The sequence below is a fragment of the Mercenaria mercenaria genome, chromosome 7, assembly GCF_021730395.1.
Source record: "Mercenaria mercenaria strain notata chromosome 7, MADL_Memer_1, whole genome shotgun sequence".
Lineage (NCBI taxonomy): Eukaryota > Metazoa > Mollusca > Bivalvia > Venerida > Veneridae > Mercenaria > Mercenaria mercenaria.
Genome location: NC_069367.1, coordinates 57261392 through 57333480, shown reverse-complemented (window position 1 = coordinate 57333480; position 72089 = coordinate 57261392). Strand labels below are relative to the sequence as shown.

At 34.9% G+C, this 72089-nt stretch overlaps 2 protein-coding genes across 6 annotated transcripts; one reads left to right on the top strand and one right to left on the bottom strand.

Annotated features, from left to right (window-relative positions):
* Positions 1 to 29625: 29625 nt before the first annotated feature.
* On the bottom strand, positions 29626 to 30000 carry LOC128558287 (uncharacterized). Its single transcript, XM_053547207.1, has one exon. The coding sequence runs from the start codon at positions 29998 to 30000 to the stop codon at positions 29626 to 29628; it is 375 nt and encodes a 124-aa protein (XP_053403182.1).
* A 22147-nt stretch (positions 30001 to 52147) lies between these two features.
* LOC123554097 (uncharacterized) lies at positions 52148 to 70017 on the top strand. 5 transcript variants are annotated; one of them, XM_053548478.1, is made up of 7 exons: positions 52160 to 52204; positions 52673 to 52767; positions 59118 to 59207; positions 66617 to 66723; positions 68363 to 68420; positions 68767 to 68951; positions 69289 to 70017. In XM_053548478.1, exons 4-7 carry the CDS (start codon positions 66642 to 66644, stop codon positions 69456 to 69458), a joined length of 495 nt encoding a protein of 164 aa, XP_053404453.1. In that variant the 5' UTR covers positions 52160 to 52204; positions 52673 to 52767; positions 59118 to 59207; positions 66617 to 66641; the 3' UTR covers positions 69459 to 70017. The 5 variants fall into 5 exon arrangements, with proteins under 5 accessions (XP_053404450.1, XP_053404451.1, XP_053404454.1 ...); XM_053548475.1 differs by lacking the exon at positions 59118 to 59207 and having other exon boundaries at positions 52148 to 52204; XM_053548476.1 differs by lacking the exon at positions 59118 to 59207 and having other exon boundaries at positions 52152 to 52204; positions 66620 to 66723.
* The last annotated feature ends 2072 nt before the right edge of the window (positions 70018 to 72089 follow it).

The following is a 72089-nucleotide window of genomic DNA, read 5'->3' as shown; positions in this document are numbered from 1 at the left end:
AGTATTCTAAATATTGTCAGTTATGGATGGCATATCCTTAACTTTTTTATTTCTTATATGGGTCGGAACAACATCGTTCTCATTCAAATAGCTATGTCGCTTTAGTATATAGGACATGTGCATGAGCCAAATCAGTTCTAATTTTGCTCAATATATGAGGGCTTTCCGTTTGCTCTTAGACATTGCAAGGAACAAGGAAAGTAACTGACATTAATTAACGCGGTTTTCAAAATCATGTACTACGGCATTAAGGAACACGCTTCCCAAAATTCATTAAAATGTATTCCAGAATTACGGTTTTACACGAAGTTAAACGAAGAATATAATGGCTACAGCCGCACGTCCAAACGCCCTCGCCATCAACAACATGTAGAGTCTCTAAATACTTAATTGTATGCCTAACGACGGCTTTAAGTAGTCATTGTATAGTTAGAACATTGCAGCATCCTGAAATTTCAGATACTTTTTCGCATTTTACACTGTCGGCGTTTACATTATCTTGTATCTTCGCTTTTTTTGCTATCACCGCATTCGGGGAACAATTTCTAAATAACCCGTAAAAAATCTGCGATGTCACTTATAAACTAATGCCTGCAAAACATTCTAATGAGTATGTGAAGGTGTTATTCAGTATTCTACAGAATCTAATGACTTTACAATGCCCCGCGGCATCTTCCAACGTTGCCATTTACACGTTATGCGTTTGATGACTCGTTTGCATGAAACGAAAACAATTAAACAGGTAATTGTGTTACTTATTTGAAGTTTGGTGGCATGAATGATATCCGCTATAGAATACCTGACAGTTTAGCGGAAATGTTAATCATGAGTTGTAACGACAAATTCTGTATTGTGGCACATTATTGATTGCGCCGCTCACTTGTGCCTGGTATACATAAAAGCTCATAAACATATTTTGTAGTTATTTTTGGACAACACTCACTTCTTACTTCTTAGAAATAGACAACATATAGGGGTGTAAAATAACTGCAATCAGACGTCAGTGAAATTGATTTATTCCCAATATCTACTATGTATCGTGACAGACTTTAGCCGGCAAGAGTATATGGATTATGCCGCATAAATGTTGAATATGTTCTCTTCAACTTTCTTTGTCGGTATCTTTCCCGCCGCACTACCACTAAGGGTTGGTTTCTCTCTCTTCGATGTTCTTCCGCCATACCATTGACTACTGCTTGCATGATAAGGGATTCACTTGTGTATTTTGTGTGTAAAGCACATAAGAATCAAGGGCCAATTTTTCTATACCTTAATTGTCTTTCTCTGCCCATTATAAAAACTATAAGCAGCATGTCTGCACCGTCCACGCCGCCCATATTACGGTTATGTGTGAATAATGGCAGGGCAACGGTCGTGTATATCGCGTGCCGCAATAGCTGTTGATAATAATCTCAAAGGTTAAGCTCGTGATCGGTTTGCTGGTCTGTATGCTGTAATAAGAATCTCCCCCTGACGCATATAAATGGTTTCGCCTGAATCTACACGGGTATGTTTTATAGTTATGGGCATTGGTCGGTTGCTACAAAAGAAACCATCAACCGCAACATGGTATCCCTTATTTAGCAAATTATAATTAGATAGTAGATCCAACACGACTCGGGTACCTTGAAGACCGACAATAGCAGGTTCGAACCGCTTTCCAAGATACAAGTAATCTTTTGGACATATCCGTTAGTGCTATCAGCAAGTACCCAGAACTTAACACCAAACGTAGCTCTTTGTTGGAATATATTGCAACATTGACGTTTTTCCTGTCGTTGCTACCAAGGTTTCATCTATACTCGGATTTCTAGAAGGAGTGTAATAATGCTGGAACATTCTGTTTGCAAAGTCTAAAAGGGGCTTGAACTTCAGGTCCGGCCTAAAATCAAATGAAAAATACGCATTTATGCATTTTTTTCATAGGAGTGATTTTATCTGCTAGAAGGATAATTACCTTCACTAAATATATCAATATGACAATGATAACATCATTTTTGAGGACATCGTCACCTGCCATAATTCAGCAGTCATGTATTTTCTGCCTTTCTTATTTTCTCTTAAGGCGCCATATTTATGACGTCACAACATTTTCCAGTCGCGTGCCCGGAAAGAGATACCGGTACATGGGACATTTCGATAACTCACTTCAGTGTACAATGTGACAAAGGTCTATATATTTCTCGGTATTTTTCTCAAGGCGGCCCATATCTCCACAAACCGCAATGCACTGTACATTCTTACAGAGTGTCAACATAATACTTCAGTGTAAACTGTGACAAAGGTCTATATATTTCTCGGTATTTTTCTCAAGGCGGCCCATATTTCCACAAACCGCAAAGCACTATACAGTCTTAAAAAGTGTCAACATCATAATTATTATCCGAAATGGCGAAAAAAATCCCATGTATTTGCAATCCCTTTTCATCGGACTGCGCTGTATTTGAGCAAGAAACAACCATTTAAAGGCCTAGATCTTGGCAGTGGATCAATTTCTGTCTTCATTAGCACTATTAGGGGCTAATCATGACTTTCACAGTATTGTTCCAATAAACAGGCGTCGTTGGATGTCAGTCAGCCTTATAACCGTATCAATAAGTGAGAAGAAACAATACTCTATACATAGAGCGTGACGTCACTCATTCCGTCTGACCTCTATACTAGGAACTGATAACTAGCCGATTTTGGATAATTGTACATACACTAAAATATAGTCCCGCGGAGGAGGTATAATTTTCAGAATTAACTTATTTTTTGCATGTTATTATAAATATGAGTAATTGTGATTCTTTAAACTTTTTAAACCTTAATCGTTCCCTGACTCGTATCATAGAATTAGTTTTTGACAAAAAGGAAAATCTACTTTCACTTTCCTATACTATAATATTGCAACGCACTATGCCATATTATATGGATCGGAAGACTTAGAAAGCATAAGATCAACGTCCTAAACGTCTGGAGGATGCACAAATAGAGTGCTTAAGTCATGTCATCAAGAAGGAATACAGTGTGGCCTGATATACCAGATGTACCCCATGTTAATGTACATCATCTTAAGTTCAAAGTGTTAATAACCATACCCTTTCTACATATTGCAATTCTTTGTTTAAGGTCTGGTAGTCTAATCTTTCCCTTGGTGCACCACTGACAGACCAAAGAGAAAGTAATTTCTCTGCTACTACTAACTGGAAGTGCCATAAAGTACTTGCTGTTTGTATGAATCATGGACAATATAATACTGATAAGACTTCAGTTTTCAACATCACTATCATGAGTGAAAAACAACCACCTTTGTAAATTCCAGTTTTATTTGTACATAATAATATATTAAAGATCATACATACTATTTTGCAGTCCAGTTTTTATTATTAATTAACAGACCTACTGAAAATGGATTACACATGAAACAAATACACTTCAGGTAAACATATAAAATCCTAAACACAGACAACTTCAATACAATATAACTATTGAAATATTTGCCGGTCATTAGTAAAAATAAGGCTAAGTTATGACAACTGACCGGCAATCCATTCAATAAGTGGTATATTACACGACATTAGACATTAATTTTCACTTTTATTCTCAAATTTTTTTACTTGCCGGCCCAGACGATATGTCTTGAAACAGACATGTCATATATCACAAACTATGGACCAGATATTGATGTAAGAAATCATGTAATATTACTAATGATTATTAATATCATAACTGGTACACACATTAAAACATTTTATCAGATCAGTAAGAGGTAAAAAAGCAATACAGTCAAAACTTAAATGAAAATAATAACTAGAAAGTTAATGATGTATATAGTTTCAGTTTATTTAACAAGCATGAAGGCCTCCGGCCCATATACAAAATACTTACATAGCTAAGCTAATACAATACATGCATACGGTATGTACTTGTGTGATACCAAGCTGACATTTTATCAAATATAATACACAAATGATACAGTGATTTACAGTTCGTCACACATTACACAGATTACTAATCATATTACCGATTGTCACAATAATTCGCCCTTAATTTAAAAGCATAATATATTGCTAAGTTTCTAATAATACTGACATTGGTATTTGACATCAAAATACAAAACTTATTAACATTTGGGTTTCTAAAATATTTTTCTTGCAGATATTTTTGTCGTAAATTTCTATATACTGGACAAATAAGTATAAAGTGGTACTCGTCTTCGACACAACCATTACAATTAAAACATAATCTATCATTTTTAGGTATACCTAAATGTCTTCCTTTTTCTATTAACAGTAGGTGAGATGATGATCTAAGTGAGACGAGACTTAATATAAACTTAACTATATCTATAGCATCTACATATGCTTCAACATCAAAATTTGTCTTAAATACATGGTAATATATTAATTTTCTATTCTCAGCGCATTTTGTATTCCACGTGTGTAGATACTGGTCCTTTAGACGTTGCAAATAAGTATATATAAAAACATTTGGATTGTTTACTTTTTGACTTTCCCAAATAAATCCCAAACCATTACTGTACAGATTACGTTTGATAACACTGGCCCAGTTACTATATCCAAGGGAATCTAATTTTAATAACATGTTATAGCATTGTTTTACATAACGACAGTCTGGCATTTCCAAAATCTTGATCCAGTACTTAATGCATCTTTTTTGCGCTACAATATACATAGGATATCGACCACAATCTCCCATAATAGCTTCATTACATGATTTAAGGGGAGCATTTAAGAAACGTTTACATGCATATATATGTACTCTTTCAGTGTTTTCCATCATATGGATTCCTCATAATTCAGACCCATAAAGTAGTACAGGTACAACTTTAGTATCAAATATTTTAAAATATGTTTTGTGTGGCATAGGCAATACATCATTCAAACTCTGTAAGAGGGAAACAATAACCCTTTTAGCTTTTGTAGCCATACATTCAGCCATTTTAAACAATGACATACGACATTGAAATGTAAACCTAGATACATAAAAGAATTGTGTGTTTCAATACGAGTACCGTCATAAAATCATTTTTTTTCATTTTTAGACAACTGGCCACCATTTTTAAATACAACTACTTTTGTCTTGCTAATATTAACAGAAAGTTGCCATTCTATACAATATTGATGCACAGCATTTAATTGTTTCTGTAATCCTACCACTGTGTTGGAAACAAGGGCAACATCATCTGCAAACATTAATGTAAATACTTCAACCACATCTGGACATCATGTGATCCACAATTTTCTACAACTGACGCTAACTCATTGATAAATAAACAAAATAAAACGGGACTCAGCTATCATCCCTGTCTTAGTCCAATAGGGCAGTCAAATACATTTGAAAAGACAGATCTATTCATACACAGGCCTTAATTGTATTGTATACTGCTTGTATAGATCTGAATAAATGACCTTTTATACCATTTTAATTTAGGGATTGGTAAAGTTTTGTTCTGTGTACAGAATCAAATGCCTTTCTAAAGTCGATGAAGGCTACATAAAGACTTTTACCTTTTTTACACAAGTATTTGCTTATCATAGAATATAGGATAAATCCATTATCCACTGCGGAATAACCAGAACGGAAACCGGCCCGGCTCTCTGTGATTTTAGCATAGGCATTTACATAAAAAGTTATACGTTTATTTAAAATACTTATATATATTTTACCTAATAAATCTACCAGTGATATGCCCCTGTAATTGTCAGGTTCATTTAAACTACCCTTTTTATGTACAGGTATTAAAATACTGTATATATATATTATATAAACAGTCAATAAAAGATGTTCAAAATGTTTCTAGATTCTGCTCAATGTTTTTATTTGATAGTATTTCACACAAGCATTCTATTTCACCCAGGTTAGTTGTAAAATATTTGGCTCATTTTTCTCTCAGAAAGTATGTTTAATCTCCAATATTTGACAAAAATTCTCTCCATCTTTTTTTACATCTTCCAACCAAAACGTTTAGTAAATATTATGTCAATCATACCATTTAAAACACGAAGCAATATACTTTTAAGTCCCTTTCTTCTGAAATGTAATTTATTTTTGACAAAAATGTGTAATATGACGCAATTTTTGTTGATCCAAATGGGACCTGCCACCATTCCCCTGTAACTGATACACAACACTGTCCTGTTATTTTGATAAAAAAATAACAAACTCACTTAGTTTCAAAAGATTCCTTTTCGCAATTATTTCTATCTCTTACAATTTTTTTGACAGATCATGCAGCTGATTGAGAAGTATAAAAGGATTATGTACCTATACAAATATGTAATATACTGATGTCATGCCATCTGGGTCATCATTCATCTAAATTAGTCTAATGAGTTTGATTACTCTTAAAATTACATCAAGATGTTTGTACAAAGAACAAACATGTTCTCATTCGTATTGCCTGTTGATCTGCAGTTTAAAACATAGGACAAACTGTTTCTCAATTGAAAAAAAAATCCAAATGTTACATAAGTATATACCTACTGTTTCGTGTATTTAAACTGTAACATTTTTTTCATAGTTTATAGGATACTGTGCTAAACAACAAAATTTATAACAATAAATCAAAGCATCAATCACATAAGTTCTCAAAAATGCTCAAAACACTTTCTAAATGTGCTGTGTTATGAAATATATTATAAGATCAAACACAGCATTGAAGTTTTATGTGTTAACATTTGGAAGAGTAAATTGACATAACTGGGGGTATATGGGGGACAAGTGCCAGGTCAGGATACGAACGTGAGACCTCCCGATGACATTTTACTTCCATGTCTGGGGTGCTCTAACCAACTGAGCTACCTGTCACTGACTGTCCCCACTGAGAAATAAGAAATTATGCAATTTTTTAAAATTTAAAAGCAAGCTGGGAGATCTTTTTAAAATATGATTTTTACTATTCTGATATCATATTAAACTCATGTGAATTAACTGTTTATTCAAATTGGTATAGAAATATTTATTTTTATATCGAATAACAAAACAAGAAAACAATACCTCTGGTAGACTGCTACCGTAACTTAACTTATAAACATCTCTGACGCTAGTCTAAATAATGAGACCTCGGGTAGACCGACTTTTACATTATGATATTTCACGTTGTCTACCTCAAAGGGGGATATCGACCAGTCAAAAAAAATTATAACAATATTCAACTCTTGAGTACAATCATTCGGACTACTCTCACGCTGAAATGTTTTAGCTAGTAACAGCTGCAACATATCTAATCGCATTATTTAAAGAAAATAAAACACGAGTACATTAGAGAACTATATTATACCAAACAGACCTGTCTATAAATCAAAGTGTGCGTCTGGTATCTAGCCTTCTAGGTCTGGACCATTTCTGACTAGACTACACTGATTTAGTCCTGCCAAAATAAAAAATGTATGACTGACATCATTTCAATTTATTGTATACTGAAATTTGGCGTATTCAAAACTCTTGTACTTTTGTTTAGTGAAATAGTTTACATGTACAGTACAGAAAAATACATGCAGACTTTTACAGGTAAACAAGCTAAACGGGTGTCCCGTGGTATCCCTAGGTGTCCCGGGGTGTTTACACCGACCGCGTTTTTCATGTATAAATCGATTTGCACAATTGCAGTTAACTTACATCTATCATTTCCAATGATACTAGAATGAATACACTAGAATTAATCATACTCTGGAAACAGCAATGGTGAATATTCATCTAAAATTGCAAAGCATACTTTCACTTCCTTGTTTACGACTCCATGTTGAAAATAGTTCTTACCCATAGTGCCCCGAGCGGAAGTACACAGGTCAGTGCGACAGTATGAAAGCGCTACCGTAGTGTACACAATGGAGGAAACAGTGTATTTATCCAATTTTTATGATATCTACAATTTATATCCATTTTTGGCACGTTCTATGTAGAGAATCATGTCGTTCTCCAAACATAATGATAACAAGGAATTGGTAAAACCCCGATGCATGTGCTTGGGGAATAACGTATTAGAAACCAAAAAAAAATGGAGATAATAAAAAGAAGAAATTGAATAAAGGGAGATAATTCAAAAACTAGGTAAGGTAGAGTTATGGTTCTTTGATACTGCACTTCCCGTCAATGGCCTCTATCATTTTATAAAGTTTCCATGAAATGCCATTAATACTTTTCAAGTCATGCTCCGGACAAGCCTTATTTTGTATAATAAAGGGAGACAATTCAAAAACTAGGTAAAGTAGAGTAAAGATTCTTTGACACTGCACTGCCCGTCAATGGACTCTATCATTTTGTTTCAATAGAATGCCATTAATACTTTTCAAGTAATTCTCCAGACAAGCATTTTTTGTATAATAAAGGGAGATAATTCAAAAACTAGGTAAGTTAGAGTTATGATTCTTTTACAGTTCACTTTGTCTCAATGGCCGCTATGACTATATGAAGTTTCAATCAAATGCCATTAATACTTTTCAAGTTATACTCCGGACAAAAGTGTGACGGATGGAAGGACTGACAAAGCGGCAGCTATATGCTCGCCCTTCGGGGAGCATTAAAATAAGAACTTTATTTAGCAAAATATTAAAAACTAACTAAAATATTTTGAAAACTTTCAATCTAATAGCAGGTAAACTTAAAATTTAAATCTCAAAACATTTAATGTTCAAAATGAAAGAAGATAATAATGAAAACGAACCCTTTAACAGCGGTGTTGACGGTAAACTCACAACTTATTAAGATATTTAAAAAAACTCATTTGCGTTTCTCCACCTACAGTTATTTTGTTTTTCACGTGCAACCTGTCAAGCAGGTTCTAGCTTTCCACTAGTGACCTGGAGGTTAGCTCATTCGTATAATCATTAAATTGTACTAAATTGCTGTATTTTACCGAGCGTTAGATTTTTGAAACCAGTCAGCGGCGTCACATGTAGACATAAAGCAAAGGTCAACCTGTCTTTTAGGTATTTTATACCTGCTTGGAGCAAAGGTCATTGCATTCTTTCTTCCGTGATATAATATAATACAAAAAGTAGTATGATTAAGATAAGATAGAGCTATTGTAACAGTATTCGGCTCCAGCGGATTTTGCCAGGTCGGATCACACGAGGCGCGCAACCCTTTTGTCATACATCTCAACCTTTAGCAAAGGTGACTAAATACTCTTCTGAGACAAATTACAATTTATCTATCTGAAATGTGCTCGCGCACGAGTGCAGTATTCTAATCAGTTTGTCAGCTGTTCAAACCCATCCATAGCGTTTCGGAGCCTTATTATAAAAAATGAAAAAAAATGTTCAAACTCTAAAATATTTGAAACTTGAAATATACTATTTGTATTAAACATAAACATAACATTAAACTTTCCACTCAAGTTATAAATGATTGATATCTCTAAAACAAGAATGCATGTTTTTGGATGTTATTTATAGAACTGTGTCTGGTTATGAACATTAATTAAAGTAAGAAATACAGCCACATGCACAATATAGGATTCACGTTTGTTTTCTGCCTGTTCGTATTAACTTGTGAAATGAAATAATTTATTTTATTTCATTATTCAATTATTGGCAGATCGGCATTATGCCTCTGACCATTCACAATATCTGTTACAAATATGGTCAAAGACATATTGACATAAAAATAAAGAAACAGTTATACATACAAATAAAGCGGAACATACTATCCATAACGTAACACAGTACCCTAAACTATGAAGCGGTTAGAACTTCAAAGGTTTTTTCCATAATTTGAAAGCTTCGCTTACATATTTACTATTTTTAGTCACTCTTTTCTTATTAGTAGAGGACATAATATTAATGAATTTCTGACGGCCAGGCTGTATGAGTATTTACAAAATATATCTGTTTAAAGTTTGAATACAACAAGGTAGAAAATGATATTCGGATTCAACAAATTGGCATAAGCATATTTTACCGACAGGCTGTTGTCTATCCATACCAGTACAAGTCAAATGGTTTATCGCGGCCAGAAATTTGTACAAACCGGACAGAAGTTGCGAAATTGTCATTTGTGCAGGAAAGAAGCGTTTACCATAATGTCCAGTACTGGACAGGTATAGTGACATACGTTTAAGATATAATGCTTTCTGTTTATGCAGGTAAACTTGTGTTTGGTTAAATTTCAACAGAGCACAATTGTCTGAACAATGTACAAACTCATTACTGTTTTTTCAGGCAAGGGTGGAAAAAAGTGGTATACAATGAAAGCAGTAACATTTTTATTAAAAAATAATAAACAATGAGACAAACATTTCCAACATCTTTGGACGGTTCAAAAATCCCATGTTAAATATATGATAAAGCCCGAAACGCGTAAAAATGTTCCGAATGTAAATCGGGTGAAGTAGGCGCTCTATGTATAGAGTTAGATTATGCGTCTTGATACTGTACCAGAGGGGTCGGTCAATTGTGGGTTATTGATTACACTGGGCGAGTCTACTTACTTATTACTTGAGGATGAAAAAAACGTGTTTTTTAAATGTTGCCCTTAAACAAGGGTGGCGGTTGAACTACAAAAAGTATAACAACAGTTAATTCACAACAAATCGTACGGTATGTTTTATAATCAGTAGAAGCTAGTCGTATTTTCGCTTATGAGACCTGTTTCACCCATAAGTAAAGAATTCATAGGTCCATCATGAAATATTTTCCCCAGCGCGCATATACTTCACCTATTCAATATGATCGCGGCCTGGAGGATCAATAACGTCCAACTTCAATGTCAAGGCTATGGAATGCAGTTCTAAAACTGGTGCATTGTCTTCTTAGTAAATTGCTTTCTAATATATCCAAATATTTCTCATAACATAATTCTACTTTAAATTGTCTATAATAGTCCTGTTTTGATATATTTTGAATATACGCTTTCTAGATTTGTATATACCAATCGCGTAACAGTTGTTTAAACATATCATAATAGTTATAATAATTTGAATCAAAAATCAACAAGACATCACTAAAACCTAAATTATCTAAAAAGACTGATTTTTTGAGACATGAATTTACATTTTGACTGTTGCATCGTTCAACAAATAATCTATACATAAGCTTATCTTGGTTTTCCATTATTTTTATCCAATATTTTAAAGCTCTCTCTTATATAATAACAGACAATGGAAAACGACCAAGTTCTCCAAAAACAGCCAAATTCGGTGTTCGATTACACACACCCAAGACATAGTTTCAAAATCTTAAATGTATTTTATCGATTTTTTAAAGTCGTATTTTCCCGAATATCAGACGCGTTCGACAGAATAGGTGCAACCATTTTATCAAAAAGTGATAATTTAATAATAACATATGTGAAATAGATCCTTTGGAAGCATAGAACGCAACCAGGCATCATAATAGCACACTCGGTTTAACTGAGCTTGTTCACGTGAGCTAATGAAATGAGCAATATCCTTCACGCCCCCAAGCACCGGCTTAAGCGGAGTAGAAATATCTAGTTATAAAGGCAAGTAGCAATGAGAACAAGCGACAGTCATGGTCTCCGTGACCAGATGGATAAGTTCACTGACTTTGAAGCACCTGTCCCTCTTATCTGTTGGTTCAATACTCGCTTGTAGTGTAGAATTCGCCCAAAAAACAAGAGATGAACACAAGAATAATATATTTTTTGATACGCACAAGTTTGTTTATTTAATCTCTAGTTTATATTTTGCACCTACTGAAGAGAATTTAAAGAAACATGTCATATAGAAAAAATATCTATGAGTGACGGTTTGTAGCATAATGATCGTAACTCTGTCTTTAGATAATATTTATTGATCTCCCTTGTAACACTGAAACTTTCAAAATATTATCCCGTATATAGTAAAGAATCTCAAGCTATCGACAGACATCCATGAGAGTAATAGCAGGTCACATAAACTGTAGCTCAATCTTTATTAATTTCGACGGTACTTCACATTCATTTGAACCACCTCGTATATCAAATTGATAGCCGGTTTTAAACAAGATTGCCAAAAATAAATGTCATTTAATACACTGTTCTAGCGGATATATTTGAAACCACGGATTAAGTTATTTTTATCCAGTATATCTATTAAGGTGATGTCAAGTACAGATCTATCGAATCAGTGTTAACAATGAGATAACGAGAAGTATAGATAGGATGATTTCTGTGAAATGAACAACGATTTTTTTCTTATAAAATAGAATAGAGTACTCTATGTAGAAATATGTCTAGAGCGCTCATCTTGCAAACAAATGTAGGAAGCAAACAAGCAGTAAAATTAGGTTTATGCTTTGAAGTAGCTTAATATAATATAAAGATAGATTGTATTCCTGTAGTTTAACAGTGTCATTATTAAATATAACTTTACTGCTACGGAACTTTACTTTAACGCGAATGAATATGAGTTATAGATAAGTATACAGTCTAAGTTACAAAGATATACTTGCACATAAGAAAGACATCAATAAACATAATTACTGACAAGAAAACTGAAAATGTATTTCTTTAAATGCAATATAAATCTAGTCTTTTACAAAACATTTTGCATTTACAAACGAAACATTGTTCACTTTTACTATTTGGTAAAGATTAATTAATTAAAATTGATTTCCAATTTTTGAATGTAAATAGGTTAATAAATAAATCATGCTGTGGTTTTCAAAACAGTTGAGGCTTTTAGCATGTGTATTTAGAAATAGTTTGAAAAGAAGGCTATTAAGAGGACTCTTGAATTGCAATACACTTTCAACTTTTTGTACTTGCAAACTGGATATTTCTATAATTTTTGTTAGTCGCAGTGGAAAATCATAAGGTTGCTTGGGGTAAAACAGTTTAAAAAGGTTGACAAGAAGAACCGCTACAAGTATCTCTACCAAAAATTAACAAACGTATGAGATAAGACACATTTGTAAGATGGTGTGCAGACTGTAGTATGATGTTATCCGCTGCAATGTATCCAATAAATTGATCGGATGAATTTGTCACCTGATACTACCTTGATGTTATTGTCATGTACTGTGCATATCACAATAAACACAAAGATTAAACGAAAACGGTCACTTATAGGTAGTTGAACTAGTTTATTAGAGACAACAACTACATTAAAAGAAACATTAAAGGCGAACAAGAAGAAAGTAAAACGAGGTTATATACTGGATGACAACAAAGGATGTAGTATAATTCTATTTTATCTATCCAATCGTGAACGTTCATTTGCAACACCAAACTGTACAATATATTACCTTACTGAACGCACGTGCGTACAAAAATCCTGTATTTTTCCGTATTTGGACGATTAAAAACGTCTCATGTTAAAAATACGATAAAGCTCGACATGCATGAAAATGTTTCGAATGTAAATCGGGTAAAGTAGGAGCTCTATGTACAATTTTTTATGCGTCTTGAAATCAGGAAGGCAGAAAAACAATATTCAGTGTATCATCTTTAATTTAAACCAAAATAAGATAGATAAAGAATAACCAAAAGGTTATTTAACATTGAATTGTATAATACGATATATACCAGCTGAAACTGACAATAAGTACTGATAATAATTACTGACAATAATAAATCGTACCCAGCTGGGAAAGCCATATTGGACGAGCCGCTTGTGGTTTTCTCTGCTGGGTTCTCGTCCAAAAATATTTCCGTATTGTACAGCACAATGTTATTGACCTAATAAAATTGTAGACTAATGACATACACAACAGTTTACAAAGTATAATAATATACTAATGGTACACTGTCACAAATTGACATACGGGCCTTATTTTATATGTATTGTAAATGCAGGTATTGCATCATCTTTTTGTAAATTTTTGAGTTATTGAGGTAAATGTCAGATTTCACGCATGAAATACCTCTCATGTTTTTCTGTATTTAATAACTTAAATTTCCATGTAAATTTCATTAAATTCTGTTCAGTAATAAGAAAGTTGATATTTTATAAACTTCAGTAATTTATGTTTTTATCCCCAAAACCACTATAATGGGCCTCAAATTGTCAATTTAAATTCGCGCCAAAGTAGTTAGATTCCCCGGCTATATCGTGAATCCCGTGAAAATGACAATAGTCGGAGTCCACGGCTTAGCCGTGAATCCCATGAAATTTAGTATTTGGCGGGACATTATCCTTTAAATAGACTGGACTAGATATGCCTTGCGCACACCACCTTCTGACATTATAGACGAATCTATGTCTGAATTATTTTCTTGCTAGAAATTTATGCTCGATCGAGGTAAGAAATTTATTTGTTAGATTTTTTTATGATTTTTGCATTACGATTTTTATTTGGTAAATTTTTGTTCATTCTACAGAATTCTGTAACATTTACTTTTCGTCATATGATTTTAGCTAGTTTCGGTATGTCAGGATGATTTATTAAATTTTTCAGACTTTTGTAAATTATTTAGAAAGAGGAGTCTAAATGTTTCGTTTATATAAGATGTAAAATTTGTACTGAAATTTGTAACATGATATTTATAAAGTACTTTGTTTCAAACACTTATGTCAAACATTTTTGTTATTATGGAACGCCATTACTGCATTGTATTGTTATTTTATAAATCTATATGGCAGTCTAGTACCATGTATGTAATATATTATTGTAATTTGTAATTGTGTGCCAGTCTATAGCACATCTATTAATGTCCGTTGAAGTGTATGGCATTTGATATTATATGGATGCCAACTATGATATAACGTTTGATTTATATTGAATTTTGTTAATTTGTAGTTGTAAATAATAGTGGCAGTTTATCATGTCCGTATCTATAATGTTTCATCATATACTTTTCATATCTTTTTCATACTTTAACTTTAGTCTTTTAAGTAAGTAATCTTTGTAATAATGGAAGTAATAAGTGACGTATTTTAATCATGTGACGTTTGAACTTAGTAGCACATATGTTTTGTATAAGTAGCACGTATTATTTATGGGAGCCTACGGAGGTATGGTGTACCCAAAGGAGCAGTTTTATGCCCTGACTTATTTGTTTTGCTATGGTGCTTACCATATGTTATATATTTTAGCTTCTTCCGCCAGACGATTTTTCCTGGCGATGCCATAACCCGGAAGTACAATGCCCGAGGTTTACTTGTCTTCACTCGCCTGGTTGTGCCGTAAACCGCAAAGACGATGATTTTTGTTATCCTCTGAAGTCAGCTCGGGGATGCAATCACCTACCACCATAGGGAGCCAACACGGAATCAACGTATTCACGGTTTAAAGGGACTAAATTTTTTGAGCTACGTTTTGTTTGTGCTACTTAAAGTTCACATTACATTAAAGCCCTGTGTCACGTCAGATTAGAATGGACTATAAGAACTTTTGTATCTAGAGATACTGAACTTTTTTTTTCTTTCTTATAATCAGTTTTTTTTCTTTTCATATCTATTCATTGTTAATAATCATCTTATGTAAATAAATTTGTAAATATTGTAAAGGGTGTTGATTTGTTCTGATGGTTACTGTCGCCGGTACGGCCTTTCCTGTCACAATGGTGTCAGAAGTGGGATTGGTCGACCAGACACAGTAGCTATTCGAACAGTATTAACACCCATTTAACTGCAGCAATAATTTGTATAGATTCCTCTTGTTTTGTTCTATTGGTACACATATAACAGTTTTATTCATTTTTCAGAGTGACGTCTTACCTCAGACAAGACAAGGACAGATCCATAGCTTCAGCTAACCAGCTTTAGTGGTCACAGACTGATAGACAGTTGCTTACGACACTTGGATTCTGGGGTGAGTTCGTTCCTTTTATTTTTCTTTTGGATTTATTTTGTGTCACTCTATGATTAAGCCACCATATATCTGTGCTGAGAGTGACCGCCCTTGACAAGGAGAGTTATCCTACTCACTCTTAATTGTGCGTCGCCCTACTTCTCCCAGTGATCCTATTTTGTATTAGTGTACTGTATACATACCAGATACAGTATTTTTTTTTTTTACTTTGTGTGTGTTAGCAAGCTTGTTTACTTGCATATACTTTTAACCTACTCTTATGTTTTAGTGCTACACTGTTGTGTTATACCTATTCTTTATCTTAGGATAAAGCACTTTGGTTTATTTTGTTTTATTTGTTACACTAAAGTGTTAACACCAGTTACAGTTGATTGATATTTGATAAGGCTAAGGTATTGTTACAGCCTACTGTCACTGTACTTTGTTGATTGTTGCCTATGCAACCTTGATTGACACATAGTACTGTTGCGCAACTTAGTGTATTATTTTAGTGAGGACGTTTTGTGTAGTATATACGTAGAGTATAGTATTTTGTTTTGGCTTCAGTGGTAACTGTAGAGCCTTAGTGTAAACTAGTGTAGTCTAGTATTCCCTCACGATTGTTTATTTAGTGTCTCGGGTTGTTATAGTAGCTGTTGTACTGTAGTGTTATATAGTGTTAACGTAGTGTAATCATGACTAGTGTAGTAGAGTTAACGAAGGTAGGAAAGGAGTTAGGTTATGAAGGAGAGGAGTTACGTAACTTTGTTAAGGAAGAGCAGGCTAGGGAACGTGAGGAAAGACATAGTAGATTAGAGGCAGAGAAAGATAGGTTAGAAGCAGAGAGAGAAAGAGAAAAAGATAGGTTAGAAGCAGAGAGATTAAGAGTAGAAGCAGAAAAAGGTAGATTAGAAGCAGATAGGGAAAGATTAGAGTTAGAAGTTAGGTTGCAGAAGGAAAAGATAGAATATGAACGACGTAGTAGTTTAGAGACTGAAAAGGAAAAGTTAGAGTTAGAACGTAAGTTAGAATTAGATAAGTTAGAAATGGAAAAGGAGAAGTTAATGTTAGCTAGGAAGTTAGAAACAGAGAAGGAGGAAGCAGAAAGTAGGAAATTAGAAACAGAGCATAAGTTTAAGACAGACTTAGAAAAGATGAGTAAGCAAAAGGTAAAGGTTAAGATGACTCCTTTTGATGAGAAAATTGATTCCAGGGATGCGTACTTGAATGTGTACGAAACGTACGCTGTTGCGCAGGATTGGGATAAAGAGATATGGTCACTTAACTTACCGTTCCTTCTAAAGGGTACGGCAAGAGAGGTTTTTGATAGGCTTCCGTTGGAAGATAGGAAGGATTATGAAAAACTGAAAGCCGCTTTGCTACGTCAGTTCGAACTCACTGACGATGGCTATAAGAAAAAGTTTAGAACTGAGAGGCCTCGTGATAATGAGACCTTTGTGATGTTTCTAGCCAGAATAAGTAGATATTTAGATGGTTGGCTTAGACTGAGTAAGGTAGAGAAAACGTATGAAGGATTATTAGATTTTATACTTAGGGACCAATTTTTAGATGTATGTAATAGAGAACTATACCAGAATTTGAGTAGTAAGAAGTTAGTTAAAGCTAAGGATGTAGCAGAAGATGCAGATTTGTTTGCAAAGACTCGTGGAGGTCCCAAGTATGTCGTGAATCGAACCAATAAGGACCGGAGCTATAAACCATATGAAATACCTCAGAGACACTATCCTAGTAGTCGTAATGTAGGCACTAGTAATAGAGGTAGTAGCAATGTTGCTAATAGAGGTAGAGGTTTTCAACCCTTTGGTGTACTGAAGTGTAATAAGTGTGGTCGAATAGGGCATAGCTCATATTACTGTAGGAGTGGAAAGTACGGCGGTAATAGTGCCAATGCAGCAGCAGAGTTAGAGGTAGAGCAGGAACAGGAAAGTAGTAAAGGGGAGAATAGAAATAGTAAGGAAAATAGAAATAGAGGTAGAGGCCGTGACCGATCTAGGAGCAGAGGTAGAGGAAGAAATAGAGATAGAGATAGGAGTAAGTCAAGTAGGTCAGAGAGTGGAAATAGCATTATAGAACTAAGTGATGTAGAGGAGTTAGGTATGCTTAGTGTAAGTACATGTCCTACAAAACCCGGTACTTGTAATGGTAGGGATGTAATCGCTATGCGAGATACAGGTTGTACATGTGTGATAGTGAAACGGGACTTAGTAGAAGCAAGTCAGTTTTTAGAGAAAACCCGTAGATGTAAGTACATAGATGGGAGTGAACATAGGCTAGATGTAGCTAGAATAGATATTGATTGTCCGTATTTCAAGGGTATGGTAGAGGCGTTGGTTGTAGATAATCCTACCAATGATGTTATAATTGGTAATGTAGAGGGAGCTGTAGAACCTCAGTTTAGTAGTTTAGCGTCAGCAGTAGAAACTAGGGCGCAAGCCAAAGTTAAGAAGCAAGTAAAGCTTAAAGTTCCGTCTCAGATTTTAGATGTATCTAGAGAGGAATTCTTAGAAAAGCAACAGAAAGATAGCACGTTAGATCTGTGTAGTAAGAAGGCTGAGGAAGGTACGATTAAGCAGTGTAGAGGTAAAGGTTCAGTTAGGTTTGAGATAAGGAATAGATTGTTATATAGAGAGTATACCGCCCAGAATTTAGACAAAAGTAGACAGTTGATTGTACCTAAATGTCTTAGAGAAACTGTGATGAAAGTTGCACATGATTCGTTACTGTCAGGCCATTTAGGTATAAGGAAAACTAGTGATAGGGTATTAGGCGAATCTTACTGGCCAGGAGTAATGGCAGAGGTTAGGAGGTACTGTCAGTCATGTTTGTATTTGTCAACGTACTATAGCTAAGGGTAGAGTAAGTAAAGTTCCGTTAGGAAAAATGCCTTTGATTGATACTCCGTTTAAGAGAGTTGCTGTCGATATCGTTGGTCCGATCGAACCTATGACTGATAGGAAAAACAGGTACATTTTGACTATGGTAGATTATGCTACTAGATATCCAGAAGCCATAGCACTACCTAGTATTGAAACTGAGAGGAGTAGCAGAGGCATTAGTAGATATGTATAGTGATTAGGAGTGCCAGAGGAAATGCTTACCGATTGTGGATCGCAGTTTACGTCAGAACTTATGGCAGAAGTTTGTAGGTTATTGTCATTAAGGCAGTTAACTACAACACCGTATCACCCTATGTGTAACGGTTTAGTAGAGAAGTTTAACGGTAGTTTAAAGCAGATGTTGAAAACGTATGTGTAGTGAGAGACCTAGAGATTGGGATAGGTATTTGAATGCTATGTTGTTTGCTTACCGTGAAGTTCCGCAAAAAGTTTGGGATTTTCTCCCTTTGAGTTACTTTACGGTAGAACAATCCGTGGACCGATAACTGTGCTAAGAGAGTTATGGGCTGGTAAGACGGAGAATGATGAGGTTAAAAAACCCCTTACCAGTATGTTATGGATTTGCAAGAAAAGTTGGAGGATACGTTTTAAGATAGCTCAGCAACAGTTAGCAAAAAGTAGTGCTAGATACAAGAAGTATTACAATAGGAAGGCTAGAGATAGGAGGTTTAAGGCAGGTAGTAAGGTACTTGTATTGTTACCTACGAAACATAATAAGTTGTTGTTACATTGGAAGGGTCCTTACGTAGTAGTAGCGGTAGTAAATAGACTAGATTACAGGATAGATGTAGACGGAAAGTTGAAAACGTTTCATGCAAACATGCTGAAACAGTACTGTGAAAGGAAGGATGATAGTAAGTCTATACCAGATAAGGGTATTTTAAGTAAGGTTGGAGCAGCTATTGTAGAGGAGGATCAGAGAGATTATGACAGATTAGATCCGAATGAAAGTAGTGATGAGTTTTCGAGTAGAGTAGAAAAGGATATAGTTTTGTGTCCTATAAAGCAGGGTACAGAAACGTACAAAGATGTAGAGATAAATCCGGAGTTACCAGTAGAATGTAAGCAGGAAGTAGTAGACTTCTTAGAAAATTTCTCAGATGTACTGACAGATATTCCTGGAAATACTAACTTAGTTGAACATGATATTCAGTTGTCAACTACAGATCCGATAAGAGTAAAGGGTTATCCTATTCCTTTTCATTCGCAGCCAGTAGTGAAAGAGGAAGTAGATAAAATGTTGGAGTTGGGAGTAATCGAACCATCCAATGCTCCATTTTCCTCCCCTATCGTCCTCATAAGGAAAAAAGATAACAGTATAAGGTTCTGTATAGATTTTCGTCAGGTCAACAAACTGACGGTTTTCGATGCTGAACCTATGCCAAACATGGAGATGTTTTCAAAGCTATCTAAGTATAGATATTTTTCAAAACTAGACTTGAGCAAAGGTTACTGGCAGGTTCCTTTGTCTGAAAAGGCAAAACCCATGACTGCTTTTGAAACCCCGAAAGGTTTGTTCCAGTTCCGTAAGATGCCCTTTGGATTAGTTAACGCACCAGCAACGTTTTGTAGACTGATGCGGAAGGTTTTGAAGGACCTAGGGCACTCAGATAGCTTCATTGATGATATCCTGGTGTATACAATCACATGGCCTGAACATGTAGTAGCACTTTCTGAGTTGTTAACCAGACTAAGAGAGGCTAAGTTAACCGCAAAACCGACTAAGTGTTTTATAGGTTTTCAGAAGTTAGAATGTTTAGGGCACATGATAGGAGATGTTCAGACCCTTGAACCAGTTCCAAATAAGGTACAGGCTATACAGGATGCCGAAAGACCGAAAACCAAGAAGGCAATACGTTCATTCTTAGGTGTAGTTGGATTTTACAGAAAGTTTATCCCCAATTTTGCCGCCATTGCAGTTCCACTCACAGATTTGACGAAAAAGGGTCAGCCAAATCTTGTAGAGTGGGGTGAAAGTCAAGAAAAGGCTTTCCAGACTTTGAAGGCTAGCTTAATGGGTCCGCCTATTTTGAAGTTGCCAGATTTAGATCAGACTTTTATATTGAGAGTAGATGCTTCAGATGTAGGTTTAGGCTCAGTATTACTTCAGAAAAGTGATGGAGAAAATTACCTGTAGCGTATGCTAGTAGAAAATTGCTACCTAGGGAGCAAAAGTACTCAGTGATAGAAAAGGAGTGTTTAGCGATAGCATGGGCAGTAGCTAAGTTTCACCGGTATTTGTTCGGTAAAGACTTTGTATTAGAGACAGATCATCAGCCGCTCACTTATTTGAATAAAGCGAAACTTAGCAACTCCAGGCTGATGAGATGGGCATTGGCATTGCAGCCATATAGGATCAGTATTAGAGCAATTCCTGGTTTGAGAAAAAAGTAGGCGCAGATTATTTGAGTAGAGTGTAGACAGGTGGCTATATTATATGGTGTACAGATAATGACAGTGTGTGTTTTCTTTTTGTGTTTGCTAGATTCAGTATGTCATTTTGCTTTCAATTAAGAAATTATGAATTTTCTTTTTAAGGGGGGGGGGGGGGGGACGTGTGTCACAAATTGACATACGGGCCTTTTTTTATATGTATTGTAAATGCAGGTATTGCATCATCTTTTTGTAAATTTTTGAGTTATTGAGGTAAATGTCAGATTTCACGCATGAAATACCTCTCATGTTTTTCTGTATTTCATAACTTAAATTTCCATGTAAATTTCATTAAATTCTGTTCAGTAATAAGAAAGTTGATATTTTATAAACTTCAGTAATTTATGTTTTTATCCCCAAAACCACTATAATGGGCCTCAATTGTCAATTTAAATTCGCGCCAAAGTAGTTAGATCCCCGGCTATATCGTGAATCCCGTGAAAATGACAATAGTCGGAGTCCACGGCTTAGCCGTGAATCCCATGAAATTTAGTATTTGGCGGGACATTATCCTTTAAATAGACTGGACTAGATATGCCCTTTCGCACACCACCTTCTGACATTATAGACGAATCTATGTCTGAATTATTTTCTTGCTAGAAATTTATGCTCGATCGAGGTAAGAAATTTATTTGTTAGATTTTTGTATGATTTTGCATTACGATTTTTATTTGGTAAATTTTTTTTCATTCTACAGAATTCTGTAACATTTACTTTTCGGCATATGATTTTAGCTAGTTTCGGTATGTCAGGATGATTTATTAAATTTTTCAGACTTTTGTAAATTTTTAGAAAGAGGAGTCTAAATGTTTCGTTTTATAAGATGTAAAATTTGTACTGAAATTTGTAACATGATATTTATAAAGTACTTTGTTTCAAACACTTATGTCAAACATTTTTGTTAATTATGGAACGCCATTACTGCATTGTATTGTTATGTATAAATCTATATGGCAAGTCTAGTACCATGTATGTAATATATTATTGTAATTTGTAATTGTGTGCCAGTCTATAAACAATCTAATTAATGTCCGTTGTAGTGTATGGCCCTTTGATATTATATGGATGCCAACTATGATATAACGTTTGATTTATATTGAATTTTGTTAATTTGTAGTTGTAAATAATAGTGGCAGTTTATCATGTCCGTATCTATAATGTTTCATCATATACTTTTCATATCTTTTTCATACTTTAACTTTAGTCTTTTAAGTAAGTAATCTTTGTAATAATGGAAGTAATAAGTGACGTATTTTAATCATGTGACGTTTGAACTTAGTAGCACATATGTTTTGTATAAGTAGCACGTATTATTTATGGGAGCCTACGGAGGTATGGTGTACCCAAAGGAGCAGTTTTATGCCCTGACTTATTTGTTTTGCTATGGTGCTTACCATATGTTATATATTTTAGCTTCTTCCGCCAGACGATTTTTCCTGGCGATGCCATAACCCGGAAGTACAATGCCCGAGGTTTACTTGTCTTCACTCGCCTGGATGTGATATTCCCAGCGCAGAGCTTTCGTCCCATGGTTGTGCCGTAAACCGCAAAGACGATGATTTTTGTTATCCTCTGAAGTCAGCTCAGGGATGCAATCACCTACCACCATAGGGAGCCAACACGGAATCAACGTATTCACGGTTTAAAGGGACTGAATTTTGAGCTACGTTTTGTTTGTACTACTTAAAGTTCACAATTACATTAAAGACCTGTGTCACGTCAGATTAGAATGGACTATAAGAACTTTTGTATCTAGAGATACTGAACTTTTTTTTTTCTTTCTTATAATCAGTTTTTTTTCTTTTCATATCTATTCATTGTTAATAATCATCTTATGTAAATAAATTTGTAAATATTGTAAAGGGTGTTGATTTGTTCTGATGGTTACTGTCGCCGGTACGGCCTTTCCTGTCACATACACACTATGGTTTACAGGATAGTTTACAAATTGTAGTCAGGTAGTATACTATACAATGCTAATTGTACATTGTAAAGTATAAAATTAGTGTAAACTCATTAAAGAATTAATTGTATGTTATATTATTTTTGGGGGTACGCAGTCAGCTACAGATACACAGGACGTCAGTATTCACCAGGACGTAATAAATAATAAGCTAAGTCATGTTTTGTCTGTTTGTTTTGGTTAAGTGTCGTTTTAACAGTATTTCATTTACGTAACACTTAGTGTCCCTGGAATCTGTACCAGTATAAACCTGTTCTCCGCAAGTAACTGCCAACTTCCTCACATGAGTCAGAGGCGAAAGACAAATGATTTCAGTTCCAATGTCTTGTATCAAATATTCACAGAGAACGCACGCCTCATCCGAGGCTCGAACTCAAGACCCTGCGATCCGTTGATCTACGCTCTCCTTATTTCACCTAACTGATGGGTTGCTAAGTCATCTTTTTACAGAAGACGACACATCTTTCATACGAAACAATAGACGGAATGGAAGACAATGTCATCTGTTCTGTAAAAATGTCAAGCAGCTTAAACAACAAAAATGTTACAATTATCTTGTGAAGTAAATCAATCTCTTCTTGGAGATATATAGTATGAAATATAAATGATTCCTTAGTCTAGCGGTATAATTCAAAGATCTAATATTTGATCAACAAGATTAAATATATATGTCTAAGAACTTTTTATGATTTAACCACATACAGTTCCAAATATAGTAAGGTCTAGATACACGTAATGCTATTTCTGGTTTATTACATACACAAAAGACAGATTTACGTCATAGGCAAAGTTATTTACGGAATATATATGTTGGCCGGTAGCGTCCATTTAAAGCCAAGGGAAATTTTACCGTCAGTTTATAAAATGTCGCGGGCAATTTCAAATCCGCGACTTTTACACCTTAGTACAGCTACCCTTAGGCGCGAGCGCACGATGTTCGTGTGGATAGTGCGGCTGAAAAATAACGACACATAATAACACACATTTTTTTCAGAATCATGGTTTTAAGTGAATAAGTAAAGTATCGATTAAATTATAATGGATTACTTACCCAAGACGGCAAACAATTGCATATCTGTAACAGTTGTGAACCTGTCCCGGATGTGGTTCTGGCGGAGTTGCTGGTCCTGCCGGTCAGTTGTTACACGTTGATGGGCATGACATGGGCGATCGCGAACGGTGCTTGTTTTTGTTTTGTTTGTTTTGGGTTTAACGCCGTTTTTCAACAGTATTTCAGTCATATAACGGCGGGCAGTTAACCTAACCAGTGTTCCTGGGTTCTGTACCAGTAAAAACCTGTTCTCCGCAAGTAACTGTCAACTTCCCCACATGAATTATCAGAGGTGGAGGACTAATGATTTCAAACACAATGTCGTTTATCAAATAGTCACGGAGAACATACGCCCCGCCCGAGGATCGAACTCGCGACCCCGCGATCCGTAGACCAACGCTCTTACCTACTGAGCTAAGCGGGCGGGCTGCCAGTCTGCTTATAGCATGTCTCCAGACGAGAAAGTTCGACGTACGGCAATTGAACAGTCGCGCAACCTCCCGTTTTGACGTCCCCACCATAAGCATTCCGATGGCCTGATTTCATTAATGTGCGGATAATCGTGATTCTGAAACCGATGACACTGTTTTGTGAGTTTCCTTTCATAAGCAAACTTTACAAATGGTTCGATGCAATTTATACCAATATTTATCCTACGTAAAAGTTGCACGTTGAAATAAACATGTACAAGGAAAGTATGAAAACGTTGCGTATCTAATTGTACTGAGCATATATATATGTCAAATACTGCTAGTCCAATTATGTTGTTGTGATCGCGAAATAACCCCACAGAAATGTTCTTTGAGCGACTATTAACTTTTCAAAGCTAATTGAGGTATATAAATCTTCAAATGCTGTTTTTCTAAAGACACTAGTCTGATTTCACCGAAATGTTCCTTCGTTGATCCTCCATTTGAATTGATTAAAGCCATCATGATTAAGAACTAATATGTAAACATCTGTCAGGATTCCGGGAAAATAAATGACGATTTCTTTCAAGTTTTTACTATATGTTATAGTAATATTCTCATATAGTAATAACAGTGTTCGTTCATACAGTGGGATTACAAATACAAACAGGAGTTGGTTGATTTTTTTTCAAAGTGAAATTTAAAGTTGGCAGTTGTACTTTTGCTGTGACGCTTTTGAAGGTCAAGACTGAAGTGCTAGCCAGGATTTCTTACTGGCTTTTATAAACATTTGGATCTGAAATCCATCAATCAAAACAGTAAAATCCAGAAATCCACCAAAATTCACCAATCAAATGATAGAAGGATTTCCGAGGCTGAAATCCAGCATTTCAGCAGCCGCCATGTTGAAATGCAGCACGAAAAATAAATAAGAAAATGATCGATAAATTGCATATAACAATGGTTGTTGATGGATTTCTGCTGTTTAACAATCATAAATTACACATAATTACAGATCATGAATTGTTCCTAGGTAGAAAGGTTGACTATAAATGGAAATCGTATAAGACAATATTGAAGTGGGCGGATTTCAAATATTTCCGCTATTGAAACTTTTGGTAACAATGAGAAGACTGACAAATTTCTGTCAAAAAGGTAAGTATTTCACAATGTTTTCATAATTATATAAAATGTTCATTTCTAATCAGTTCACACCAGTATGGTAAGTTCATGAGGTAAGAGTATCTATACTTTGTAAAGATAGTCCATGACACAGGATTTCACAATGTCACCAGGATTTCCATGTAAAGTTCCATAGTAAGTCTTTCCTTAATGATTCCTCAAAAGTTCATATATTAATGGTGTTACAGTAACTTAGAAAAATATAACAGACCCTTACACACACCCTCTCTAAGTCTTTCAGACTGATAAAACTAACATGCATAATTGAAATAGAGTTATTTTAAATATTATGAAATTATTTTCTTCTTTATTGTTACTGTTATATTGCATAATTTAAGGTAAAAACAAAGAAAAATATCAAACAGGGAGTGCCACGCACCAAAAGCGCAGCCTCCTCAAAACGAACCCCACAGCACGCAAACGCGTGCACTACACACACACTCAAAGCTTACACATCAGGACAAATCGAACAACACACACACACCCAAAGCTAACACATAAGGACAAGACGAGAATAAGCATACACACACGCGCGCACACAAAGTCAACACACAAGGACAAAACGAACAAACAAAGGAACACAGTGGGGCACCGCCTTGGAACGGTCAGTGGCAAAAACACCACTGGGGAGCTTAAACCGGTTTATGGTGCGCACCCAACCTCACTCTAAACCATATTTAAAAACCTTAACACACTCCAGCAGAAATCGGAACACTGTTATAATAACTGATAAATGGGTTAATATGTTCTCTTACAGGTGTGGAAGTACAAGATTATAGATAAACACGAATTTTTACGTCAGCAATCTGTGCCAAAATTACATCTAGAGCCGTAGATCTGGATTCAGCAGCCTTTTGATATATTTGTAAGAGAGTGTCATAGTCTTTTCCAGTTTTGTGCATTTCTTTCAATTTATTGAATGTCTCTATCTGGAGACGGGTAGGATAATAGTCCCTTGGCACTGCTGTCCCAGGTAGCATCAGAAGTTCTCATAATTAGATGTGGCCATGATTGCATGATGGCATTTCTGCATGATAGTCTGGAAACACTTTGTGTATTGAGTCAATCAATGTAGGAGATAGGTTCAATGCATTGGCCAAACGTTCACTGAGTTCTGCGTATTTCATTCTGTCGACTTCGGAAAAATACTGTAAGCTTACACTTTCTAAAGATTTCATTCACTGCATCTTCTGGGTTTTACTTGGGTAATAACCAGTAAACATTAAAGTTGTATGTTTTTCAGCGTTCAACATTTTAGATGTCCTTCATCTTAATATATAGAATGAGTTACCTCCATGACGTACTTCTCAGTATGCTTAACTGTTAAAGAGTAACTTTGTAACAATTTAAAAATTTATTAAACGGTAAACATAACTTTTTCAACAGTACATTCATTCTGAAAGTTTCAAGCATGCATTTTAAATTACATGGCTTTTTGTTTTCAAAACTTTTTTAAACCACTTTGGTAGTTCTTGTCCTTTATATTTAGAAGTCTGTCAATATGATGAGCTTTCACTGGCTTTCTTGGAGAGCGTTTTATCATGTAAATTAAATCATCAGTAACTTTCTCTATCAAGTATGGACCTTTCCATTTTGGTGCAAGCTTTGTGCTGTTTTCTTGGAGGGTTCGTATAACCATACTGCTTGCCCGACGCAAAGCTTTCTATCTTTTGCGGATCTATCATAATATTTCTTTTGTATTCCGCATGTTTCTTAAGATTAGTTCTGGCTACTTCATGCGCTTCCTCCATTTTCATTTGTAGGTTGAGGACATACTGACAGGCATTGAGTTGCTCTCCAGGAGGGAGACCAATGACAGCTGTGACTTCACGACCAAATGCCATGAAATTAGGACTGTAACCGGTAGACGCACTTTTTGAAGCTCTGAATGCCATCATTTCTTGCTGTAAATAGCAGTCCCAATTTATTTGTTATTTGCACAGTAGGAAGTTAACATTGCGAGCAGTGTGCGATTAAATCTTTCAACGACTGAATTTGCCTGGGGCCTAGCGACAGAGGTAGAGATTTTCTTTATCCCCAGAATGTCACAAAGCTCCTTGAACAAAGAGGAATGGAAATTTGTACCTTGATCAGATAGAAGTGTCATGGGCGTACCCATTCTAGATATGAACGTGTCAACTAAGGCGGTGGCGAATGTTTTTGCCCCTTGGTTTGGGAGTGCCACTGCTTCAGTGTACTTTGTAAATACATCAGCGATTACTAGTATATATCGATTTCCTTTCTCTGTTAATGTCATAGGTCAAAGCATATCAATAGATACTTTTTCCAGCATTGCTCCTACAGAACTCTCACCAAGAGGTGCATGTGGAAGTTTTGCGGTTTTATGCGAAGCGCAAATCATACAATTTTCATAATAGCTGTTTACATTTCTCGTCATTGCTGGCCAGCAGAAGTTACGTCGTAATTTGTTTAGCATTTTGTCAGTTCCTAGATGACCAGCTGAGGGAATGTCATGAAAGTAATAAAGTATTTCTTGTCTCTTAGTTTTTGGCACAAATAATTGTAATGTTTCATCTCCTTTTTCAGAAGTCCATCTACGATGCAGCATCCCAGCATGGATTTCAAGCCTATCCCACTGGTTACAGAGAGATTTGGTGTAGATTTACTCGACAATATTTTCCAGTCCGGTTTCTGACCAGATTCAGCAGCTACTAGGAGAGTACTAATGTCATTGTCCAGGATTTGTTCTTGAGCAATATCTGCAGCTGACCAGCCGTCCAGTAAAACAGTTCTTGGAGATGTCTCAGTTTCAATGGAGCATTGCTGCAAGGGAGTAGTGACACACACTTTTTCAACAGGATGGGGACATTCTTTGTCAGTGTTAGTGTAAATTTGTTCAACAGTCTCGGGAGGAGGTTGTATACTGTCAATGTTAATTTCACTCTTGTTTGCCGAGGTTTTCATGACGGGCACAAACCTTACATGGATTTCAACTAAGAGTGTCGGCATTAGAATGAAGACGGCCTGGTCGATGTGTGATTCTCAGATTGTAAGTGTAAATGTACTGGAGCCATCTGGCCATTTGTCCACAAGGGTCTTTAATAAAATCTGGAAAGTAGATCTTTAAGTCTACGTATCCAGGAGACTGCAGCATTGTCTGTGCATAGTAACACATATTGTCCATACAACTAATGATGGAAATGTTTGAGGGCAGTCACAACAGCCACCAGTTCCTTGCCGGTTACACAGTACTTAACTTCAACCGGACATAAAGTCTTGCTCATGTAAGCAATAACGCGTTCTTTACTGTTTTGTACTTGACCTAAGAGGAAAATTGCGAACAGTCAGTGTCCAAACAGAATGGTAGTCTACTTACAGGATACGCAAGGATATGTGTGGATGTCAGTAATGTTTTTAGAATTTGTAAAGCCTGATTGGATTCACTACACCATATGAATTTAGAATTCTTACTGCACAGTTTATACAAAGGCTTAGCAATCTTGCTGTAGTCTGATACAAATCTCATATAAAATGCGGTTAGACCGATAAATGACTTTAGGTCTTTCGCGTTGCTTGGAGTTGGTCAGTTCTTTACAGTTTCAATCTTTTTACTGTCTGTCTGAATACCTTCAGCCAATACAGCATGACTAAGTACTTTTACCGAGTTTTGAAAGAAAGTGCATTTCTTTGGCTTAAGTTTGAGATTGGCAGCACGTAACCTTTGGAACACATGCTGAAGTCTTATGAGGCCTTGTTCAATTTCAGAACATGGGACAATAATATCGTCCATGTATAATAAACATTCGCGCCATTGTAGACCGCGTAATACTTCGCCCATAAGTCGGATGAACTCGGACGGTGCTGTAACAAGACCGTATGGTAACCGAAGGAACTGGAACAACCCCATCGTTGTGGCAAAAGCTGTTTTATCGCGATCTTCTGGAGCTATGGGTAATTGCATGAATTTTTGGTTTAAATCCATGCAGCGGAAAAAAGGTGCAGTCACCTAAGGCATCAAAACACACGTCTATCTTTGGGTGCGGGAAACTATCTTTTTCACCACTTTATTGACTTTACGGTAGTCCACCGCGAATCTAGTGCTGCCATCAGGTTTTGTTAACAAATGTACAGGACTGCTCCTTTCGCTTATGCTAGGTTCAATTATACCATTAGCTAGCATCTTTTCAATTTCAGTGCGCTCGATTTCACATTTTGCAATAGGTAGCCTTCGAGGAGCTTGGCGAATATGTTGAGCTGCTTGGACGTTTATACGGTGTTGAATTAAGTTAGTACAACCAAGGTCATCATTGTTTTTAGCAAACACATCTTGGTAATTCATTAAAAGTTTCTCGAGAGATTGTCTTTCATTCTTGGATAAATGAACAACACTGCGACTGTACATGTCTTTAAGATAGTTTGGCAGTGTTTCTAAATCTTCACTGGGATTGACATAAGGTTGAGTGGTAGCTGCTCAACTTTGAGACTTAAACATAGATTCATCACCTATGGAAGAACATATTCCAACCTCGCTTTCAGGATCAAGTACAATGTTTTCATCACTACAATGTTTACTTGTGTACTTGAGTCATTATTTAAAGCTATACCTTCAACCATGGTTATGTCACTTTTATTTCTGTTTGATTCAAAAAGTAAAACTTCAGACATTAAGTTTTTGTTAGGTATATCAATATTTACCCACACGGGCGTCTGTGCTGGTACAACCACTTTCTCTTGAACAGTTACTCGACACACTTGACATTTGTCAGAGGCGGCACCAGTCCATTACTGTATAGAACCTTCAGCAGTATTAGGTATTAGCTTTTCTAGGTCAATAGATTTAATGTGCTTCATAAGAAAGTCTTGACCTATAATTCCATCTGGCAACATGTCACAGACAATGAGTAATTATTCAAAGGAGAAGTTACCCATTTTAATGTTTAATTTAGTTTTACCATGAACCTTAACATTGTTCCCATTTACATCTTGAACAGAACTTTTATATTTCTGTAATGAAGGTTTATTGTCCTCAGGTATTTGAAAATAGATACGGTTTGATTTTAAACATGTAGTTGCACCAGTGTCAATGAGAAATTTTGCGTGAACACCGTGCACATTACAACCTGTATAAAGACCATTGTTCCATATTACCCCTACATTGTTTATTTGTTCAGATTCAGCATAGACATAGAATTTTCAGGACTTTCAGAACTGTTGTCCGTTGGCTCACGGCGTAAAGACCCAACGGATTGATGTTTTCCTGACTTTGAACCCTGACATGACTGGCAGTTAATCTGTCTGCATCGCCTTCTGGCACTGAAAGATGAGTGTTTCCATTTTCAACAGCTTGTGGTACAGAACCTACGCCTGTGTCATTACGTTGCCTGATCCTGCGTTGAGTGTTCAATCTAGATGCTGATGCAGGAGAGGTAGTGCTATAAGGACATGTCCGCATAAGGTGATCGGTGGCATTACACTTGAAACAAATCTGGATTGACGTTCAAGACGCTCCAGCCTAGAAGACAGTTGTTGAAGTAGATGGGTGTTGTCAGTCCTTGTCAGTGAACGAGCAGCCTGAGTTTCTTGATTTGATACCATATACACATGTGAAGCATTACCATTACCCATAACGCCTTCATACATTTGAATGATTCCAACTGCTTGGCCAACAGTTCTACAGTTCTTTTCAATGCATTTATAAAGAAGTTCTGGAGAAAGGCAAGTGTATAGTTGCTCTAATGTCATTCGTTCTTGGACATTGTAACCAAGATCATAATAAGCTTTACGTGCTAGATGAGATAGCATCAGCTTATGAAGTAATAGATTCAGTTAGTCCGCGTTTTCTGGCTTTAAGTGTGGATACCCACACAGGTTGGTCATCTTGATTCGCGAACCTGTTTCTCAGAGCTTCTACCAAACTGCGATAATTGTTCTGAACATCAGATGGTAGACGTGACAAAAATATGTGAGTTTTACCAGTCGTACAAGAGCGCAAAGCTAAATTCATACTTCCTAATTCGACACTAACTTCGAAATAGTCTATGAATTCTTCAAAATTTTCATCACCACTAAATGAGAAATGATGAGCAGTTTTTAAATCCTACCAGGACTGAACTGGTTTGATATTTGTCTTCTGGCCTGTTTCGTCGGGCCCTTAAGGGTGTTTCTCTTGTTGCTCTGTCTTCTGAAAAGGCATTGAGTACATACGTTTTTGGTTCTTAAGGTTTGTTTTTTATATATTTATACACGAGCATTTTTGTGTTTTACATGCCATGCCTTTTTGTTTCCATAACTTGTGTAAGAGATTCACCTAGAGGGGATTACTTTTATTTACACTGTCCCATGTCTTTGGAACATGGTGGGGGTAAGAGTGAGGTTAGGTGCACCATAAACCGGTTTAAGCTCCCCAGTGGTGTTTTTGCCACTGACCGTTCCAAGGCGGTGCCCCACTGTGTTCCTTTGTTTGTTCGTTTCGTCTTATGTGTTGGCTTTGTGTGCGTGTGTGTTGTTCGTTTTGTCCTTATGTGTTGGCTTTGGGTGTGTGTGCGTGTGTGTGTGTGTGTATGTGTATGTGGTGCGCGCGTCTGCGTGCTGGGGGTTTCGTTTTGGGGAGGCTGCGTTTTTGGTGCGTGGCATTCCCTGTTTGATAATTTTCTTTGTTTTTTATGCGCACAACTGTGTTGTTTGTGCCGAGTGGCGGCCGTAAAAAGTCTCCCCGTACAATCAATGTTGTTATATTTTCATCCTTCAGGGATTGTTATTCGCTCTAAACTCTCGGCCTCTGTCAAGATGAGAAGTATCTTATACCGCGTTGAAGGTTCTGTGTTCACTGCATTACGGTCCATGCTAGTTATCCCGTCCTCTTGTATTCTGGGACCTCCAGCGCCTTTTTAACTGGCGCTTAACATTTTCACTTAACGAATTGAAACTGATGACTGATCTACCCGAACGCCACTTTTCACAGAATGGTATTACAATTATTACATTTCATGAGTATAAATAATAGAGTACCGAAATTAATTCTTTTACCTCTTCAGTTACATTCTACATCTTCTGTTCATCTGCCTAAAGGTAACAGTACTTTTTTAAGACATACACCATCGATTAGCCATTCTCCACTTAAGCTACATTCTGTTCAGTCAGTTTATATTCCACGTACTAGTTTAAATTCTCCAGCTGTTTTTCGTAATAATCTGCGTATTTGTCTATCACCTTTAACTTCTACTATACTGAAGAAATATAAAATTAAACATACAAATTTTCCACAGAGATGTAGAGAGTACCGTTCTATTAACAAATGCATTTCTAAGAGGTGCGGTTGTTGCAATCATTTATCGCACAGGTCTACAATTACCTCAAACGTTAACGGCAGAACTTTTAATGTGGTACTTAATTCTGACGTTGATTGAAATACGTCCAACATGATATATGTACTGACTTGAAACGCACCCAATTGTGGTATTCAATATGTTGGCCAAACAGGACGTTCTTTAAAAATTCGTTTCCGTGAACATTCATACAAAATACGTAGTCGGAACAAGTTTACTACATTTTTATACCAACACTTTCGTAAATCTTGCCATACATTTGATCAGGTAACAATGCAACCAGTAGAGCATGATACTAATTCCACATCTAGTTTTAAAATTAAAGCCAGGCATGTAGCAGAATTCAAATGGATTAAAAATTTACCGTCACCGTTTCCGTTGGGCTTAAATGATAATATTTATCAGGAAGGAAATATCTCTAAAAACCCTGATATCGATATCTTTTCTGTTTTAAATATTAGGAAACGTAAATCCAGGTCTCATGGAATTAGACGAAATGGTAATGTTAAACGCAAATCTAAAGTCAATATATCTGTTGCTGACCTCGATTTAATTCTTTCAAACTCTGGTAGACATACAATGCTTTCTCGTCTTACATCTTTATCTGTAGTCTCTTAAAAAGCTAGACGAAGAAGCGGACCAGTATGTTATTCAAACAGATCCGTTTTACACTGTATCATATCTTATTCAAAGTTACAAACAACATGTTCTCCGTCCACATATTGACACCCAATCTGACCATGAGAGACATTTTCTTAAAATTTATTTCATGAACAAAGGTATTGACTTCATCGATGTACTTAGTATATTTCGTGATAAACGTGTCATTGATTCTGTGCCTAAATATTTCAGAAACTCCGAAGTCCCTTTTATCTGTTATAAATATAAAACACCTGTTAGAAATGTTATTTTCAATTACAATAAAATTGTTTCCGACTTAGATGTTCAAACAAATACTCCTTCTTACTGCGAATGTAAAAACTCAAAATTTTGCTGTTCAGATGCAGGTCATGTCATCACTGGTAATTTTGATATTGTTAAGAACAAGCGTATTCGTAAATTATTCTTTAAAGGACTTAAATATAGAATTTCTTCAATTATTGATTTTAATGTTTGTCGTGGTCAGGTTGCAGAATCCATCGAAACCTTCTGTGTTAAATGGTGTCGTCGTGAGAACGCTGATCCCAATGCATTAACGTCTTGGAAACGAAATAGTTTTAACATTGTTGATTCTCGAATAAAATTTTATCAAACTAATGAATACCTACTTTCCACCAAAACCCAAGTTTACTTTAAGACATTTGAAAAAGGAAATCCAAGAATTTCATTCTAAGTGTGTCTTAGTTCCAGCAGACAAGGCGGCCAACAATATTATTATCATTTGACGCCTACATTATATTAATGTTTTACAAAACGAACTAAATAGCACTTACACTTATACATTGAGTCCTTCTGTTGAAAATAAGTTGATTACTGATCACATCACTGAAGTTTCTAATTTAAAAGTTCGTATAGACGATCAACAAATTAAACTACCGACCATGTATTGGATTCCTAAATTGCATAAACAGCCATATAAAGCTCGTTTCATCGCTAATTCAAGCTCTTGTACAACTACAAATATTTCAAAACTATTAACATCATGTCTAACTGCTGTGAAAGCCCATGTGGAAAGATACTGCGATAAAGTATACGAAAACTCTGGTAAACACTTATTTTGGTTGATTAAAAATTCTGGTGAAATCATGGATAAGTTGAAAATTAATAATTACAAGGTATCTACAGTCAGTACATACGATTTTTCTACTTTGTATACCACTTTACCACATAACTTAATAAATGACAAATTAACTGCCCTAATTCAAAAGACTTTTGCCAGAGAGAATGCTACATTTATTGCATGCAATTTTGATAAAGCTTTTTTTACTAACAATATTATTAAACATTATACAATGTGGAGCTGTGACGAAGTTTGTAAAGCCCTTTCCTTTTTATTGAACAACATTACATCAGGTTTGGGAATGCAGTTTTTAGACAAGTTGTTGGTATTCCCATGGGAACAAATTGTGCACCCCTTGTCGCAGATTTGTTTTTATATTGTTATGAAAGAGACTTTATGTTCAGCCTCTCTCCAGATACGCAGGCAGATATTATAACGGCATTTAATAATACATCACGCTATCTAGATGATATTCTTAATATGGATAATCCGTTTTTTTTTGGTCAATTGGTGGGTACTATTTATTCTAGGGAGCTTCAGTTAATTAAAACTAACAATTCGGATACTGATGCTTCATTTTTAGATTTACATCTCTCTATTTATGACAATTTTATACATACCAAAATTTATGACAAGAGGGATGATTTTAATTTTAGTATTGTAAATTTTCCCCATGAGGGATGTACCTCAGGCTACATCTTATGGGGTGTATATTTCTCAGTTAATTCGGTTTGCCAGAGCGTGTAGTCATGTCAAGCATTTCAATGAACGTAATCAATATATTACAAGTAAACTTCTTCAGCAACGCTACCGTTATTACAAATTGCGTAAATATTTTGCTAAATTTTATTATCGTAATTCTGATTTAGTTTTAAAATTCAATAGTAATTTAAAGACACTTCTGCGAGAAGGTATTTCTTAACCCGTTTTTTATGGGGATGTGGTTTACAAACTTCGTAAGATCTTGGGTCACGGTAATTTTCCAAATGTATTTGGAAAGATTATCAAACGTTTTATTAAAAGAGGTTACGACCCAACTGTTTTGAGACATACCGCATGTTTAGTGTTCAACCCGTTTACAGTTGGACACTACGTTTCCCTCTTTGATTGCATCTGACGGAAGAGGGGGAGGACTCTATGATGAGCAGTTTTTAAATCCTACCAGGACTGAACTGTTTTGATATTTATCTTCTGGCCTGTTTCGTCGGGCCCTTAAGGGTGTTTCTCTTGTTGCTCTGTCTTCTGAAAAGGCATTGAGTACATACGTTTTTGGTTCTTAAGGTTTGTTTTTTATATATTTATACACGAGCATTTTTGTGTTTTACATGCCATGCCTTTTTGTTTCCATTACGTGTGTAAGAGATTCACCTAGAGGGGAATACTTTTATTTACACTGTCCCGTGTCTTTGGAACATGGTGGGGGTAAGAGTGAGGTTAGGTGCACCATAAACCGGTTTAAGCTCCCCAGTGGTGTTTTTGCCACTGACCGTTCCAAGGCGGTGCCCCACTGTGTTCCTTTGTTTGTTCGTTTCGTCTTATGTGTTGGCTTTGTGTGCGTGTGTTTTGTTCGTTTTGTCCTTATGTGTTGGCTTTGGGTGTGTGTGCGTGTGTGTGTGTATGTGTGTGTGGTGCGCGCGTCTGCGTGCTGGGGGTTTCGTTTTGGGGAGGCTGCGTTTTTGGTGCGTGGCATTTCCTGTTTGATATTTTTCTGTTTTTTAGGCTAGGTCCTTTTGTCATTGATATCCTAGGATGTACTGGTGTACGTGCCCTACATCCATTATTTCTGTTGTATGGCCTACCTAGATATTTTGTCCTGTTCACTGCCCTACCCCTAACAGGAGGGGGACTTCAGTCTTGCTCTTCTTGGTCGTCATCCATTGTTTCGTAGTCCGCGTTATCCTCTTCTCCGTGATCAGAAACTAGTTGTGGCAGCCCGTCACTTCTGCCATGATTTATTTCTCTGTCTATGTTGAATTCCAACATCCGAGTCGGAAATCTGCCATAATTGAGTAATTTTATTGCCCTTGTATATAAGTCAGTATTTATTTATAATTAAACGCTATAGATATTTGTCACTGCTTTAATACCAGCTCTACATATTTTTCACAAAATCAGTATTTGAATGATTTACATGTATTGTTCTTTTTCTATTGTACTTTATTAAACTGAATGGATGATGGATGGATGGAAGTAATCTACAGGTGTTTGGTCCGTGTCGTAGAATGGTAAATATATTATACCATCCCCGCTTCTGACGCCATTGTAAACATCTGTCAGGATTCCGAAAAAATAAATGAAGATTTCTTTCAAGTTTAAAAGTACTTTTACTGTAGGTTATAGTAATATTCTCATATAGTAACAACAGTGTTCCTTCATACAGTGGGATTACAAATGCTTACAAACAGGAGTTGGTTGAATTTATCAAAATGAAATTTAAAGTTGGTGGTAGTTGATGGATTTCTGGTGTTTAACAATCATAAATTACAAATAATTACAGATCATGAATTGTTCCTAGGTAGAAAGGTTGACTATTAATGGAAATCTTATAAGAAAATTTTGAAATGGACCGATTTCAAATATTTTCGCCAGTGAAACTTTTGGTAACAATAAAATCTGAGAAGACTGACAAATTTCTGTCAAAAAGGTAAGTATTTCACAATGTTATTGTGGTTTTAATATATAAAATGTTCATTTCTAATCAGTTCACACCAGTATGGCAAGTTCATGAGGTCAGAGTATCTATACTTTGTAAAGATAGTTCATGACACAGGATTTCACAATGTCACCAGGATTTCCATGTAAAGTTCCATAGTAAGTAAGTCTTTCCTCAATTATTCCTCAAAAGGTCATGTTTTAATGGTGTTACAGTAACTTAGAAAAATATATCAGACCCTTACAAATGTATTTCAAAATTATTGTTTTGAGATACGAATGAATTATATAGAATAATGCCCTTTGATAGTTTTAAAATACTGTGTGTCCAGCTCCTCAAATACCATTGAAAGGATACTATTGCATGTTTTAAAGAAGAAGGACCATGATGTCAAGATGACCCTACATAACGGAATTTTTTCTATAGCTTTTTTTTCTAGAATTACAACCCTTTCTTAATTTCGCAAAATAGGTCATAGTGTAGAAATGTGTTGTTTTCAACATACACTGAAGAAATGGATTTAACATCATCTGAATATGACCTTCAAGTATTGGCTGTGTTATAGCCCTTTGTTCATTTTACTTTATATGATATAATCTTAGAAGGAACTGGTTCAAAGCTGCATAAGTGAAGACCCTTGATATGAAATAGCGCAGCATGTGGGGGCATCCGTGTCCTATGGACACAATTCTAACGTTTCTTTATTCCGATGAAGGAATGCAGTTCTCCGATAGGTTATTCCAATGAGGACTAACTGTGCACCCCTTGCAGAGAGGTATTTTGAGAGCAACATTGTAAGTTTTCCCTATTAAAGTCGGGTGTGCCCCGTGCAAATTTTTATGGAAAATGAATTTCTAAATAAGATTTGCACAAGCGTGAAGCCATGTTTAAGACTTCATTGAACGACTTTTAAATAAATGCGCTCAGCATGGTTATCGTTATTATAATCTGCGAAAACACGAAATTCAATTTCACTTTTGTAATTCATTTTGTTAAAATAATTCTAATAGTAAATTAATGACAAAAGTAATTAATTAATAGTTCTGAATCAAAGGTCATCATAACTTGATTTTAATGGGTATGCTCTTAACAAACTTGTCCGCTTCTGGTTCATGGCAGTTTTCAAAATTACAAACTGCAATTCCACACACCCCCCCCCCCCACCCTCCCGTTGTATTTGGTTAATATTTACAGATGTTATAACCGAGGGGCAGGACGTGAAGTGGTTGCACACTTGGTTCAAGCGAGTGAAACGGTTGCAAACTTACAAAATGGCGGATATGTTCTGAAATCATCGCGTGTTCGCTTGTTTTTTATCTGGTAAGTGGGTTTCTATGGTATTTTGAACTCTACGGGTATGTGCATGCACAAGTTCTATGTCTACGTCACACTCGGTTTTGCGTTTCAGTGTAGTAGATTTCGAGTTCTCGAAGTTATTGAAGTTATCAAATGGTCATGTCCATGTTTTGATATATAAAGGACGTCGTTTCTTGCCTTTTTTACATTCTAATGATCAAACTAGCCTGTTTAGGGGCCCTTAAACGAGACAACTACTTTTGAAGAATTCTATAAACGTTTGGGTCTGCATGTTAAAGTGATAGTGCTATACCCAAATAAATCCTGTTCAAGTTCTTTTTGTTGCAAACTTGTAATCAAGCAGTTTCTGACGCAAACTTTATCTGAAAAACTAGTTTCCAACTCTCGGAGAATGTTTATTGTGCAATTTCGTGGTATATTTTTTCCTGTTTATGGTCGTACATTTTTACTGCATCAAACGGCCCCTTTAATGTAACTTTTGATAAAAAAGAACCTTATCATATTTTCATGAAACCTGGTAGGGTTAGTGTTCCTGCATAATATTAACATATTCACTGTTTATAGATTCAACTGTATAGATTGCAAGGAGAAATTAAACAAAACTTTCAGAGGCATTGTCTTGGTACATCTTCAAATTCATACGATATTATTCAAAATTGCACCTTAAAGAAAACCCTTCGTTTTTACATCTTATCTCGTGCGCACGAGATATTATCTCGAGCATTTGACATATTATCTCGTGCTGACGACATCTTATCTCGAGCGACCGACATCTAATCTCTCGCGCACGACATCTCATCTGGAGTACACGACATATCATCTCGTGTGCACGACTTCTTATCTCGAGCGCACGACATCTTATCTGCACGACATCTTATCTCGAACAAACGACATTTGTTTATATATTTTAAGGCCCTTCATGTGTATTTAGGTCATCAGTAAAACATACGGACAAGTAGGGTATATATCCACACTGATTATAAAACACAGTAGTAAAAGGTAGTATCACAGTTTTCTATCAGGTGCCGATTTAAAAAAGTATTTCTTAACTTCGTATTTGAAACCCTGTTTTGATTTGATTGTTTTAAGATTCTCTGACGATGCATTCTATTTATAGCATTAAAATAGGATGATCCGGATTATAAACTTGTTATTTTAGGAACGAGAAATTTACATGAGGTAGATCTGGTCCTAGTGTGGTTTATATCGAATATACAGAAAGAGAAACCCTTGCCCGTCTATTCTGGATTAGTTTAAACATACTTTATTCCCAGTAATACCTGTACAAGTTAAATACATACATCATAGTTTGAAAAAGATAAGTAGGAAAGGAAAAGAATGATAGACATATAGTCTTATAGAATTCTTCTCCTTTGCGGACAAAATAAGTTGTGCAAATACTTGAGCTCTTAGTTGTACCGGGATAATATAGTCTTAAAAAAAAAACAACAATTTAATTCAGAATATAATTGTAAAGACGAGTATGATGGATACTTTACGATTCATGTGATTTGATAATAAGACAAAATTTAGGAGAAAGGATAGAAAGAAGATCAGTTGAGCTGTCTTATAAAACTAAAGGAATCCCTTGCTATCGAATATATAGGTTAGGACATGTGAAACAAGAGTTACAAACTGTCACAAAATACACCTGTCATCGGACTTGGCCTAATTCAAGCGTCATAATCCAAGAATGGCTGTGGCGATTTTACTGGTTATCAATGTCATTTGTAAAGAAATAAAAGTAAAAAATTGTCAAAACAACGATGTTTTACCTATATACGTAAAGCTTAAGCACTGAGACATTGTTGCAAAATGCATTAAACGAAGACATGTGGCAGTTGTTTTTAACATGGTGAGTTTTTAAAAGTGTTGAAGTGTCCAGAAGTGTGGCCCCTTCATGTAGTCCCTTTCCGGAGTTCAATATATATATGACTAAATTGACAATGGTTTTGTGGAATAATGTAAATGTTTTATAGTCTGTTTAATTTTTATGTAAAACATTTTTTTTTTCTTTTTATTATTTGGTGATGCTGGAACTTTTCTCACCGAAACATGGACCTGACTCTTAAGGTTAAATCAAATACATATGAATATCTGTTCAAATTGTAACGATATTTTGTCTGAGATAGTTTTCTTTTTTAATAATTATTATTATCATTATTATCATTATACCAGATATATATAGCGCCCTTTTCAAAGGTTCTTTACATATAGCAAAGCATCAACACAGGGCGCGAAATTATCCTCTACTAGTACAGACACAGAGCGATCGAGATAAAGCTCCCAGAACAGATAGAGAGAAATCCTTTTAGATACAGGCTTGCCTAGCTCCTTGCGAATAGACAGTCTGGTTCTTAAACGTGTCCGGTGTATAGCACCGATACACGCGAAGCCGTCTTTCCTGGGAAGAACAAGTACAGGCTTTTTAGGTGGGAGAAACTCAAGAGTATATCAGAACTTTCCAGTGCCTGAACCGGGCTTTAAACCAAAGGGCCTCTGGATTCAACTCGAATGTATAACTGCAATGTTAGAAAACTGTCTCTGCTTGTAAGTATTTTCTGTAAGCATGAGTGTGTTTACAGCTTTAAAATAAATATCAAAACTTCGGTTTTTGATATAAACAATATTTTCATAAATTTCACATTTTGTAAAATCAATTTTTGTTATTCAAAGGACAGTGATATCGATTTCTAGACTTTATTTAATGTTTTTCTCTCTTTGAAAAGTTTAAGGTCTACTTCTATAGTTATGTTTTTTAAAGAAATTCTACAGATTTATTTTTGGACACAAAGATTGTGTCACTGTTTCTAATTTCCGTACCATAGAATGGTACAAAAATAGATTTTAAATGGACCCTTTTAATTCATATATTGTAGGTTTTTAATTAGATATTGAGGAGATGTCATTTTATGAATCATGAATATTGAACTCCAGTGTAATCTCGAGAAATTAACCCCGTTGAATACCTTTTATGTAAACCGTCCCTTAGTGTATTCCATTTTTATTCACCCATGGATTTTAAAATGATTTAGCAAACATTTACCATAACAGACAATATTCTGCTTATATGATAACGATCAATATTTCCTCGGATATAAAACATAATGTCAACCTGTCTTTCAGGTATTTTATACCTGCTTGGAGCAAACGCCATTGTATTCTTTTTTCAATGACATAATTTTATGGTATGATTACGATCAGAAAGAGCTATTGTAACAGCAGCTTAATCACGGAGTTGTATTCGGCTCGAGTAAATTTAACAGGTCCGATCTCACGAGGCGCGCAACCCTTCTGTTATACACCACCATCTCCACCGGCTAAAGGCGACTAAATACTCCTCTGAAACAATAACCATTTATCTAGCTGAAATGTATACGCGCACGAATGCAGTATTCAAATGAGTTTGTCAGGTGTTCAAACCTATCAGTTACTTTCAAAGCCTTATTTTGAAAACAAATGTTCAAATTAGAAACAAATATCTAAAACTTGAACTATTCTCAGTTGTATTAAACATAAAAATAACATAAAACTTCTTTCAACCCAGTAAGTTATAAATAAACCCGAAATCTTCAAAAAGATTTTTTGTTTTTTTTTGTGCTGTATTTATAGACGGGTTCGGTCAGCACTTTAATTAATAAAAAGCCCAACGCATAAATACAGGATTCTTTGTTTGTGTTTGTGTTTTATTTACTCAAAAAAAAAAATAATAAACATGTGAAAAAAGATCCCTGGCAGCATAAAATAAAACCTTTTTTTGTGTCTTTGTTTTGTCAAAATACAAAGAATTTTTAAGGGTTATTCTTTCGGAAAAATGGGGGTCTAAAAAATTTGATTGGGGGTTTGTTTGAACAAAAGTTATAAAAAGTATCCCAAATAGATTCGTTTTGGGAATGAAGTATAAAAGATAATCAAACTCCCCGACACGCTCTTTATAAGTCGTACGACGCGAATTTGATAAAAAAAATTGGTCATTTTTTTTTCAAAATAAAGGGGTTGTTAAAAATACAGGGGACCTTTTAAAAAATGTATTAAAAACAGACAAGAATTATCTATTCCCTGCCCCCCTTAAAATTTACCAAATTTTTTCAAAAGGCTGACAATGTACGATTAAAAAATAACTTTAAAAGCTTCGCGATTGTTTTCACGTCTTTGTTGACTGACGGACTACTATTGTTTACAAAAGTACAAATATTCCCGGGTGAAAAAACTTTCCCCGTTTCCCCCCAAAAATATAAAAAGGATAGTTCTTCACGCCTTTTACCTAAGGGAGAGTTTTTTATCCCGATTATCTTCGGCGTTTTTATGCCCAATAACATATTCATTGTACAGCAAAAAGTATTCGAAGAATAATCAACATTTTTTTTTTCCCAAAATTTCTAAACCTGAAATGAAATCTAGATTAGTGATTATTGAAACTATCCAACTTTTTTTCAAGGGTTTTTTAATAATAAAAGCTTTTACTTTTCCAAAACTTTGAAAAAAAAAATTTTACATCCATTACGTTTTTAAATAATTTGACTACCTCGGGGGCGGATACGTATTTGGTGTTGAGGGGGAAAAATATTTGAAGACAGAGCAAATAGGGGGTCCGGGGGCTGTTTCCCCCGGGAAAACAATGAAAAAAAAGGCCTTGGTCTTTCGGGGGTACTTTTTTGTTATTGAAAAAGGACGGGTTTTGTGAAAAAATCAACACAATAACATGCTACATGCTAATTATAGTCACGCTTATAAATTTGTCAGACTTATTTTTGCGCGAGTACTCGGAATTTCGAGCGTATCAAGGAGAAAAAAAATGCATATTTTTCGGGGAACAAAAGATTAATTATAGTGCTTTCGAAACGAGGAGCCCAAATGCAAAATTTTTCTTCAGTCAAAATAAAAAAAAAAATTATATCCCCAAGCGTGCGAGCAAAAAAAAAATGTATATTTTGCAATTATTTTACCCAGAACTAAGACAAATTACTGCCCCTGCTTTGCGGGGGGAGCCCCCGGGCCCCTCCCCCCCCCCCCCCCCCCCCCCCCCCCCCCCCCCCCCCCCCCCGTATGATCCATTTAGGAAATATTCAGTCTGTAGCAAAAAAGTTTCTGACAAAATTTCATAACCATTTGAACTATTTTTAAAACCTGATGGAGTTTTATTTACAAAAACGGCCGTCTTTTTGGGTTTTAATTTGCGCATTTAAGCCTACAACAGAACAACTTTCATAATCTCTGCCGACGTCGTGTAAGCTTTTAAATTTTTAAACTTTGCTGACCCCTTTCGGACACGACTTAAAGGCCTTTATCATACTTAAGGGAGGTCCGGATTACCCGGGGAATCCATCTGAAAATTTTCTAACCTTTTTTTCTCCCTGAAAATTTGAAAATATCAGAAACTCGGATGAAGGCCAAATTAAACCTTTAAATTAGACAATTTAAGCGGATCTGTAATGTAGGTAAGATTTCTTCTGACAATTATTGTAAAGGGTTCCCAGGCTAGTCCGGATCCAGAAATCCCTTTTTTTGAGCGCGGGGCAACTTTTAGAAGAATGTGTCCCCAGCGAGCCCAAAGTCCGACGTGAGTGGGGTGGGGTTTTTCCCCCAATGCAAAATTTTTGAAATATAGTTATGTAATGGGGGACTGATAGATTTTTTGGTCTAATTTTTTGAGAAAATTTGTTTAGTATACAGCATTTGTGTATGACTGTGCTATTTACGAAAAAAAGGGATAAACGGGCGACAAATAAAGTAATCAATGAGACTGTTTTTTTTGGGGCGTAAACAAATTCATGCATGTTCACACAAATAAAAAGTGTTTGTATAGGAAGACACAATTATGCATAAAGTTGTTCTACAAAAGGGAAGAAAACTTTTCCCCCTTTCGGTAATTTTGACAAATTCTTTCCGGGGTTGCAAAGGAACTAAAATGATTCGGCAAAAACGTTTTATTCAATAATTTAAAATAGCGGGGGTCAAAAATTTATTAAGGGAAAAAAAATTTTTTAAAAGTTAAACAACTAAACACAAAAAAAATGCGAGTCTACAAAAAGTTTATGATGCTTAACAAGTTTTATTTGAAATAAAGGGAAAGGAAATACAATGTAGTTGCATTCTCGTTAAAGAAGGGTCAAAAATCCAGACAAAAAATCGATCAAAAAAATCGGGGCAACATGTACTTTCATTTTTGCTGAGTATACCTAGTTTAAATTCATTGGATGGACTGTTCGACTTAATTTCCCGAGTTCCCCGATGTATGAATTGCTAAGACAAATAGGGCAACAACCCAGAAAAAAAAACAAAAAGAATTTGAACGGTTCAACGTCCCCTGCCTAAGGACATTTTCACATACTACGTTCCCAAGACAGCATTTTGGGTAAAAAACAAAAAAAAAACAAGAGTGCGGATGAAAAATAATGCTGTCGGTGATGATATAATAAACATTTTCTGTACAAACAAAAAGTTTGGTGACAGAAAGCCAAAACATGACATACCAATTTCTAAAACCAAAAAAAAAGTTTCAAAAATAATCTTTTTTAAATATAGCAAAAAAGGAAGAAAGTTTTGTTTTTTAAGTCCACAAAAACTCCCTTCCGGGGGGGTATTTAAAAATACACCTAAAATTTGAAGTAACACAGAAAAATGGTCTTGTTTTTCCCCCTACGGTCAATTATAAAAATTTCATATATTATATATATAATTATATTTTTTGTTTATAGTGACAACAAAGGAATTAATCGAAAAAAATCAAGTCACACAAAAGTACTTATCGGGTACCTAGGTCAAAAACTCAAAATTGGATGTAACATGCGTGTTGTACTACAAAAAAGTAGTCCTAATTTTTTCCTAGGGGCTAATATAAACCCTTACCGCTGTTTCTGTAATAAAAATTTCCTTTTAATTTGGGACAGTACCATTAACTGAAAAAGGGATGTTTCCCAAAAAAATAAACTTTTTGAAGGGGAAAACCATGCGTTTTTCATAAACTGCAGGGATTGCGGGCTGATTAGATTCCCTGGTCGCAAAGACCAAAATAAATCATGTTGCTGTAAGGGTTGATAGAAAAAACTTTACGTAAAAGCTATTTATAGTAACAGCAAAGCATTAGGGGCTGGTTCTTATCATGAGACCATCTCTATATGAACATTTTTCCCATTGTACATCAAAATCCGTCATGCATAACAAAAAAATCCCCCGGACAAAGCATTTTTGTTTCTGACCTTTACCCTTTAAAGGTTGACCTTAGGCTGGGGGTCTTGGTTTGGGGCATGACATCTCGTTTCTTTGGGGAAACAGTTATGCCAAGTTTCTAAAAGTCCCGCATGGTCGCTGTTATTGACCAATCCCCAAAAGACTCTAAACCTTTGACCTCTAAGTGGCCCTGACCTTGGACAAGGGTTTGGGTCTTGCCCCCATAACACGTTGTCTCTTTAGGGGGAACATTTATCCCCGAGTAACCCAAAATCCCTTTATGTATGGCAGTTTTGCCAGACGAAACGACCCTTTTAACCTTTGACATTAAGTGTAACCTTGACTTAGAGCTAGGGGTGGGTCTGCAAAACTTACTTAAAAACTCCAAAAAATTTTCTATAAAAAAGTAAAAAGTTTTACATTTTTTCAAAAGCTATTTTAAAAGTTAAAATTTTTATGTGCACTATGCTCGGGAAAAGTTGAAGATTAATAAAAGCCCACACTTTAACTTCCATTTCATAATATCAAACATTGTGAGGCAAAAAGTATTTTGAAATTAATAAAAAGAAAGTTCTTATTCTGACAATTATTTTTTTTTCCCCAAATTCTTGATTTTTCTTCCTGCCCCCCAGGTTTTTGGGAAATAAGTTAAACCTTTGTATACCCCTTAGCCATTTTTTACAATTTTTTTGGGGTTATGCCACAAAATTGAAAAAAAAATGTTGAAAGGGACACATATTTCCAGAAGAGTAAACCTTTTTAATTTCCATATCATTATCAATTACAACTGTTTAGATTTCAATGTATTTTGCAAATTTTCTTGGGCAGTTCTTCTACATGATGCATACTTTTCTTTCTCTCAATATTTGATATTTCTATTTCTCTGATTCGGAAAAATTTGGAGTACTTTTCTGCACAGTAGACCCATCAAATATTTCGTTTTTTTTTGCCCATGTTTTAACAATTGGCCTTTCGATGTCACTGAAAAAAAAATTTTTTGCCATTTTTACCTGTAAAAACTTTACTGTTTTTTTATGTTCATAAAAACACAAAATTTTAGAATGTAAATTTACAATTAAATATTAGGGTCTGACAGACTTATAAGAAAAGTCATTAAAAAATGGAAAAACAGACCTTAAAAGTAATAAAACTAAAAATATAGCTTTGAATTTAACAGATATATAATTTGTCTGTAGTCTTCGCATTCCATTTTTTAAAAAACACTTATATAGGCCATGATACTTCATGTCCCAAAAGTATACTAAAATTTTTTGAATTTTTTGAAACGTGAGTAGGCATAACAATGTACAATGTATTTGTGATATTTTAAAGGGGCATATCAATAAAAAGAACTGAAAAAAGTCTTGCAATTTGCTACCTACTCCAAATTTTGATTTTAGGTAAATAGATAAAGGCCTTTACATTTAAAGGGAAAAGTGTATTACAAGTTTCAAGGGGTTTTGGGTAGAAAGTAGGGGAGGAGCTGAGTAAAAAAAACAAAGAAAGAAACTGTAACGTTTTTTTAATTCAAGATTTTTTAAAGGACCTAATTTAAAACTGTCCAAGTAAAAATCCACTATAGTATGTGTATAATTTGCTGCTTGGCCATAGGTATCCATGATCATTTGAATGTGATGGAAACGCAGAAAGAAAGGGTTTTAAAGCAAAAAGGAAATGAAACTTGATATGACAATTTGAAAAAAAAAATGACATAATAAAGAAGAAAAAAATAATCAAATTTATAGTCCGACAATATGTGCCCTTCCCCTTATGCTGATGTACCAAATTTCATTTTAACTGATAAATAGTAATTACATAAAAAATTTATAAATGAGCTCTAAACACTGTTTTTTTGATGTTATGTTTATAGTCTAGCAAAGCCCAGAAGGCTGCATTGAGCGTTTTGGGTTTTCCATATCATACTTAAAAAATTTAAAACCAACAGTACATTTATAATAAAAAATTTTTTTCTTTCACAAATTAAATGTGATTTTTCTATAAAATTTTCCCTTGTGACACTTACATTAAAAACAATTTAAAATACAAAGTACATAATTCTAAAATCAAATTTTTATAGTTTGTAAAATAATTTCTGAAAGCCATATCTATTTCAAAAAACTTTTAAACACCTACCTGATAAAAGGTGTAAAAAATTTGGCATCTTTTTTTGGCAATTTTAGCATTTTTTGTCCTTATTTTTTTTGAATAAATTTATTCTTCATCTGAAGGAAAATGAGGGAAAAATTGGGGGGCTTTAAAAAAATGAAGCAAAAGTGTGACATAGGGGTTGGAAATTCAAACCCATTTCTTTTGGTGGTCACCCTTTTTTTTGATGCAAATAATTCAAATTTCAAGGAATATACAACTTTGGGAAAATGTTGAGAAAAACCAGTCAGATATATTTTGAACAGCCTTCATTTTTTAAGTTTGAGAATTTTATAAGTGGTGATAAAAATTTCAGGTTTTATGCAAGGAAATATGTTTAACAGAATTTTTTTTAAAATTTAAAAGGTGTTTGTGTATAGTTTGAAACTTTTTTAATAAAGTTTGGGACTTTTTTTTTAAAAACCCCTTTTGCCAAATTGACATAAAAAAAAAATTTTACCCGAAAAGTTGTTGCGAAAAGAAAAAATTAAAATATTATTATCTTCTTTTCTGTCTTCGCAAACTTTATTTTAAAACCTATTTTTTCTCACTTTTGAGGTTTAAAACCAATTTCCCAAATTTTAAAATTCTGGGGGTTTTAATTTCTAAAATTGTAACTCAAAAATTGAGTATTTTAAAGATGCAAGGGGACACATATAAAAAAAAGTCAATATTTATTGGGATTAGTTTTCTGTTCAAAACAAATTAAGGGGGATCACTTAAATCAAAAATTATGATAAATTTGTTTATTCCCAAAATAAATATTAATCTGAAAAAATTTTTACAACACAAACATGAAAAAATTTAGCAGATGAAGCTTTAAATGAAAAATAATGACTTTAAACCCAATTAAAACATTTGGAAATCATTTAGTTTACATCACTGCTTTATTCGGAGAGAAAACGACAAAAGCTGCATGGTAAAATGGAATGTTAAAATTATACATACTTTATAATGCTACTAATTTTAAAAAGTGCAAGGGACAATGGCGCAAAATATATTTCATGAATTTTCATGTAAGTAAAATTCTTCAAAAAACCAAAACTCGCTACCCAATATTTACATATGTATTTAAATTGATGTTTCCTTTTTAAAAACCCGTAAATTTCCAACTTTAAAAAAAGCAAAAAAAATAAAAATTTAAAATTTTCCTGGGGGATTCTTATATAATGTAAATTACAAGTAAAGCCTGTTTAATTAACATGAGATAGAAGCCACAACTTTTACAGATAAATCTATGATAATTGAAGCAAAAAAGGGGCAAAGGGGACATCACTTTTGGGTTAATATGTGAAGTTGAAAGCTGCTTTTGTATCCCTTGTAAAATTCATTTTGAGGGAAATAAAGTAAAACCATTTTTATTTAAAGAATACTTACAAGGGGGCATTTTTGGGGGGAAGACATATATAAAATTCTGGAAAGTTTTATTTATAAAACAAGAAAATCTTTAAATGTCTTCAAAGCTGTAAGGATAAAGATTTAGAAAAAAAATTCGATTAAAAAAAAGTAATGGGGGGTTTTGAAATTGTAGTGTTCAACTTTTTAAAATTTTTTTCCCATTTTTTTTGAAGGGGGTTCCCCAAAACATGAAATATTTGGGAAGAATAAATGTATTAATGAAAGGGGTATTTTTTTTTTAAAGTGCAGAGTTTAATTACTAAGAAAAGCCCAAAACGTGACAATTAAAATTTGGTTTGAAGAAGAAAAAACAGTGAAAACTATCCTTTATGCCAATGTACACTTTTGGGGCAGAGGGGAAAAATTAGTTATATAATTTAACATAATTTAAAAAAGCTTGAGCCCTTTAGCTGTTTGCACACATTTCTTGAATACATGGTTTGGATATGATTTGCCCAAAAAATTCTAAAACTGAAATGAATTAAAATAAGGGGAAAAAAAAAGAAAAGCTTCATTATTTTAAAAACCCCCCCATATAAGGAAATCAGCATTATATAGTAATCTTGACAAGTGTGGATTTTTGTACTTTAAAATATTCATATAGTTCTTTTTTTATTGATTTGAGGCACAGCACGTTGATTTATGAAGTTTAAAAATTCATCTGCCATGTAAAAAAATAATTAATACTATTTATTAATCCCATCTTCCCGGATTGGCCCTACTTATGTTTTTTCATTCCATGTAAAATGTTAAATTTTTTTGAATTTTGGTGCATGATTATGCTTATTCAACCCTTACCCTTTTCAGCTATGCAGAGGGATCCCTTTTTTTGGCTTACTTTCAGACTTGTTTTATTTTTTTTCGAAATTATTGTGTATATTAGAATATTGATATTTTTCCCAGCGTACTTTGGTCGACATCTGTTTCCTGTTTAACAAGTAAGTCAATGTGAAAAGCCCCGCACAGGGTTCAAATTTGCAAAGACATTTTTTCCCTGGGGCATATTCACTCATCTGAAAGGTATAAGGTATAGGGATAAATTTTTTTTTTACGTCGCTTGGTGAAAAAAATTAACATAAGCTTATGAGCTTTTCTGCGCCCCATATTAAGAACAGTTAAAACCCGTTATACCCCACCCCCGCAATTTCTTTACCCATTTTCAGCGGGTCGATGAGGCAAAACTGATAAAGTGCCTTTCCCAAGGGAAAACCGCAATGGGGGTGCCAGGATTTGAACCCCGGGGCCTTTACCTCCGTAGGAAAGCGTTTAGCCCTCTCGACAAATTGTCCACTTAAAATGAAAAAAAAAATGAGGATTAAATGCAATTTAAACCTTTATTCTAATTAATGTTACTTTAGAAATGTGTGGTTTTTGGGCCGGTGATCAGCACCCCTCAGCCGTTTTATGGCATAAATGCAGGTCTATTTCAAATTATGTCTTTTGAAAGCAAAAATACATCAACGTTTTTTTCTATGACAATGGTCTATTTGTTTCTGTCGATTCATATCTATAAACAATGCGTTTTTTCTGCATCTAGATTACCAGGGATTAAAAGTAATCTTATTGGCAGTGATACAAGCAAGAATGTATGTTTTCGCCCCAAAAAAGGGAAAAAATACTCAGATTGTGAAATAAGTCGATGTTATCAACCTTCTTTGAATCGTGCAAAAATAATAATTTATATAAACATATAACTTTGCACTTACCGTTGTTCCCAGTCCAGAAAACTTTACCCCGCAAAAAAAAAACCGGGGGGGTTTTGACGCACAGTCATGTAATTTCCAAGGAAATATCCAAAAAATTCCCGTTTCTTCCATATGCGATATTATGGAATTTTTAATTAATGCTTTAAAGTATGCATTTTAGATTTAAGCATAATTAAAGTTTGTGAAACCTGTGTTTAACTGTTTTTTGTTTAAGGCCGAAAATTAGAATCCATAAGACAAGTGCTCAGCGGTCCCAAAATTTTAGACTAACACATTTTTTTTGGAAAAAAAATGCTGAATTTACATTTTATTCTATCAATTACTTTGTACTGCAACCGTTTTTAAAATAAAATTGACACATCTGACTTTATGTTATTGCCCTTGAATGATATTATGGGTTTTTGCATGTACGCATGTTTATCCAAATTGTTGTGAAATGATGATGTCTGCAGAAAAAAAGCGAAAATAAAAAAATCTGAAATTTCGACTTAAAGGCCTTTCATCAAGTTTATTTAAAAATGTTGCCGCAGGGGAAATTGAATATTTATTAGGTACGTTTTTTGGGCCAGTTTTTTGGGGAATAATGCTTGATTGTTGAGCGTCGATTTTTAAAAAAAATGACCACCTAAAAATATTTTTTTTTTATCTCGGGTACAAGTTGGCATTTGTTTTTCAAGATATATACTTCAAAGGAGAGCTTAACATTTTCAATAGGATTTTTATTGATCAAAAAAAGTAATTCTTTAGTAAAAAATCGCCCAAAAAAGGGTTTTAAAGCAAACACTAAAATGTGAATTTTGGCTATGAAAGTACCTTAAAAAAAAATTTACCTTTCATTCATTTTAACCACCCCGTATATTAAATGAAACCGTGTTTAAAAAGGACTGAAAAGAATGCATTTGATAACAGTACAAAACTTTGGTTTTTTAAATTATTTTTTTTCCCAAATATTTATTACGTGAGGTTTTGGAGATCTTTCGAATCAGAGTTTAACAATTAGATAAAAAAAACCTATAGATCGGGTGATTTCTATGAAGTTATCAATGACCTTTTTCTTGTAAAAAGGGTATGTAGAATTATATATATAGAGCATTAACCTCGTCAAAACTGTAGGACGCAAACAAGCAGTAAAATGAAGTTTATGTTTTACAGTAGCTTAATGGAATATAGAGGTAGATTGTATTCTTGTAATTTTACAGTGATATTATCAAATATAACTTTACTGCCACGGAACTTCACTTTAACAGGAATAGATATGAGTTAAAGATAAGTAGTATTACGGAAGCCTATTAGGGACATTTTGTCTTAGTCTTTTTCCTTACCTCTTATGTATGATGTATTCTATGTTACGTATTATTAATTACCCCTTAGATTAGAAGTGAAGCGGGAACAAAAATGGCAGACTGAACAAAGATGATACGCAAAAACTTGAAAAAAGATACAGATGTCAGTAAATTGACCTATACATGTCCGTAATGTTAAAACACCTTTAACACGTTATACTAAGAATGTGTCATGCTCTTGTCTTCCTGCATGGGGGCAGTAAACTGGTTAATAAAAAGAAAGGACATGATCATCTGAATCTTTGGTATAGGATGATAATGGTCTACAATAATACGTTTCACTCTTTTGTTTTAAAGTGGAATGAAGACTGTCATTCAAGTCAAATTTCGACAAACGGATGTACGATAGACAAAAGACCATGATAAAAGATGCATGAGGGAGATTTGTTCAGGTGAGATAAAAATCCATTTTCTATCATACGGAAGTCTATTAGGGACATTTTGTCTTAGTTTTTTTTATGCATAACCTCTTATGTATGACATATTATGTGTTACGTGTTATCAGTTACCTCTTACATGTTACGTATTACCTCTTAGGTGTTATATCTTGTGTGTTACTTATCAAAAGTTAAATTTGCCTAGTTATCAATAGGGAAACAAAATTGGCGGACGTTAACGATTACTGCTTTTGGCACTTTACCCCTTTTGGTGACCACTAGAGCTAAAGCTAGAAAAAAGCTTTAAACGACCTATGTTATGAACAGCATGATGGATCTTGATCACACTTGGTCTGTACCACCATTACAAGGTCATTTCCAAATTTGTTTCAAACGCGCAATGGTGCCCTTGTAGGGTCTTCTAGAGCTAAACACAGAAATACCTTTATACATTTTTTTCATGAAGTCTTTCATTAAACTTTGTCTGTAGTTTAAACACGGGGCATTTGATCCTTTCTGAAGCTATTAGAGACAGAAATAGAAGTACCTTTAAAAAACTTTTTCTGATGACCACTTGTTTACCATCATAGTATACATATGTAGGCAAGACTACATAACTAGGCTAGAAAAGGTCTTTAGCTCAGTTATGGCGTTTTCTTTTGGCATAGAAATTAGTTACGTTTCGCATACAATTCCATATTTTGTCTAAAATGCTTGATATATAACTTCGAAACTTTGAACACTTGCTTACCATCATGGCCTCACATTGCCATATAGTGCAAGATATATCCAGATCAACAAATACATGTAGATTGTTTGTCTTATCTATTTTTTATTTTTTGTCAGATATTTTGAACCCATACTTCCATCAATTCTTCGAATAGTCGAGTGCGCTGTCAACCGACAGCTTTTGTTTCTTGTTGTTTTATGGGAGACCTAAAATTGTTCTTGTCAGTACGTCTGTCCGAATATATGCCATGTATATCTCAAAAAGTATTTAACATAGAATCACCAGACCTAGGATTGTTATTAAACTTCTGGTGTTGTGGTTTGAGTTTACAAAGCCAGACCATGGCCATGACTTAAATAAAATATACTTATTGTAAAAGGAAGTCGGGGTTTGGCTGTTCCTAAAATGGAGAATGGCTTAAACTGGTGCAAATGGGCATATGAAGTATTATGTATTTCATTACTGCCCATAAGCAGACTCGATGAAACCCATTTCTTATTTCCTAGTGGTTCATTTCAGTTTGTTGTCTTGCAGGATTATATATTTCATTACTGCCCATAAACAGGCTAATTAAACCCATTATTTATTTTCTGTTGCTTTTTTTCTCGGTTTGTTATCTTGCTGCATTACATATTTCATTACAGATCTTGTGCGTCGTCTTTTGTTAACTGCGCAGGTAGTAATCTCTGAACTAACTTATGTCTGTAACTGAACACTATATTTATACAAACTATATACTTTATTTATTATAAAGTACGATAGAGAGTATATAAGTCCTTGAAATACCTTGAAATACCTAATTCCTAATACCTTTGACATAATATGAAATACCTAATGCCTAATACCTTAGACATAAGATGTAAGATGAAATACCTAATGCATAATTATGTACATTTTATATATGCAAGAGCTGATAAATAAGACTTTAATAGGAATTCGCAGTTCGCGCCGCACTAAGGACTGAAGTTTTCTTCCAGCGTATTTATAACTTCACCAGTATTAAAAGCTATTTAACACCTTACATCAACGTTTAAAAACAAAACATATATCACTTAGGCAGTTTAGTGTCCCTTTTTCAGCTAAGAATTTCGATGAAAATATTCTTAAAGTGTACGTGCGATTTTTGCTACAAATCAATGTTCTGCGTAAACCCAAGTTAAATGTACATAAAACTTCCCTGAGGCAAAGAAATTGGTTCAAACGTCATAGAAGTGTCCCCTAACCAAATCGGTATCATATCCAATAGTATCTTTATTTTCACAGATGCAATGAAGACTGATATGATGAAATGAAAGATATTTTCATTATGTTAATAAGTTATTTAATCAAGCTTTTCTTCGACAAGTGTTAATAGCTCTCTATATAGCATCTTGTACATGTATGGAAATTTGAATACTATAGGTTTGAGCAGTCTTACTAGACATTCTGAGTCGAGTCTTGGCTATATATCTTCCTATGGGAACCACACATTTCACAGCATATATTGACATCTTCTTAGCGTACTTTCTTGCCAAAATCATACCGATCAAATACTTTGGTAACAAAATACACTAGACTTTGCGGAATGTAGATTTCAGTTAACAGAGCTATTCGGTCGAGCTTTGTGAAAGAAAACTTTATACGTTCCACATATCAGTAAAGGATTCAATTCATGTTTCCCGCTTCACCTCTACCTTACGTGCATAATCTAAGAGGTAATAAATAATACGTAACGCATAATACATCAAACATAAGAGGTAATGCATAAAAACTAAGACAAAATGTCCCTAATAGGCTTCCGTACTATCATGTGCATTTCCATGGTATTTTTCAAGACCTGCCAATCAACATGGAAGCAATGGTATCAATTATTTGAGTGTCACTTTTGACAGCAGTTGTGTCAGTATGCCATAAACAGTTGCACAAGCTACAACTACATTGATAGAACAGTACGCCTATTACGGATGTTGATGGATATGATAAACCTAAACCATTCTTGGAGCAGTGGATGGTAAGAGGTGGAAAAAAAATGATTAGAGGTTTTGCAGAGTAATATATAATATATAATCCCTTGTCCTGTATTATTTCGGAGCATTGAAGATGCTTAGAATTCTCCCTAGCATCTTCCGCTGTGACAAGTGAACCGAAAATTCAACCGCCCTTCTTTAGAAACAATAATACCGATAGTAGTCTGGTCTCAAAAGTTTTATTTATGGGAGAATTGTTTCTGATCAAAGAGTATAGGCTTGGTGGGGAAGACGTCAAGGAATACAATGATGGATTTACATATTGAAAAATCTTAACGACAGTAATTGATATGATGAAGTGTATCCTTTACATGTGAAACGTTTAAAGTTTTGCTTCAAAGAGCTCGATCGAATAGCTGTTAATGGAGTCTACATTCCATATACAAAACAATTCTGAAACACCGAATGGAAAGCCTGATTTCTCGAAGTATTTGATGGTTATAATTTTGGCAAGAACGTTGGCTAAGAAGATGTCAATATCTGTAGTGAAATGTGTGGTTCCGTAGGAGGATATATAGTCGAATGTCTAGTTGGACTTCTCAAACCTAGTGTTTAAATTTCCATACATGTAAAAGATTCTATATAGAAAGCTATAAGCACTTGTTGAAGAAAACTTTGATTAAATCACTTATTAACATAGTAAAAAGATGTTCATTTCATCATATTATTGTCCATTGCATGACAATGATGCCTGTGACGCACAATTTTCACATTTCGTCACTCTGGTATTAAGATGTTGCAAGTGCATTTTTATTTAACGAAAAAGAGCTTTCGATAGTGTAAAATTAGCCTGGCTCTCTGGCTGCATGGTTACTTTATTTTTACTAAAGTATGCAAACCTTTTATATGTACATTTTAAGCGTTAATAGTGAATATGTATATAATGGTCTACACAATTCTGTATTAGTATTTGAGCTTGATAACTCCAAGGTCAAAGATGACATAAAAAGAGTTGTGAAAACAGTTGCAAGTGTCGAAGATATGGTTTAACTGCCATTTGTATCAGCCTTTGTCATATTTTTAAAGGGTCATAAATCTTTTAAAGTAAAGACAAGAATTATGGACACTGTTACTTGTTGCATATGTTGGGATTGAGAAACACTTGTGTGATGTCTGACAGTTTGAACCAATTCCTTTGCATCATGGAAACAGCATATAAATTTAACCTGGGCTTAAACATTGATTTGTAGCAACAATCGCACGCATGCTTTAAGAATATTTTCATCGAAATTCTTAGCTGAACAAGGGGCACTATACTGCTGAAGTTTAGTTTTTAGATGTTTTTAAGGTTTGTATAAACTATAATTGATAGTGGTAAAGTTATAAATACACTGGAAAAAAACTTCAGTGCTTAGTGCGGTGCGAACTGCGACTTCCTACTAACGTCTTATTTATCCGCTCTTGCATATACGTAATTTTATCTTAGGTGTTTCATCTTACATCTTATGTCTACTGTAAGGACTTATGTACTTTCTACTGTGGCAATCGTCTTTTGGAATAAATATTTTTTTTTTATTTAACGTCGCACCGACACATGATAGGTCATATGGCGACTTTCCAGCTTTAATGTTGGAGGAAGACCCCAGGTGCCCCTCCGTGCATTATTTCATCACGAGCGGGCACCTGGGTAGAACCACCGACCTTCCGTAAGCCAGCTGGATGGCTTCCTCACATGAAGAATTCAACGCCCCGAGTGAGGCCCGAACCCACATCGATGAGGGGCAAGTGATTTGAAGTCAGCGACCTTAACCACTCGGCCACGGAGGCACCATGGAATAAATATAGTATATAGTCTGTAAAAATATAGTATAAAGTTACAGACATAAGTTAGTGCAAGGAACACCAATTTAGTTTGTTTTGAGTGTCTATCAATAAATTAGAAGCTTGAGGCAACAGTCTTTAACCTAATTTCCTGGAATAGCTGCTACACATTTAGTCTTTTCTTATTTAAACATTAAGCAGGTAGTCCATTAAGTTTTAAAAAAAGCTAGGCACAATTGTAATTATTGATTTGCTTCGGTAACATTGTAACTGCAGAGAATAGCCAACTCATAAATGATGTATACATGTCATGATCATTTGCAAACAACCATCTTTCCATACCCGTACAAATGTTTGAAGTCTTGAACTAAAACAATGAATATACTACAATAATTTTACAGTTGTACAAAATTGTCAGAGTCAAAATATGCATATTTTTCCATTCTCGGTTGCTCAAAATTTTGAATGAACAAGGCTGTTCAGAAAGACAACAAACCGAAAAATAAAACAACAGGAAATAAGAAATGGGTTTTATCAAGTCTGTTAAGGGCAGTAGTGAAATATATAAAAGCTGGCTATGCCCTCTTGCACCAGTTTAAGCCATCTTCTATTTTAGGAACACTCATACCCCCACCTCCTGGTAAAGTAAGCATATTTTTTACTTAGTCACGGCCATTGTGTAGCTTGGTGAACTCCCAATCAAAACACCAGATGCACAACGTCACATGTTTAATAATCCTATGAGGTCTGATGACTCTAGGTTAAATACGTTTTGAGATCTGCAAGACACATATTCAGACAAACGTACGGACAAGGACATATCTAAGTCTCCACTTCAACAACACACACAAAAATGAATTGAGGGGGGAGGTTGGGGCCACAAAAACGTCATGGTTTAATAAAATCCATTCTTATGCAGAAACTGTTCAACGGTAAATATCAAATTCAAAATATGCTTGCTTCATGCTTTTATGTAACTTCTCACACCTATTCTCGAGCAACAATGATACGGATCTATCGAGGTTAGAACTAACAACACAGTATATTTCATGAACTTTTAAAAATGTAACATGTCACCTTCTTCTATTTTTATGCTTCAAACCGTGCATACTAGTTGGATAAATTATCGCTTGGTATTTATCATTATTAAAGTACCAGTATCTTAAGCCATAACACTAACACTATATCCTGGCAAGCACAGACACGTACACACACTTACACGCACACACACAAGAAATATTAGCGCAAATACAAAATGCCGCTTTAATGAAATAAAATGTTGTCAGTTTCGTCAGACCTACAATAAATACTCAAACAAGACACAATAACCCTACACTGCTAATGGTCGTATTTTCTTTCACAGTATTGATTTATAAACGTTTTAAATATAACGTTAGAATAGGTGCTGACAATGGTTTAAGCAGAAAATACAATGTTTTCATTTCTACGAATACTAAACAAGTTTATTGATAAATATTCTAAAGCGCTCATCTTGCATTAAATCAAAACTTGACTTAAGATTACCAATACCTGTAGATAACGTGATGCCCACGAGAAATCGAGGATGCGCCTAATATTCTACATTTTACGATAGAATTTTACTATGAAAACTGCCTAAAACGCCGAACATCTCCAATTCCTGATTTCCAGCTTTTTCCTTTAATTACAAAGAGCAGGCCAATTACATAAAACAGAGAAAATTGCATTAATCATTTCTTCCTAACTGTAGAAACGAGCAGTTACGGAAACGTTGGGTAACTGAGCCAGCTGAGCACTCAGATTATTGCATATTTGAAACAAATGCCATTAGGATTTCTTAACATTGGAAATATTTCAGGGACTTGATACATGTTTATATTCATTTTTAGGCAGAATGATTCTGATTGCTCCTTAGGTGGTAATAATGAGTGATGACCAAATTTGTATCGGGACTATGTGGACACTTCTCTAACATTAAGGTAATACTATAAACGTTTACAGACCGTTTCACAATGGCATATCACTTGGGGCTCCATCCCTGCCCTCTCATAACAAGAGCTAAGCGAGCCACCTTCTAGCTTATTAAAAAGCTATAATACCTGTATTTCTTACGTTAAATAAACATGGTGTATGATAGATGACAGTGTAGCTCAATTAGTTAGGGTGAAGTATCCATTTGTTTCGGCTTGTTTAAGTCCTGCTGACTTCCATAAATATTTTTGTCATGTTTTGTATACCAATACATATATCTCGATCGAATAACTGCCTGCCATATGATCGGTTCAATTTTTTCAATAATGTAGTTAAGGCAATATATGAAAAAGACATTGATATCAGTTTGAATACCTTGATGTCTTTACTTCTTTGTTTTGTATTTGAATACTTATCTACTTTTATATATATTCTAAGCGAATGGCTGTCTGCCATATGATCGGTTCTGTTTTTTCAATAATGTGGTCATGCCATATATTAAAAATACATTGATATCAGTTTAGTACCTTGATGTCTTTACTTCTTTGTTTTGTATTTAAATGCTTATCTTCTTTTACCTATATTCCAAGCCAATGGTTGTCTGCCATATGATCAGTTCTGTTTTCTCAACACTGGTCAAGCCACATCAGTTTAAGAGACAATGATATCAGCTTAAATACCCTGATGTTGTTACTTCTTTGTTTTTTATTTGAACACATATCTATTCCGAGCGAATAATTGTCTGCAATATGAGCGGTTCTGTTTCTTCAACACTCCAGTCAGGCCATATTTATAAGGCGTAAAAAAATTGTTTGTTTCCGATATCCCGACCTACCCTAAATTATTGGCCCGACCCTAAATGTTTTTATGGCCTTGGAGAATAATTGTTTTCAACTTTTTGATAAAAAGTTGCAAAACTGCACTTTGTATGCTTTAAACATGGTCAGTGATATTAGAAATCAACTTACTGATGCTCAAATTGTATTCATTTTTTGACAAAAAATATTTTCAGAAAAGTCTCCCTTAATAAAAAAAAATCCAAATAAAAAACTTTTTCCGACCTACCTACCCTAATGTTTTGAGCATGTTACCGGAAACAAAGAATTTTTTAGGCCTAAGTATAAGAAACATTAATTATATCAGTTTCAATACTCTGATGCACAGAGGAATCAAGTTAATTAAACCGACGTTACTGAGTTCAGAGTCAACACAGCAAAACAATGAGTTCATCTCTACATGGTCCGAGAGCTCACGGACTTATATTGCAACAATTGAGGCCAAAAGAAGTTTATACATTTTTGGAAACAGTATTTCATATCCTGCATGAAAACCCATTTCTTAAGTGTCAAAGCCGTGCCTATCTATATTTTGTTCACTTATGTTTGTGATAGGGGAGGTAAAACTCACTTGTAAAAATATTAGGGGGTAGGGTAAAGTTTACGTCTACCAGTTTTTTCACAGATTGATTACAGTAACTATCTGATTATCGGTAAACGTATATATGTCCAACAATGACAGCAATAAGAAATTCATCAAAAAGAACTGAAGGGCAAACTGGATATTCAAGGTCAAAGGCCATATTTATGTTAAAATCACAAAAATTGGCATATTTGAAATTTATTTTTATTCTTAAAAAATAGTTTGTTATCATGAATCACTCATCTTTATTTATGTAATGTGTATATATCAGTCAAAATCAAAAATGCAAATTTTATTGCAAAAAGTCAAGGTCAATCCTGATAATTGAAGGTCAAAGTTCATTTTTATGCAAAAATGTGAAAAGTATTACCTTAACTTTTTCTAATCTGTTTAATATGTTTTCACATTATTAGTCACTGAAGTTAATTCCTTTTAATGTTTGTATGTCAGGCAAAGTCAACAGTGCAGATGTAACCCCAAAACTGCCAAGATTAAAGATAATATCAAAGGTCAAAGGTCAAATTTGTGTGAAAAATCGCATGAATAGCTTCCTGTTTGAAATATAACAGATATATTTTAATCATTATAAGTAATTGCTCCTGGTTTATTTCAATGTATATATGTCTCAGAATGTCAGTAATAAAGATATCGTCTAAAATCAGACAAGTTCAAAGATGATATTAAGGGTCAAAGGTCATTTTCAAGTAAAAGAATGAAAAAATAGCTCTTTAACTTTTTTCTTTATTAACAATATCTTGTCGATCTAGTCAATGGTATCAGTTCATTTTAATGTATAAATGTTAGGCCATGTCTGGTATGCACATAAAATTTCAAAATATTCAAGTCCAACCATAATATGAAAGGTCAAAGGTCAAAAAGTGAGTAAAATGTTGCAATAATATCACCTATTTGTAATAATTTTTATTGTTTAAAAGTATTTGTTTTGTCCTTTCAGTAACTGATCGTTGTTCATTTTACTGTATATATGTCAGACGATGTCATGGAAGAGACAATAAGTCAAGGTCAAACCTAGTATTAAGGGTCAGGGGTCATTTTTGTGTAAAAGATCAAAATGTAGCATACTTACTCATTACTTTGTTCAAAAATAGCTTGTTGTTATAATTCACTTTTAGAAATTTATTTTAATGTATACATGTCAAGCAAGGTCAGCAATGTAGGTTTTATCCCAATAAGTCAAAGCTAGCCCTTTTTATCAAAGGTCAAAGGTCAAATTTGTGTGAAAATTCGCAAAAAAACAGCATTTTTGCAATGACTTTTCTTTATTGTTTTATAGTATTTTTGTCAATACTAGTAACTAATCATTATTCATTTTAAAGTATATATAACAGGTGATATCATTCTTCCTTAATTATGAAAAATCAGTCATTGTCAAACCTGACATTAAAAGTCAAAGGAGAGGGTCTCCAAGAAACTTGCCATTATGAAAAAATGGCTTGAACAAGATAGAGAGCAAATGAAAAGATCCTACGGCAAGTCTACACAGGCACCGTAAGGCCCATAGCATAGTACGCATCCACCTCATTGGTAACTGCTTCCAAAACCAGTAAAGATAAACTGGACAAGGTTCAAAATTCAGGCCTGAGGATAATTCTCGGAGCAATGAAAACAACTCCAATAAAAGAAATGAAAAAGACATCCAACCTTAAGCCATTAGAGAAAAGACGAGAGTACAAAGCCCTTGTGCAGGCAGAGAAGGCAAAGAGACTACCATCACACCCACTCCATTCAAAGCTCGAGAGCAGAACTAAGAACAGACTGAAACGACAGAGTCTCAACCATATTATCAAAGGACTGCAGAAAGGAAAAACAGCAGCACTGGACACAGAGGAAGAGCCGTTTGTGCCCGATGAATGGGTTCCTAGACAATGTGCTCCAAACATCAGATAGGAGGTGCCAGGAGTAGAAGAAAAGGGAAAACAACATCAGGCCCACCAACAATTTTTTACGCTAGAAATTATCAATGACCGCTATCAAGCACACTCTTGGATCCAAGCATATACTGATGGATCAGCGGAAAAAGCAAGTGGTACCTACATCAAATTCTCTCACACTCTCTCATCCAGTCGGCAAGAGATTCTCAAACTTTAGAGCCGAGACGCAAACCCCCACTTTGGCCACACCCCAACTGTATGAGCGAGGAGAAAATGGACCAAATATTGTTTTCCTGTCAGACTCCAAGTGAGCTCTTCAGACTCTCTCAGCAGGTCCATCAGACATCTTAACGAGACAGCTGCTTGAAATGTGGGCATAGCCGGAGAGGAAGATGCGGACAAACTTGCAAAGGAAGAAACCAAGCAAAAACAGTCCTAAACCTCCAACTTCATACAGAGAATATCAGATTCTGCGGAAGAACAGATTTGCGTCAGACTGGAAGAACATAAATGATGGAGGCTACCTGCCAAATCATGACAGTCTGCACAAGCTAATCAGGCACAGCCAAACAACTATCCTCCCGTCAGTACTCTGGAAACTGTGGCCTAAGAAAACATATGAAGAAGCGGGGTGTTGCAAAGACACCAAAATGCCAGTGCGGATCAGAGGAACAAATACCATTCCATATCCTGCAGAGCGATTTCTATCTGGAAGAAGTACGCCCGAAAGTTTAGCCCACAGACATCCCAAATGAGACCAAGCTGTGGGGAAATGCCAGCGACCTGCAGAAGCGATGCAGTACACTTCCGCATCTAGTGTCAAAGCAATGCCTTTCTATATTTTGTTCTGGAAATTTGATGTAGGCACCACTCCCAGCATTATGAACTGCTTTTTCCACTGATCCATCGGTATATGCTTGGATCCAAGAGTGTGCTGGATAGCGGTCATTGATCATTTCTAACGTAAGAGATTGTTAGTGAGTCTGATATTGTTTTCCCTTTTCTTCTACTCCTGGCACCACCAATCTGATCTTTGGAGCACATTGTCTAGGAACCCATTCATCGGGCACTAGCGACTCTGCCTCTGCGTCTAGTGCCTTTCCTTTCTGCAGTTCTTTGACGATATGGTTGAGACTGTCGTTTCAGCCTGTTCTTGGTTATGCTCTCGAGTTTTGAGTGGAGTGGGCGTGATGTTAGTCTCTTTGCCTTCTCTGCCTGCACAAGGGCTTTGTACTCTCGTCTTATCTCTAATGGCTCAAGGTTGGCTGTCTTTTCCATTTCTTTTATTGGAGTTGTTTTTTATTGCTCCGAGAATTATCCACAGGCCTGAATTTTGAACCTTGTCCAGTTTATCTTTACTGGTTTTGGAAGAAGTTACCCATGAGGTGGATGCGTACTATGCTATGGGCCTTACGGTCCTGTGTAGACTTAATGTAGGACCTAATCATTTGCCACCCAACTTGTTAAAGCCTTTTTTTTCAATAATGGCAAGTTTCTTGAAGACCCTCTCCTTTGACCTTTAATGTCAGGTTTGACCTTAACTAATTTTTCATAATCAAGGAAGAATGATATCATCTGTTATATATACTTTAAAATGAATAATGATCAGTTACTAGAGTTGACAAAAATACCTAAAACAATGAAGAAAAATCATTGCAAAAATGCTGTTTTTTGCACATTTTCACACAAATTTGACCTTTGACCTTTGATAAAACGGTCGACTTTGACTTATTAGGATAAAACCTACATTGCTGACCTTGCTTGACATGTATACATTAAAATAAATTGCTAAAAGTGAATTATAACAACAAGCTATTTTTGAACAAAGTATTGAGTAAGTATGCTACATTTTGATCTTTTATACAACAGTGACCCCTGATCTTTAAAACCAGGTTTGACCTTGACATATTTTCTCTTCCATGACATCGTCTGACATATATACAGTAAAATGAACAACGATCAGTTACTGAAATGACAAAACAAATACTTTTAAACAGTAAAAAATATTACAAATAAGTGATATTATTGCAACATTTTACTCACTTTTTGACCTTTGACCTTTCATATTATGACTGACCTTGAATATTTTGGAATTATATGTGCATACCAGACATGGCCTAACATTTATACAATAAAATGAACTGATATCATTGACTAATATCGATAAGATATTGTTAACAAAGAGAAAAGTTAAAGAGCTATTTTTTCATTCTTTTACTTGAAAATGACCTTTGACCCTTAATATTGCATTTGAACTTGTCTGATTTTAGACGATATCTTATTACTGACATTGTGAGACATACATACATTAAAATAAATCACGAGCAATTACTTATAATGATTAATACATATCTTTTATTTTTCAAACAGGAAGCTATTCATGCAATTTTTCACACATATTTGACCTTTGACCCTTGATATTAGCTTTACTCTTGTCATTTTTTAGGGTTACATCTTCACTGGTGACTTTGCCTGACATACAAACATTAAAAGGAATTAACTTCAGTGACTAATAATGTGAAAACATATTAAACAGATTAGAAAAAGTTAAGGTAATACTTTTCACATTTTTGCATAAAAATGAACTTTGACCTTCAATTATCAGGATTGACCTTGACTTTTTGCAATAAAATTTGCATTTTTGATTTTGGCTGATATACACACATTACGTAAATAAAGATGAGTGACTTATGATAACAAACTATTTTTTAAGAATAAAAAAATATTTCAAACATGCCAATTTTTGTGATTTTTACATGAATCTGGCCTTTGACCTTGAATATCCAGTTTGCCCTTCCGTTCTTTTTGATGAATTTCTTATTGCTGTCATTGTTGGACATATATACGTTTACCGATAATCAGATAGTTACTGTAATCAATCTGTGAAAAAACTGGTAGACGTAAACTTTACCCTACCCCCTAATCATTTTACCATTGAGTTTTACCTCCCCTATCACAAACATAAGTTAACAAAACATAGATAGGCACGGCTTTGACACTTAAGAAATGGGTTTTCATGCAGCATATGAAATACTATTTCCAAAAATGTATAAACTTCATTTGGCCTCAATTGTTGCAATAAAAGTCCGTGAGCTCTCGGACCAACACCATTTATGTGGATTGATCAAGTTTAACTTGATTTATAAAAATAGAGTGTTGACTGTTAGCGGCAAGTGCATTTGCCTTTTCGAGCAGTGCAGACGACGGTCAGTATGTACAGCCATGGCTGCACTTCGCTATTTAGTCAGTAAAATTTCAGTGAACACCCCTTTGAATAATAAGTGGTATTGCCCAAATTTATTGATGGACTAGTCCATTTTAGAAACTAAGCAGGCTACAGGTTACGTTCCCTGGTTGCATATTGGTATATTTTATATAAATATGTGTCCAACACGTCAGCATTTCAGCAGAGAGATGGCAATTTTTATAATTTGAAAGGCTCAGTTACTTCTGCTAGACAGCGGTAAATGAATTCTCTAAAATTGATTGTCGGTCGGTATCTATATATTCAGGAAGTAATAACAACTATAATTATATACTCTCCTTATTTAGTGCATTCACTTAGGCACAGATTAACATTATTATTACGGTTATAATAGGCCTGCATTTTATTCTGAATCGGCTAGGGTGCGGATATAAGCTGAACTGAAGATTTTGTAAGTAAACTTGAAGTGATAAATCATGATTTTTTTAAAATAAACCATACAGTTTTCAATTATATTTAAATATTTATATACTATTTGATAAAAAGCATTTTTGATCATACATGAATCAATTGATAATTATAAAGACATACAGATTAGGTCTTACATATTTCCTGAAAAGTGTTATAGAAAAATGATTTTATTTTGACTTACTAATAAGATTTTTACTGATTTTATCATTAATGATCACCTATTAAATCGACCAATTCATTACATGTTTTCCAACAGAAAAATGAAATTGCGAAGTGATTTACAATACCAAAAAAAAAAACTTCTCTCTGTTGTTATGTTTTAGCGTACAGTCTGAGTAAAGTACAACAATGAATGATATTTAGAACCTGTTTCCTAACATACTTCTTGTTTTTCATGTGAAATTAATTACTTTTATTTGTCTTTTTCTAGCAGCCGTCCTATACTTACTACTACAATGGCATGTGGAAGAGGCAGCGGAGGAGCGAAGGGTAAGGGAATAGGTCAAGGTCGGGGCAAAGGCGAAGGTTCAGTGTTTAGTAAGTATACAAAAATCAATTTAACATACTTGTTAGTAGTGTTTCTCATCGGTCAGTATCTGTTAGATCTGATATGTTAAAACTTTGGACAAACTAGTTTGTTTTTAACTTTTCTGTCTTTGCTACATCTTTTTAATTGGCTGTTTTTATACAATTTATATACAAACTAATATGGTTATTGGACAATTTTACCGCAAACAATGTAATATGTAAACAATCTGGTTCTAGTGACGTAGAATTCATTTTTTTTGATAATCTAGACGGTGAAATTTTGATCGACATATATTTCTTTAAACACTTTCAAATAATTATGTTTCCGGCGATATTAATGTAAAGATGTTTTTATGTACTAAATAGTTCGGTGAAAGAAATAGGTCAAATTGAATCTTCAGTTTTCATCAAACGGGATTCTACAATGTAATTTATTGTACAAAATTGAGTGTGACATGAAAATAATCACACGAAATACAAGCTGTTTCGCTTTGTGTAACTACGATATATACATAGACAATATAGTTTGCTGTTTTCCTAGAATGGATGTAGTTTTATTTTCAGTTTCTAAACGCATACTCAGCATTTAATGAATAACGACCAATCTAATTTTCTTAAATTCAGAATCAAATATTAACAACAGTTTAAAAGCAAAACATACCAATAAACCTCTGACACGAATACACTTGTCTAAAACATAATGATAAATAGATAGATAGAATTTATTGTGGTAAAATAGACAATATAGCATAAAACAAATAAAGATCCATTGTCAACATAATAAATGTGAACATTAAACCGCAAAAGTAGATAAAATATAATCAATATCAAGGATAGCACAAAAAGAGGAGCATACAACTTCCTTATTTTGAATTGATCATATGACATCGGAAAGGCAAATGTAATAATCCAGTATTGCACATGTTGGATTAAATTTACATAGCACATGAGTTTAACATTTGTATTATAATATCACAGAAAGTTGCTTGACATTGAACAGGTAATATGACGACTCGTACATAAGACTAAGAAATTAATATTATATGCCAGAATAAAAAATGACCAGATAAAAGGACTAGACTTACACAGTTTGAATGAAATGTTTCCTCACAACATTTTAAAATGATTACGTTTATGTATTATCTAAACCTTAACGGTAACCCGTTCCACACCTGACAGCCATTATAAGCAAAAACATTCTTACCAAAACGATTAACCTTAAGAATGGAGTAGCTGTTACTATCCCTGAAACGAGTTGAACAAGTGTGAACATTACTTGCTCAATTAAAGTGCTTAGGTAAATAGCTTGATGCACTATTACAGTGTCTCTTATGAACATGACCTACTAGTAACCAGTCAACTTCCACGAAATGAGCCCTCAAAATATGAGTACCAGGACTGAGATTAAGTACAAATAAGATATAGACGTCCGTAAAGCGAGCAATTTGAAAATGTTTCTGAATCAATAGACGATTTTCACTACAATCAGGATTTTTCACAATTAGATGCCTACGCATGCGTCCAGAAACTTAAATAAAACTAATTGAAAAGTTTTGTGCGTTTCGGTATTGAAAAACAGCATTCAAGAAATTTTGGATGGTAGTAAATGGTATATCTGCGCATGTTTAAGAACAATTTTCACTTTCAGTTCTTATTGGTTATGTCATCGTGCTGGTCTTACTAGGACTTGTGAAGTTTATCGTTGGTAAGTATGTTCATAGGACGGTATCGATGCAATATTTACATCTATTCAAAGGTTTATTTTATATATTTTATATTTTGATAATTCTTGCATATTTTAATTATATCTAATTATATTTTCAAAAACTAAGTTTCTAAGTTACATAAATATGTGCAGTAATCAAAGGCGTTTGTGTACAATTTGAACATTTCATGATTTATTAACAACAACAAAAAATACACACACATTTTGTGCATATCATACAATACTGACAGAGGAAAGGAGTAACATCCAGTCTCTTGTGTTAGATGCTATACTAGCTTACTATACACTATGATATAATAATTCTATATATAGTCACCTTCAACATGACTGGTTTTCCGCAATGACTGCCCTGCTGATCGTGCAATTCCAGCATTAATAGCCGGAACAGGTGGTGCCGAGACCGTTATCGATGTTGTTGTAGGTTGCGTTGGAACATTTGCTAATGCCGCTGAGAGTGGTGTTGTAGGAGGTGTTTGTCTTATTGTTGAACATTTTATAAGCATCATTGTAGGTTAGTGAGCATTTACATTGTTTAAGTTGCAGTTACAATAAGCAAATTGACTTGTAAGATTTTTAGATCAGGACAAAATAATGTCTGAAATTTGTATATTCAGAAAGCAAAATATTTTAGAATAATCCTCAAAGTATATTCTTCAATGTCTTAAATATCTCAACTTTAATGCTAAAGAATCGCGAAACCGTTAATTTCAAAATATAAAGCAAACGGTAATGTTTTAAAGAACGCACCTTTGCAGCTGTTCTTGATACGTAAAGTTTGTTTACCGTCATAGTGTAACTGAAATACTGTTGAAAGTGACGTTCACTGTCCTACATTTATCTTTTTGCAGGAAGTATTTATATCTTTCACAACTATGCTTATTTATCTGGTGGCTGTGATGGTGCCGAGGAATGCTGCGATCAGAATTTTATGAAGTTCGCTCTAGGTGTCACTATTATACAATGGATCATTTTACTATCTCCTGTTGTTGTTATGGTGGTATATTTTCTGAAAAATTAGGATATATAACAATTGCTAAACCTTTGTTCTTATTAATGTATTGGGACTGCTGTGTTACATTGCCGGAATGTATATCCATTTCATAGAGACTTGTGTAGAATATATATTTATGTATGCTTAAACCATCTTTAAGACATTTTGAGAAACAAAGCCAAAGAGTGTCTAGCTGTATGATTTCGTCATATGTTATAAACAAACATTTATTTATTTGCTTTAAAACAATTCTTTTTATTTATTGTCATTAAAAGGAACTTATAATGGCTACATTATACCCCAGTCACACATACGGCGCTGACAGCTACGTCTAGCCACGGATAGAAACGTAATAATCCGTATCGAGCCGTACTTGAGCCGTACCTTAAAGTAGTATTCTGTATCAATCCGTAAGGCTCAGGTACGAACCGATACGGATTACTACGTTTCTATACATGGCCAGACGTAGCTATTCGCGCCGTATGTGTGACTGGGGTATAAGACTTCATAATATGTTAATCAATTTGAACTGTTTCTTTAACATTTTCAATCTATTTGTGTAAAATAAAACAGTGTCTGCTTCATATTTCTGTTAATTACTTCCTCGCTCGTCATTTTAAGGGACGCCACAAAATACCTGTATTCTTTTGTATACCCATAATGGTGATCAAATATGATTTGCATAAAAATATGAGATATATAAGAATTAATTTTCAAACTGACATTGACATATATTAGGCCAAGACAATGTCGGTGCATTTAGTTATATTGCAATAACATTTTGTTTCTACAGTGTAAGGCAGCTATTCATCCATATTCTCAGAACTATGCTAAAAAGAGATAGACTGAATAAGTTTGCAAATAAAGTCGTGAAAACACATTTACTCAGGAAGAGCCTAAATTGTCCGCCTGAAAAATTGTAGTATAGCTGTATATTACCTGTATTATAAGAATCTTCTTCTTCTTGCTGTTCGCGACTACACTGTCAAACCAGTAGCCTCGATGAAACTTGTGGTTTGCCGCAGATCCTCAATGTCCCCATACAGTTTCTGGTGGATTGAGGTATCTATCAGCCAAGTCGCAGCTCACTCCTGGTCATGCCTTTTACATCTCTGAAGTACATGCTCCGCAGTCTGATCTACTTCACCACATGGACAAGATGGCGAAGTCTGTATGTCTTGTACATGTGAGCATTGAGCTTGTTGTGCCCTGAGCGGAGCCTGACCATCATCACATGTTCAGACCGATCAAGGAGATGAAAAGCATCTTCCTCAATCCTTGGTCCCGTTAGTGCCTTTATTATGGGGATTTTTCCCTTGTAACTCACGGGTTATGTTGGTTGTTCTGACTGAGCTCCTAGCTAAGCCAGTTTGTCTGCCTTTTCATTGCCTGTAAGTCAACAATGGGATGGAATCCACTGAAGTGCTACTTTGCAGGTTATACTCAGGCTCTGCATTCTCCTGGCTAACTGTGGACTTTTATTGTTGAACAGAGCTTCCATGACAGACAGTGCATCTGTGAGAAAGACGACTGAGGAGCTTTCTTCTGCCGAGTCTTCAACCATTGATACGGCCTTCATGAGTGTTTCAGTTTCTGCCTTGTAATTGCTGCAGTGTTTCCCTGTGGCTGCATGTAGTGTTTCTCTCTTGCCATATGGGTATTTAATGAAAACTCCTGCTCCTCCATCTTTGACGGCGCATGCGGCTGATCCGTCTGTTTAGAAATGAGTCCATGATTCCGGAGGATAGTCTTCATTGATCATAACAAGTGTGAGGCTATTCCGAATGCCTTCATCCTCTTGTTTCCCGCGGTCAACACGAGAAACAGCAAGTCTTACAGTCACTGAGGAAAGATCATTTGCTAGTGGGTTTATGATGTCTTCACTACCCAGGATAGTCGTTGGTATGCTCAGCTCAGTTTTGAACTCTCGGTTGAGTTTCTTTGCCTCATGTACGAAGCTGAAACGTTTGAGCCGATTTTTTGTGTAGCCATCTAGCTTGGCTTTCATGGGATGGTCTTGAAAGACCTGAACTTATCTGCTTGAAGCAGAACCTTTGCATGTCTTCTGTCTTGTAACGACTGTGTGCCTGTTAGCTTCTCCATGAAGGAGATTAGTGTAGACTTTGTATTAGTACCTGTCATAATCCACAATGCTTGGTTCTGAACCATGTATAAAGCCTGTTGGTTATATGACAGTAGTGGACCAGGCAGTTGAGCTATAATCTAAATGGGGTCTCACTATTCCCTGATATACTGTCTTCAGTATTTGCTCATTTGCTCCCCATGTTGTTCCAGCAAGTTTGCGCATCATGGCAAGCTTCCTACGGGCCATCCCTTCTGCTTGACTAATGTGGGGCTTCCGGGTTAGCCGTTTGTCAAAGGTCACTCCAAGGTATTTTGCCTCGTCTGCTTCATTCAGCGAAGTATTCCCATCTTGATTTTTCCCGCCCTCTGCTTTGACGACAGGGAGAATAATGTGTGCTATAAAAAGGACTTTCATGAAATTTTTGTGTGCAAAGAAAGGTCACTAGGCCGTGGTGTGTCTTTAAGCAAACTTTTATGACAGTTTTTATACTTTTCGTATATTCTATTTAAGGAACACGATTAGCTATGCACTAGGTGTTTTATAGTATTTGATTCTGATATTATCTTTTCTCT

What these genes read in the sequence shown, in the direction of transcription:
- LOC123554097 (XM_053548475.1), top strand. Translation starts at nt 52,745, where the DNA reads ATGCATGAGGGAGATTTGTTCAG. An exon ending in AGGCGAAGGTTCAGTGTTTA is followed by an intron (nt 66,724 to 68,362) that starts GTAAGTATACAA and finishes TTTCACTTTCAG; the next exon opens with TTCTTATTGGTTATGTCATC. An exon ending in TTTTATAAGCATCATTGTAG is followed by an intron (nt 68,952 to 69,288) that starts GTTAGTGAGCAT and finishes ATCTTTTTGCAG; the next exon opens with GAAGTATTTATATCTTTCAC.
- LOC128558287 (XM_053547207.1), bottom strand. Translation starts at nt 30,000, where the DNA reads ATGTACAGTCGCAGTGTTGTTCATTTATCCAAGAATGAAAGACAATCT.